This window comes from Myxine glutinosa, chromosome 12 (genome assembly GCF_964187855.1).
Source record: "Myxine glutinosa chromosome 12, kmMyxGlut1.1, whole genome shotgun sequence".
Taxonomy (NCBI): Eukaryota; Metazoa; Chordata; class Myxini; order Myxiniformes; family Myxinidae; genus Myxine; species Myxine glutinosa.
In genome coordinates, this window is record NC_136272.1 from 10,379,415 (window position 1) to 10,451,503 (window position 72,089).

Here is a 72,089-nt window from a genome sequence, read left to right on the forward strand (position 1 = left end):
CAAAAGTGGTTTCCTGCACCAACACAAGTGCGAAAAGTGGTTTTTCAACACTAACACAAGTGCGAAAAGTGGTTTTTCAACATTAACACAAGTGCGAAAAGTGGTTTTTCCAAACTAATACAAGTGCTAAAGTGGTTTCCTGCACCAACACAAGTGCGACAAGTGGTTTTTCAAAACTAACACAAGTGCGAAAAGTGGTTTTTCAACACTAACACAAGTGCGAAAAGTGGTTTTTCCACACTAATACAAGTGCAAAAGTGGTTTCCTGCACCAACACAAGTGCGAAAAGTGGTTTTTCAACACTAACACAAGTGCAAAAAGTGGTTTTTCAACAATAACACAAGTGCGAAAAGTGGTTTTTCCACACTAACACAAGTGCGAAAAGTGTTTTTTCCACACTAATACAAGTGCAAAAGTGGTTTCCTGCACCAACACAAGTGCGAAAAGTGGTTTTTCAACACTTACACAAGTGCGAAAAGTGGTTTTTCAACACTATCACAAGTGCAAAAAGTGTTTTTTCCACACTAATACAAGTGCAAAAGTGGTTTCCTGCACCAACACAAGTGCGAAAAGTGGTTTTTCAACACTATCTCAAGTGCAAAAAGTGTTTTTTCCACACTAATACAAGTGGAAAAGTGGTTCCCTGCACCAACATAAGTGCGAAAAGTGGTTTTTCAACACTAACACAAGTGCGAAAAGTGGTTTTTCAACACTAACACAAGTGCGAAAAGTGGTTTTTCCACACTAATACAAGTGCAAAAGTGGTTTCCTGCACCAACACAAGTGCGAAAAGTGGTTTTTCAACACTAACACAAGTGCAAAAAGTGGTTTTTCAACACTATCTAAAGTGCAAAAAGTGTTTTTTCCACACTAATACAAGTGCAAAAGTGGTTTCCTGCACCAACACAAGTGCGAAAAGTGGTTTTTCAACACTAACACAAGTGCGAAAAGTGGTTTTTCAACACTATCACAAGTGCAAAAAGTGTTTTTTCCACACTAATACAAGTGCAAAAGTGGTTCCCTGCACCAACACAAGTGCGAAAAGTGGTTTTTCAACACTAACACAAGTGCGAAAAGTAGTTTTTCAACACTAACACAAGTGCGAAAAGTGGTTTTTCCACACTAATACAAGTGCAAAAGTGGTTTCCTGCACCAACACAAATGCGAAAAGTGGTTTTTCAACACTAACACAAGTGCGAAAAGTGGTTTTTCAACACTAACACAAGTGCGAAAAGTGGTTTTTCCACACTAATACAAGTGCTAAACTGGTTTCCTGCACCAACACAAGTGCGGAAAGTGGTTTTTCAACACTAACACAAGTGCGAAAAGTGGTTTTTCCACACTTATACAAGTGCAAAAGTGGTTTCCTGCACCAACACAAGTGCGAAAAGTGGTTTTTCAACACTAACACAAGTGCGAAAAGTGGTTTTTCAACACTATCACAAGTGCAAAAAGTATTTTTTCCACACTAATACAAGTGCAAAAGTGGTTTCCTGCACCAACACAAGTGCGAAAAGTGGTTTTTCCACACTAATACAAGTGCGAAATGTGGTTTCCTTCACTAACACAAGTGCGAAAAGTGGTTTTTCAACACTAACACAAGTGCGAAAAGTGGTTTTTCAACACTAACACAAGTGCGAAAAGTGGTTTCCTGCACCAACACAAGTGCGAAAAGGTGGTGGTCGATTTCCTGCACCAATCTTCAAGGCATACAGCATCATTCATGCACTGAGATTTAATCCTTAATTGGATTGAGTATGATCCAAGGTGGACTGGTCCACTTTTGCTACAAGTTCATTTAGTGTAGCAGCATAGTAAACCTGTTGTGCATTTTGTGATACAAGCACCAAATTTGGCACAAATGTACATTAATATGTTGCGAACATTTTCAGATATTGGGCCACTTGAAATTCTCTCTTTATGTCCGCCATATTGGATTTCAAAATGGCCGCCACTTGAAATCTACATTTGCTATTATCTCTGGACGTAATGCAGCTATTGACTTGATTCTGGTATCTAAATGTATGTTTTTGGGGGCAAGGAATCCAATGGTACCAATTTCAACTTAATATTATCTATCACAGTCTGTTATATAATTTTATTTGGAAATTATCTAGGCAAATATTGGATTCAACACAATACTTTGAAAAGAATGTCTTAGTTCTGTAAATGTCTTAGGTATAATACTGACATGCTACATGGTCTAGTATTTGAGGCTAGGTGTACTGGTATCTGAGGCTAGGTATATACCGGTACTGAAGATACGTGTACATAAACAGTGTCATGTTAACAAGTTCAGCATTGCCACAAGTACATGTATGTTGTTGACTCATCGTCATGTGCAGTCCCCTTCACACACACGGAGGGCTGTGCACTGAAGGGCAGCCTTTTTGCACTTGCAGCGCCTCACACACCCTTTCTTGCACTTGCAAGAAACCAGCTCAATGCAGCTGTGAGCTGCCTCAGTTAGCCTGGTCCAGTAAGGTGTGTACTGTCCTTCTCCAGTCCTTGACCAACCCCAGTTGGTTGGTGGAGGGAGCTCTGGTGCTGGCAGCAGTATCTGACCCCACACATGTCCACCTTGATACACTGCCCTCTTGACATGTTCCTCCAGAGCTGCCTTCGTTGGAGGGATGAGCTGCACATTGTTCTTCCTTGCGAAGAGTTTCCTCCTGGCCTTGTCAATGTCTGTGCATTTGCTGGTTCGATCATACAACAGGATCACGAACCTCTCGATGATGCGCATTGCATCGTCTGGTATGTCACGAGGTGCAGAGGACAGCAGCAGCAGCGCCTCAGTGAGTTCTGGCAGTACCGTCCAGACTGCCCACGCAGTGTTCTTGCCATGTCTATGAAAACTAGACACAGTGTCGCATCCAGTTAGAGCGTGGAACATTGGCAGTGCACGAGCCTTCTCTCGTCCCAATCCAGCTGCTATTTCGTGTGCTGCTAGGTATCGGAAACTCTGGCCTGTTCCGAATGCCAGCCACAGTTTGTCTTCTGGTTGCAACTCCTGTGCCAGGGACACTGCCAGCACCACAACATCGGTGTCTACAGTCCGGATGAGTATTGCATGGTGTCCATGCTGGACTGCGTGAGATGCATGCAGCAACATCCGACTGTCAGCCTCTTCATGGTTACATGGGGCGAGTGAGGTCAGATCTGGCAGTAGTGGCTTGCTGAGCACTGCCTCTCCATCAGTAACGACGAGTTGCTTGTCCTCCTGGTCAAACCATTCCATGAGAGCTGCTGAGAGGAACCTGAACAGCTCGGTCTTGTTGCTGTCCACTCGTAGGAAGTTCTGCCAGTTTCCTGGTATGGCTGCGGCAGCCACCACACGTCTCCGCACACCTTGTCCCCGCTTTGCACGTGTACTACCTTTCAGTGAATCAGCAAGGTAAGTATCCCAGACCAGATCCAGGCGTGACACTGTTTGCAGCTTCGTGGACATATATGGGATGAAGATCTGTTGTGCATACTCTTCAAAGGTCTTTGATGCAGCCGGCTTCAGCATCTGGACGATGGCTGCTCCATCAAGCACAATACAGGTCGTGACAGGAGTCTCTGTCTTTGCGTCGGAGACTTCTTCCAAGCATGTGAGGAGATCACTCTTGGTACCAGTGCAGAGGCTTCCACCATCAGACAATGCAGGAGGACATGCCTGATTCTCGTGACAAAAGAACTCCTCAAGGTTTCCATCCCTCGTCTGGCAGCCAATGTACAGGCGTGCGAAGAGTTCACGGTCATTCTTGATGGAGGCGAGCTGTTGCTGACCTTTGCTCTGGCTTCTTGGAGTGGAAGTGCTGAACACCTTCAGCTTGTTACGAGGAATGGGTGCGTCCACTGCCTTTGTTCTGTCCAACAGACACTCTCTGGTGAAAGCCTCGAACTGCTCTTGGCCAATCCTCTTGGCATTCATCACGGCCTCCACAGCAGCAGGATCTGCGATCTCCTTTGTGTCCAGTTTGACTACATCCTGACTCTCCTCCTCGAATGGGTTGCCCATCTCCTCTATGACACTGACGAGAGAGCGAACATCTTTCACAAATGAGGCCTGTACACTTGGCGTCTGATCATGATGACGTGTGTCTGCTGTTTGCCGTCTCCAGTGTTGGTTCCCATCCTGGAATTCTTCGATCACCCTGGCAACTTCTGGTCCCGCAACCATCCAGCGACGTAGGGCACTAGGGTTGTCAGTGAGCCCAACTGCTCCACCGTCTCCTTTGATGCAGGCATTATTCTGCTCATGTGCCTGGTCAATCGGGATTGAAGAGAACACCCTCTGTGTTTTCTGAACGGTGAAGTGGCTTTCCCTGAATTTCCTGGCTACATCTGGGTGTTTGATGGTGAGTTCGGCCATGTCCTTCAGGTGCACTGGTATCCACCTAGCATAGTGGGTGTGATCCAGTGCATGGAACCAGGGGACCAGCTCTGTCAGAGCATCGAGGTACATCATTAACGATCCCTGCCTGAGAGAACGCACATACACTAGAACCAACAGTTCTAGTTCCAGCACGGTTGCCCAGTAGTGAAACTGGGGGATGTCTTCTCCTCTCTGGCAACACCAGTCTTCAAACTCCGGAAGGTCCTCTGCATCCCTGGTTTCTCCCAGACAGTAGTGGTTGTAGGCACGGTGTTGCAGGATGTACAGTGCTGCTGCAGTCACTTGATGTGCTCTTCTTGTGCGCAAGACATGGGATGCTCGCAGGAATGAGTCTGCTGTCCCTGCTGTCGCAATCTCGGCTTGCACAAGTGCTTGCACCCAACCACTCCCTTTCAGCCAGTCCCCCAGTGTCCTCAGTGCCGCCATCTCTATGTGGAGGCCACCAAACATCACCACTATCTGGTCTTCACCATAGCTCTCTGGCCACTTCCACTGTATCTGCTTGGCCAAAGCAAACAGTGGCTGATCAATGGTGACCACTGGTGTCTGTCCAGGATTCAGGTGTTCCACAGCATTCTTCACGACGTCCATTGAGTGCCGGATCATGGCCACTGTGTGGGCACTCTCCAGGAAGAGTGGAAGCAGCGACGTGGGGCAGATGACTCGAGCATCTGGTGGCTGTCGGCTGGCATGAAATGCAGCCCAAGATGTGTTGTCATTGTCCACTGTACCAGTGTTGTCTTCCAGGACTCGCTTTGCATTGCCTAGCCATTGGTATTCTTCATCAGTCTGCTGTTTGAAGTCTCCTCTGGTCAATGACGCCACTTTAGCAGCTGGGACAGGCGACTTCTTGATGCTGCTAGTGACAGGGGGTACATCAGTGTAGTAGTGCGGCAAGGGGGCGACTGTCTTGGACCGTGCATCCCCAGATCCTCCAACAATGACGATACTCCGATCCACTCCTTCACCAGTGTAAGAAGGATGTTGTATGAGGGAGATAGCGGTACCATGGAAGGAGTCCTTTGATGTTGTTGCACTGGGGTTGTGATCTATGTTGTCTACAGCGGCAGTTGTAAACACTTTGCCACGCATCTTCGGAGGGCAGACCACTCGTTCTCTGTGAAACTGTTGGCAGACACTGTTGCCCATCTGTGCTGAGAGCTGGAGCACTCTATCATAGGAGATGCTCAGGCCAAGGTGTGACAGTCTGTCGACCAATTCCTATTAAGTTGTTGAAATTAAGTAATTAATTAATTAATTAATTAAATTAATAAATTAAATAAATTAATTAATTAATAATATTAAGTTGAAATTGGTACCATTGGATTCCTTGCCCCCAAAAACATACATTTAGATACCAGAATCAAGTCAATAGCTGCATTACGTCCAGAGATAATAGCAAATGTAGATTTCAAGTGGCGGCCATTTTGAAATCCAATATGGCGGACATAAAGAGAGAATTTCAAGTGGCCAAATATCTGAAAATGTTCGCAACATATTAATGTACATTTGTGCCAAATTTGGTGCTTGTATCACAAAATGCACAATTCTTTTGAATATTTGGGCTAAGCCGCCCCACTAATTAGGATGTTTTGACAAGAAAGTTTGCCGATAACTTTCTACTAATTGTCAATGATAACGTGAATTGCATGCTTCCTATGTCTTTTGTCTTACAAACTATACTATATCTTATAAACCATGATCATTGGCGAAGTTGGTGTTTTTTCAGACATGAGTACGTGATTTCCTGGAGTGTTGTTCTCACAGTTAGTATCTCAATCGAGGTCTTGTCGTGGGGGAGGGGGGGGATATGTCACTGTTGGAGAAGGGCCGGGGGGTATTTTCATCTGTAGTTCGATATAAGTATGAAGCGGCTAATATTTATTTCACTCGATCCTCAATGATGGATTTCGACGCTATACGCACGTTCCTGTCTACTCATGAATACCCTGCAATGCACATTGGTGATCGTGTAAAGAAGTCAAACTTTCGACAGACAGCGGCAAGCGCAAGACTACAAGAAACAAGGAAAAGCAAGGTCGGTCGGAGTTTACTGACTATTGATGGACGTCTTTACAAAAATCTTTGTACTCATGTGATTTTAAAAACATTCAATCTCAGTTGAAGTACGTCGAGCTATAGTTTAAACAATGTTTAAAACTACTATAAAGCAAAAGTTTTTACTCACCGCTAAATTAATTTTTCTTGTTTAATTAAATTAATCTCTTACACTATGTTTTCAAATAACCTTTTAATTAAATAAAATTCACCAAAAGAGGATATTCTAAAATCGTTAACAATATATTCATGCTCCTAAATACCCTTCCCATGCATCCTACAATGTAAATATTGAATCATTTGAAAACTATGATGATCATAAATTAACTCATGTCTTCTTTTGTTGGATTGAAATAATGATGGGCTCAAATATAGTAGTACATGTATTCATGCTCAAATGTATACATGCTCAAATATAGTATGCATTTATGCTCAAATGTATTCATGCTCAAATGTATTCATGCTCAAATGTATTCATGCTCAAATGTATTCATGCTCAAATGTATTCATGCTCAAATTCATGCTCAAATGTATTCATGCTCAAATGTATTCATGCTCAAATGTATTCATGCTCAAATGCTCAAATGCTCAAATTCATGCTCAAATGTATTCATGCTCAAATGTATCATGCTCAAATGCTCAAATTCATGCTCAAATTCATGCTCAAACGGTATACACTAAAATGTATTCATGTATTCATGCTCAAATTCATGCTCAAATGTATTCATGTATTCATGCTCAAATATAGTACATGTATTCAACAATTGAATATTAAGATCCGACAATATGATGCACATGCTCACACGGTATACACTAAAATACATAGTAAAAGCTCTGTTGATCATTGCAACGATATCTCACATCCTGTGAGTTATATTTCCAAAGTAACTAAATATATCTTTCCATTCTTTCTGGGGGATTGACTTTATCCTAAAGGGGAGTGCTTTGATCCTGGAGGGAGTGTGTTGATCCTGACAGGGGGAGTGATTCTGTCCTAGGATAATTACACTGTAGAGTGTGCCAGTCCTAGGATTAGTTCACTCTAGAGTGATTCTGTCCGAGGATAATTACACTCTAGAGTGAGATTTTAGGGGAGTGAGAGAATCCTGCTACACCGGCCCAGTCTGGGTAATATGAGCGCAGTCACACACTCCCTCCCCCCTGCAGAAGCAAAGTTGGCATTCTTTGTGATGTGGTTGCCGAGGACAATTGTGAGGGGAAAATTAAAGAGTGGTTTGCACCGTGGGACGACATCCCACGTTTGACTGGGATGTGGCGGCCATTGGAGAAAAAGCCTTTAGCTCCATAAGAATGGACCCTCTTATAGACCAGTGGCAGGGAGCAGAAAAGTGCTCTAAAATGGGCATACCCTGACCGGAGGTATAACAAGTTGAAAGTGTTATCAAATTGAAGCTGAGGCTCTGTAGTTTCCAGAAATGATGTTGTGCTTTGCAAAATAGCTGCACAACATGTTGCTTTAATCGCTCTTCTGCCCTAATCACACCTGAAAATAGTACTTACACGACCCTTCAAATTGTTTGATTACAGTGAGGAGAAATCACAATTAAGCCACATGTACTGCTGTTTTCCTGTCGAAAATACAAATGTAGAAGTATTATGTGGCTGTTTTTGGGGCTGCATTTATTATCAAGAGGTCGGCCATCCCCAGAAAATTACATTTTTACCCTTTTAAAGATTTTTTTGTCAGAGTTTCCTTCCTGATTAGCTGTTAAAGGATATAGCAACGTGGATGTTGACTTCAAATTGTGTCACTGTTGTCTACTTTCTCGAAAAATCAGGCTTGGAATAAAGTTGCAACAATTACCATGCCTTTCACCTTTTATTTCCAAAATAACAAAACACTGCGATTGCACACATTCCATCATTTTTTGACTTTTTAAAATCGATTGTCTCATTACACAAGTTTGGGCTGCATTTCTGAGTTTTATGTACTTTGATTATGCATTTCTCCTATTATGTAGTTGTGCTGGGTCTATGGGGGTCTTTGTTGGCCTTTTCAGAGCAGGCTGCAGGGAGGTAGCATCATACGCTGAAATTGGCGAGCTCAATTACCAAAACATCATTTTAGTCTTCATCCTTATCCTCATCCTCATCATCTTGCAATATAGTCACAGTGTTTAGGCAGTTGTTGCAGGTGTATATTTCTATGCATTTCAGGCCAGCCAGGACATTTAATACCAACAGTGCAGTCTGTATCCTTACAGTATAGATGGGTCAAGTCACGTAGTTACTTTGGGGCCGACTCCTTCAGACTTCTCACACACTGAACGTCTTCATCATACTTCACCAACCATATTCAGTGGGATCCCTTGTCCTTGGCTTTGCAATGTGACTACTGCACCAGATCATAGTCTGGAACTTGGCTCTCAGGCATGTTGCATGAAGGCATCATCAGTGGGTGGAAGGGATGACATGGGTTTGTCAGCTTGCAGCAGCAAACCCAGCCTCCTTATCTGGGCAGTGAAATTCTGCCAATCCTGGGAGGACTCCGGTCCACCTCCTGAAACTCGCAAATGGAGATATTAAACAACCAACAATACACACACACACACACACACACACACACACACACACACACACACACACACACACACACACACACACACACACATATATGTGAGGAGAATAGAACCATGTTCCACACCTTGAGTTCCTGGGATAACAAGATTGAATGATGAACCAATATCACAGCGCTGTGGAGGGTGTAAGAGTCATACCATTCACAATTGAACAGCATGGCCACATACACTCCTAGAAAATTGGCAACCCAGAGTTTCTTTATATACACAGAATTATACAAAAAATCTCCGCTGAAAAATGAGCACGGACAAAGGAAAACTGGCTCGACATCTCCCACCGAAACCCTATCTTCTTTGGCATGAGCAAAGGGAGAGATGCGGGAGAAAGTGCACAAGAGCACCGTGACATTCTCAAAACTTATCTTCCATGCTGGCTTTTTGGTCAAGGACAGACAGACGCGTTTTCACGAGGGGGTCTAACAGAGCAAGTGGTTTCACTATCTTTCTACATTTTTTGGCACAGTTGGACAATAAAACATAGTTCAAAACAAGAGGGAACATAGTAAGCTTAATCCTTTTCACAAAGAAACCACTATTAAATACAAACCACAATTACATGAGGCACAACCAATGGCATGATCTCGACATTCCCCCATTTGGTCTCTACGAGACTACGTATCACAGAGACCAGGCCACATCGGCTTTATTTGCAAAGCAAAAGAGAATAGTGTTATATGTGGCCACATCGGGCTTTATTGAGTGTTGTATGTGTGTCCTCCAAGGGCATGCCACGCACATAAAGTACCTCGCATGCACGCTTGAAAGGTGTGTCATGTTGTGCGTGTTTGGAACATGAAGGTCCAGAACATGAAGATCTATTAACTTTTCAGATCCGCAACGAAGGCGCCTGGTCCGGCCAAGGATGTTGCCCGGGGGGGTCTAACAGCCCACCCTTGGAGCAGTGTAGGTGCGGCTGAAATCCCCCCCAATCGAAGGGCTCCCCGTCCTCGCACAGACCCGGTCCTTGCCGATCTTCGAAGTTAATCGACGTCCATGCTGTTGTTCTGAGGAATACATAATGTAATTAATATCTTGTGTCACGTGTTCCTGGTCAGAGTACAGAGCATTACAATTCAAAGTAAAGAGAGAGACTTCCTTTTATGTCAAAGACGTTCATGGACGCATAATCAGCTTGTGGAACCAGAGTATCAGTGTCAGGTCCTTTGGCAGCCAGACCCAGCGTTGCAGTCAGATCCATAGTCGGATCAAGCGGAGATGTGCAGCTGTGTGCTTATAATACATAAGAAGCATTAGCCAATTCCCGCAGGGGATTTACAACAAAATCATCACAATAAATCAAATAAATCAACAGTCTTCTGATGTGCCGGTCACATCGGCATCGCCCAGGGGCTCGTTCAGGTCGACGGCCTCGGCGGTCAAGATCATGGTCTTCCGACGGCGGTTTCTTCATCGTCCATCCTGAAAAATACTTTCTTACACACACCATGATCAAATTCCTAGCCCCCCGTCCCACCAATTGGCATTTAGTTACCTTATCTCTCAGATGGTTGGCTTATTCATAGCCGCATTTCCTGTGTCGTGTCTGGAAATTCAAATGCCATATTTACTTTCACCAATTTCCGAAAATACCTTCCTTTTAATCATCTTCCCTACATCTAATAATACATGATTTACCAACCATTTCCCCCCCAACCATAATCGGTCAATGGAAATAATCAGTATTCTCCCCTTCAAAACTTCACTGTTATCCTATCAATACCTGGACATTTTTTCCCTTCTTTCCTAGATACGCGAATTTCACACCAGTATATACCCACTGGAAAAATTATCTGAAAAATAACGAAATCGTCTCCAAGTTCTCTAACTAATCTCCATCCGCAATCACCAACTTTACCCTCATGTGCATTTTGCCTTAGGTTTTAGAACCTAGAGTCTACCAAAACAACAACAACTAGCCTCCCAAAGCCATTTCCCTGCAAGAGCGGGGGTTAGCCTTGCGGTCCCCATGACAATCTTCTTCATTTTGCTCTATCACCTCCCTTTGAGCAATAATTCAATTGATGTGATTCCCACGTACCTGGTGGAGTTCTGTTCACCTGGTCTGCAGAGCCGTGATCCAATCTTCACCAGCCCCCAATCACCTCCTCGATTGGGGTCATTCTGCATGTAGCAATCTAACGCAACGTTATTAAACAAAATTCACAACTTTACATTCATTGGTCCCCCCAGTGCAAGCCAACCCCTTGTATCACCTTCTTATCACAAAAACAACAGTCCATAACTAACCACTTTCCTTTATTTCCTGTCTTTTCCATTAACTTTTTACAACCTTTTCCTCTACTTCCTCAACAATTCCTGCAGTCACCTGTCATTGACAAATAATCCATCTGAGTCGACTTTCCAATCCAATCATCTTTGCACTTTCCACGACCTTCTTCACACTTCCTCCCAAACCTTTCCTTCAGACACAACCCACATGAGTTATGAATACAATTTCCCCTTTCAGGCGCGTGTCTAGCCACTCACAAAGTGTCCACAAGACAACGTCACCATATTTCACACCTCGGACCAGCCAGGGGTCCATCGAGAGATGCATCCTCAGGTTAAAATCACCTCAGCTCTTGAGAGCTCAATTTTGTTCCATGGCCTATTCTGACCCATCTTGGCCCACCACCACCTCTACCTTCTGCCAAGCAAGAGGCAGGAGCATCATTACTCCCTCTTCCCTCTGCCCACCATAACTGGCAGACAGACAATGGCGAGCCACAAGCCCCAATGTTCTTAAACAGACAGATTCAACAACATCCAATAAGTGAATTCATTTTCCCAGAACTCATTCCCCTTTCCAACCAACATTTACACCTAAGCTTTAGGAACATGCCTTGTTCCAGGTGTGTGCGCATCCACATCCTTAAATTGGCCGACCCCCATTTGTATCCCGGCTGCCCCACCACCTGGAGCATGGTTACCCCCCAAAATTACATTGCACGAACCCTTTCAATACCTGTCTAAACCTACTACCATTTACCGACGCTTCCCCATACACTGTTATGGCCCCATCTGGATTTTTCAATCTTCATTTCAATTTAAATTCAACCCGATTTCCTCCAATTCCTCCCTACAGCATCACATGCACCTGTTACAGTGAAGATATTTCCCCTGCCCCCTCCCCTTACTCAGGAGCCATCATTTTGATAAAATCATTTGAAAAATAGCCAATGGCAATCCATTCTGTTCAGATTGCGTGCTCCCAACAGAATACTGGATCCCAACCTCCAACCAAGCCACTGTTTCTCCGAAACAGCTCCAATTTTTTTATTTTTCCCCCGCACACAAGTCAGTCCAAGCCAGCAACTGTACACAAAGATATCCCAGCACGCCGTGACCTTCACACCCCCACCAAGCTAGCATTCCCAAAAACAAACCCATGTTGTCTTTTTTTCCAGTCATACAAACCAAAGTACACTTTTGTTTGCACATGTACTTTAACCACGATTATATGAGACTCAACACCAGGACTGCTCCGTGGAGCAAGGCACCAGAGACAACTCCCCTCTCCACCTGGACTTACCCCAGGTAGAATTTGGCTACCTACAGAGAAAGTACTTGCACAACACATTTACAAACCAATTCGTCCCCTCGTTGTATTAGGGGACATCTCGAATGTTCCACCACAATTCACAGCAGGTGACCACCCACCTGCCCTTGAAGTCCTTCTCAGTCATCTTTCCCACAAAAATGTAATCAATTTGTCTGACGCACCACGTCTGTTCAGCAAATTTTTGAGACACCCAAGCATGTCATAACACATGGGCTGTCCAATTCTGAAATCTCACGAAACCTTTTCTGAGGGTCAAATGTAACAGACAGACAGACCGGCAAATAGGCAGGGGCAAACCCCGAGGCCCCAGACACCATCACCACACACATACCCCGCATCACATAGGAGTATCAACATTTGTCATAGGAGTATCAGCTTAAAATATCCACCCGCTCTGATCCTCCAGAGCTGAGGAAACCAGCCAACCTGAGCCGGACAGCAAATGCCATATGTCTTCGTCTCAAATCGAGGGCAAAATTTTCACAATGGCAAACAATTAATATATTGTCCACATTCATCTTGGTCACCCCAACCCATCCTGGCTCTCCCCAAGAGCTCCGTGTCCGGACAGACAGACAGATAAACAGACCGGGTGAAACCATAACCATCCATCCTTCCGATTGGACTCAGCACACATGCCGCCCGCTCACCAGTCATGTACACTCAGCACCTATAAATGGCACACGCCAGCATTACATGTCATTCTTACCTTTATTCAACGCATTCCGCAATCCCAAGTCAAATCCCCAAACAAATTAAAACAGACGTCATCTTAAAAAATACAACTTGCCTCTGCAAGAGGGGTCTCACTAAAATCCGAAATGGAGCGAAATGGACCTCAAAATAACCAATAACTTCCCCACAGCCTTCCTAGGGAGGCGTGCTCTATCATGCAGCACCCTTTACCTGGTGCACACCTTCCGCACATTCCTCCCGCTCCCAGACTTCGTTGCACACCTGACCACCACACACACTCGTCGTTCGCACACTCCATTCCAGGTGTGCATTCCTTCTCACCTGCCACAACCAACTCATACTCCGTGCCACTCTCAGCACCTTCCCTGTGTCTTTGCACCAATGCAACTCCAGGATGCATTACGCAACCCATCCACACATCATTCGCACAGTGTGAGCCACATCATATACCGACAGTTGAAACCTCGACCGTTTTCATCCCTCGGATGAGCGTTCGACCCACATTATCTTCTCCAATACTTTCCCCCATCCGCCTGTGGGGCAGCTTGTCTCGCATTATCTGCCCTGAGACCCATATGCATTTTCATAACTAAATCATACCACCATCGCTTGCCTGGAAAGCCGTTGTCCGGCGCATTGATCAACACAAATGTGCCGATGCATCGTCCAGCTGCCATTCCGCATCACATCCGTACCTCGGTCTTGTAACTGCCATTCTCTATTTCATCCGCTGTAGACAACCTCATTCACCTCATTCAGAGAGACCTCATCCACACTATACATCATTCATTGTATGGACAATGGACAAGAACAAGACTTCCTGTTGGCACCGGAAATTCATTATTGTCTTGAAATCCTACATTCAACCATGTCAATCGCCTCATTTAATATACTTCGCGTTACTATCAACGTTAATTCAGCATTCCTCTTATAATTCCATTATCAAACAATGTATTCCTCATGATATTGCATGGCAGGAGTCACAGGCGACCACTATACCGACATGGCGCATAGCACACCGCATGAAGCACCTTGCTGGCAAGGCATGAACGACTCACGTGTAGGAAAGTTGAAGTGGCCCACAATGCATTTGGGCACACATCCTCCAAGCAACCTCATAGCAGGGTTCTCCCCCGTACTCACGCATCTTCCTGTTCCATAATGCGCCTTTCTCTCCAGACGGCTCTCCCACACTCGTCCGTCTCAATCCCAACCGCACCTGTTCACAGGATTTTTGGGTCTCTCCCAATCTTCTGCTTATCTCGCCGGCCTCCATGCTAGCCGGGCTGCATTCCCATGCGGCAACTCCGCACGTTATTCTTTCCCTCATCTTCAGTTTTTCATAAAGGTGCAACCACCCGATGCGGCTGGTTGCATCATTTTCTTACCTGGCTCATTTTAATCCTTTATTCGCCTGACTCGGCCACCCGAATGCGTCGAATACACGCACTCCGTCTCCAGAACTCAAATCATTCTAGTTTACTTCAGATTGAGTATTACTCCGACATACCTTAATCTCCCTTAAGATATTTAATTAACGTGCACGGAACATTTTCCCGTCCATGCGCCCAGGTGGTCGCTCCCAGCGCACGGCAGCACGACCTCCATTTGCAAGAAGCAGCTCGTGATGCGTACAAGGCGCAAGGAAGCGCCCCGAGGCCATCCACCGAAAAATCCTGCCTTTTAATTTACCGCGCTGATATTTCCCTAATCCGGTCCTCCCGCGGCGCTAACTCGCGGTCAATGCTTGTAGTTGTATAGCACTTCTAACTTGTCTAACTTATCCTGGCCATCCTCCTTGGGTCTTCGTTAGCCCTCAGCCAATACTTTCTCTGGTTACTATCAACCCCATCAACTCCATCTTGTCTCTAGACTGCCCTGCCTGGGAAGTTCTTGGCTTTACCAAGAAGTCCCCCCTTTTTGCTAACTGACCCCCATTTCTTGGTTCATCAATAGACAACTTGTTACCCGAGCCAAATAGGCCTGTACTTACACACCAGATTCCAATTTTGTTCGTGATCCAAGCACGGAACGACGAAATAGAAGACAGACAGCCTGGGTGAGTGAACGGAGCTCAATTTGGAAAGACCCCTCAGTATGAAAGCTCACGTTAATCGAATCAGTGCTGGCCAGCCTCTCCGCTGTGTCCCCACAGGGTCTGCCTCCCAAATATCGTTCAGAGTCGGATCCCACTTCTGACACCAACCTGAGGAGAATAGAACCATGTTCCACACCTTGAGTTCCTGGGATAACAAGATTGAATGATGAACCAATATCACAGCGCTGTGGAGGGTGTAAGAGTCATACCATTCACAATTGAACAGCATGGCCACATACACTCCTAGAAAATTGGCAACCCAGAGTTTCTTTATATACACAGAATTATACAAAAAATCTCCGCTGAAAAATGAGCACGGACAAAGGAAAACTGGCTCGACATCTCCCACCGAAACCCTATCTTCTTTGGCATGAGCAAAGGGAGAGATGCGGGAGAAAGAGCACAAGAGCACCGTGACATTCTCAAAACTTATCTTCCATGCTGGCTTTTTGGTCAAGGACAGACAGACGCGTTTTCACGAGGGGGTCTAACAGAGCAAGTGGTTTCACTATCTTTCTACATTTTTTGGCACAGTTGGACAATAAAACATAGTTCAAAACAAGAGGGAACATAGTAAGCTTAATCCTTTTCACAAAGCAACCACTATTAAATACAAACCACAATTACATGAGGCACAACCAATGGCATGATCTCGACATATACACACACATACACGAGATAAAAGGAACGCATCTCGTGATTGCTCTTTCTTTCTGTTTCCCTCTTTCTTTCTCTTTCTCTCTCTCTCTCTCTCTCTCTCTCTCTCTCTCTCTCTCTCTCTCTCTCTCTCTCTCTCTCTCTCTCTCTCTCTCTCTCTCTCTCTCTCTCTCTCTCTCTCTCTCTCTCTCTCTCTCTCTTGCTCTCTTTCTCTCTCTCCTGGGCTTTGTGGCAGGGGTCACAGTTTGGCTCTCTCTCTCTCTCTGTACCCCGATGTCTCTCCCGGTGTGTATCCCGATTTGTAATAGGTACACCGTATCCCTGCGCATCGTAAGAGGCGACTAAGGGTTGGCGTCAGGAAGGGCATCCGGCCATAAAACATTGCCTCAAACAGGGAACCATGATTGTCATGGGGCCCGCAAGGCTAACCCCCGCTCTAGCGGGGAAATTGGCCTTAAAACGATCATTCATTCATTCATTTATATATACTAGGGCATGCCCGTACTATATATATATCTAAAATTATATCCCCCCCCTCTATTTACATGAAATGGTTTGGTCCATTCGCAAAGCCAAAGCGAACGGCTTGCGAGTACGGTGACAATCCCCCCCCCCCCTCTATTTACATGAAATGGTTTGGTCCATTCGCAAAGCCAAAGCGAACGGCTTGCGAGTACGGTAGAACCCCCCCCCCCCCTCTATTTACATGAAATGGTTTGGTCCATTCGCAAAGCCAAAGCGAACGGCTTGCGAGTACGGGTAAATAAATCGCCATAGCTCGGTAACTACTTCTCCGATTAATATGAAACCTTGAAAAGGCACATCCTCAGGTCCCCAGCAATATACCTGGCAAGTTTCAAGTATATCGGACCCGTGGTTGTCGAGAAACAGCGGTCACAGACACACAGACACACACACATACACACACACACACAGAGATTACTGGAATTATAGATACTAGGACGTGCCCGTACGTGGGTGCCCGTTCCTTGCCAAAAAAAAAAAAAAAACGCTACCCGTACGCTCTACCCCGCCCGTACGCCCGTACGCCCGTAAACAAAAAAAACAACGCTCTTCGCTTCCGCCCTTCGCTCTGACTGAATTGGGAGAAATAATGCGCATAAGAAATCGAGAAATTATTATTTTCTCCGGAAGAAATCGAATTACGAACCGTAATGGCGCACGCGCTCGGATCGGCTCGCTCTCACATCGGCCACGCCTACGCAACAACGTGTTCTGTGATTGGCTGCCGGAAGTGCAGTCTTCACTGTCCGGAAGGTCGCATATCGCAGTTACGATGAATCGCAAAGTAGTTTTAATTAGTTTTAAAACATAGTTTAACGCCAACATAGCGCCAACATAGTTTGCCAACGTGAAATAAATGAATACGCTCTCAAATGTGCCGTCCGAGGCAGAGTCTGTTCGCCACGTTCGGCACACGTGATAGCTCGCTGCTCTCTGATTGGTTGAATTGGTTGAATCGTTTTTTGGACATAGCTCGGTAACTACTTGTCCGATTAATATGAAACCTTGAAAAGGCACATCCTCGGGTCCCCAGCAATATACCTGGCAAGTTTCAAGTATATCGGACCCGTGGTTGTCGAGAAACAGCGGTCACAGACAAACACACAAACACACAGACACACAGAGATTACTGGAATTATAGATACTAGGGCATGCCCGTACTATATATATATCTAAAATTATATCCCCCCCCTCTATTTACATGAAATGGTTTGGTCCATTCGCAAAGCCAAAGCGAACGGCTTGCGAGTACGGTGACAATCCCCCCCTCTATTTACATGAAATGGTTTGGTCCATTCGCAACGACCACAGAACCCCCCCCCTCTATTTACATGAAATGGTTTGGTCCATTCGCAACGCCAAAGCGAACGGCGAACGGCTAAATCGCCATAGCTCGGTAACTACTTGTCCGATTAATTTCAAACCTTGAAAAGGCACATCCTCGGGTCCCCAGCAATATACCTGGCAAGTTTCAAGTATATCGGACCCGTGGTTGTCGAGAAACAGCGGTCACAGACAAACACACAGACACACAGACACACACACACACACACACACACACACACACACACACACACACACACACACACACACACACACAGATTACTGGAATTATAGATAGATATATATATATATTGAAGGAGCTGGGGCTCCCACGTCGATCGGAAGAATGGACGCGACAAAAAACTGGAATTCATCCGAGTTGCTTTAATCAAATCAAACACTCAGGCACTCTGAAAACCCGTTTATCGGGCAGCAATATATATAACTATTATCCCGGAGGGTTTGCCCAGGCCCGGCGCCAGGGGGCGTGGCCCCGCGTCCTGGCTGCGGCCTGGCAAGTTGAGGGCGAGCCTGCCCGGGCATGCCCGGGCATGCCCGGGCGTCCCGACCGAGGCCTGGCAAGTTGAGCGCGGGCCTGCCCGGGCGTCCTGGACGAGCCCGGCATGGTGATCGCTCCGCGTCCTTGATAGGTGCAAGGCGATTGTGAAAACCCAGCGGCAGCCGCTACACACGTCCCCCCAGAATCGACTTGCACCGGCAGGGTCAATTTGAGGGGGGGTCCTGATGACCCGGCCGAAGCGACCCCTGGCGGGTCGTGGGAGGGGGCCCGGTGAGGTGGTGGGCGGTCGAGTGGGGGGCACCATGGACGGGGGGCGGCCTCGCCGCGGCGGAAGGGCCACCCGTGGTGGGTGGTCGACGTCCACGTGCGCCGGCTTGAGGCGGTCCACCGCAATCCGGTCCGACCTGCCGCCGATGTCGATGACGAACGACTTGTCGTCCCGTCGCAGCACCCGGAAGGGCCCGTCGTACGGCGGCTGGAGTGGCCACCGATGTGCGTCGTGACGCACAAAAACATACTCCGCTGTGCGGAGTGCTGGGGGGACGTAGGACTGGGGGTCACCGTGGTGGGATGTTGGCAAGGGGGCAAACCGTCGGGCGGCCTCCTGGAGGTCCGAGCGCTGGTGAGCTGCGGACCAGGGACTGGTAGCGTCGGGCACGAATTCGCCCGGGACGCGTAGCGCCTGGCCATAGACAAGCTCGGCGGTGGATGCCTGGAGGTCCTCCTTGGGGGCCGTGCGGAGGCCCAAAAGGACCCACGGCAGCCGGTCGGCCCAACCGCCGTCTTGAAGGCCGGCCATGAGCGCGGCCTTCATGGAGCGGTGCAATCGCTCGCACAACCCGTTTGCTTGGGGGTGGTAGGCCGTAGTACGGTGGAGCTTGACCCCCAGGTTGCGGGCGACCGTGCCCCACAGCTCGGAGGTGAACTGTGGTCCGCGGTCTGACGAGATGTCCGCCGGTGCGCCGAAGCGGGCGACCCAGGTGGCGATGAAAGCCTGCGCCACGTCGGCGGTGGTGGTGGAGACGAGGGGAACGGCCTCCGGCCACCTGGTGGTCCTGTCCACCATGGTGAGCAGGTGTGTGAACCCCCGTGACGGGGGGAGGGGGCCCACCAGATCCACGTTGACGTGGTCGAAACGTCGTTCGGGCACGGTGAAAGGTGCCAGCGGGGCCTGGGTGTGTCGGTGGACCTTGGCCCGTTGGCAGGCCGTGCAGGTGCTGGTCCAATCGTGGACCTCCCGACGAAGGCCGTGCCAGACGAAACGCGCCGACACCAGCTTCTGGGAAGCTTTCCGGCCCGGGTGGGAAAGGCCGTGGAGGGAGGCGAAGATGCGGCGTTGCCAGGTGACGGGCACGATGGGGCGAGGCTGGCCTTGGGAGACGTCGCAGAGCAGGACAGTGTCCGCGCAGGGGATGTCGGCCAGGCGGAGGCCCGTGTCCGCCGCCCGGAGGGCTTGCACCGTGGTGTCGGTGGTTTGGTCCGCCGCCATAAGCGCAAAATCCACGCCCAGGTGGACCGCGTTCGCGCTGGCCCGGGAAAGACAGTCGGCCACGGCGTTGTTTTTGCCGGCGACATGCCGGATGTCCGTGGTAAACTCCGACAAGGCGGAGAGGTGGCGCTGTTGGCGGGCCGACCATGGCTCCGTGACCTTGGCCATGGCGTAAACCAACGGCTTGTGGTCGACGAACGCCGTGAAAGGTCGGCCCTCCAGGAGGTGGCGGAAATGGCGGACGGCCAGGTGTAGACCGAGGAGCTCCCGGTCAAACGTGCTGTATTTGAGCTCGTTCGGCCGGAGCTGCCGGCTGAAAAAAGCGAGTGGCTGCCAAACCCCGTTCACCCATTGCTCATGTACGGCGCCCACCGCGTAGTCGGAGGCATCCGTGGTGAGGGCGATGGGAGCGTTGAGCACCGGGTGAGCGAGCAGTGTTGCGTCGGCGAGGGCCCGCTTTGAGCGTTGGAAGGCCGCATCCATTGCTGCGGACCAGGCGATGTCGTGCTTGGCCGGCTTGCCCCGGAGGGCTTCGTAGAGGGGCCGCATGAGTTGAGCAGCGCGGGGCACGAAGCGGTGATAAAAATTCACCATTCCCAGGAATTCCTGCAGGGCCTTTATGGTGCGGGGACGCGGGAACGTGGTGATGGCCTCGACCTTGGTTGGCAGCGGCACGGCCCCGTTCTTGGTGATGTGGTGGCCCAAAAAATCAACGGCCGTCGTGCCGAAGTGGCATTTGGCCGGGTTGACGATGAGGCCGTGCTCGCTGAGGCGCCCGAACAGTGTTCGGAGGTGGAGGAGGTGCTCGGCCCGGGACGTGCTGGCGACGAGGATGTCGTCCAGGTAAACGAAAAGGAACGGCAGGTCATGCAGCACGCCGTCCATCAAGCGCTGGAACGCCTGAGCCGCGTTCTTGAGACCAAACGGCATCCGCAAGAATTCGAATAAGCCGAACGGCGTGATGACTGCCGTTTTAGGGACGTCGGCCGCCCTGACAGGTACCTGGTGATATCCCCGTATGAGATCAATTTTCGAAAAAATGACCCGTCCCGCGAGACGGGCGGAGAAGTCTTGGATATGCGGGATCGGGTACCTGTCGGGGGGTGGTAGCGTCATTGAGACGGCGGTAGTCGCCACACGGGCGCCATCCACCCCCCGGCTTGGGCACGATGTGCAGTGGCGAGGCCCACGCGCTATCGGAGCGCCGCACGATGCCGAGGTGCTCCAACGCGTCGAATTCGGCCTTCGCTACGGCGAGCTTGGCTGGGTCGAGGCGGCGGGCCCTGGCGTAGACCGGCGGGCCCGTGGTTGGTATGTGGTGCTCGATCCCATGCCGTACTGCGACGGCCGAAAACGTCGGCCGCGTGAGGGCCGGGAACTCCGTGAGCAGGCGAGCAAACTCGTTCGCCGCCGGGACGGTGCATGCCAGCTCGGTCGGCGCGGAGCTGCTCAATGTGCATACCAGGGAGCTGAAGGTTTCGGCGTTGATTAAACGACGCCGTTGGACGTCCACCAGCAGTCCGTGTGCGCAAAGGAAGTCGGCGCCTAGCAGAGCCATGGGCACGTTTGCGGTTACAAACGTCCAAGCAAAGCGTTGGCCGCCGAAGCAGAGGGTGACGTTGCGCGGGGCCGAAGGTGCGGATGGTCGATCCGTTGGCCGCAACCAAGGAGGGGCCGCAAACCGCGGATTGCCTGTCCTGGTCAGAGGCGGGTATGACGCTCAGTTGGGCGCCGGTGTCGCACAGGAAGCGCCGTCCGGACGCTTTATCCGTGATGAACAGTAAGTTGCCCATGTGGCCGGCGCTCATGGCTGGTAATGAACGCCGGCCCGGCCGTTTCCCGGCCTGCCGAAGGTGCACGGGGGTCGGCATGTCCGGGCCTTCTGTCCGAACCTGGCATGATAGTAACACCACGCTTGGTCAGGTGGAGGCCCCGGTCGTCGTGCTGCAGGTGGTCGGCGCGGTGTAGCGGCCGCCAATTGCGTCGGCAGTTCGGCCGTCGACCGTGCTGGGTGCTCGGGCGCCATGGGTGTTGCGTCGGACGGCGGTGGGTCCCATGTCGCCGCTGCGACGCGCTGTCCTGCGGCGGAGATCTTGTCGGCTTCTCTGGCAAGAGCCCGGGGATCTGTGATCGTCGTGCTTGCCAGGGCGAGGCGTACCGGGTTAGGCAGCTGACGGAGGAACAGCTCCCGGAACAGGAATGCCGGAGAGTGCTCGCCGAGCAGTGAAAGCATGTAGTCCATTCGCTCGGAAGGGCGCGTGTCGCCGAGATCAGGCAGTTCGAGCAGACGCCGTGCGCGTTCCGCCGATGGGAGGGCGAAAGCATCGAGGAGAAGCTTCTTAATCGCGCCGTATTTGTCAGCGGCTGGCGGGCTCTCGAGGAGGCTCAGGGCGCGGGACGCGGTAGCCGAACCGAGCGCAGCTACCACATGGTGGAAGCGGGTGTCGTCGGCCGTGATGCCTCGCAGGGCGAACAGGGACTCCGCCTGTGCGAACCAAACCGCCGCGTGAGCCTCCCAGAAGGTAGGCAGTTTAAGGGCGACTGCCGTGTCCATGTCGGTAGGTCACCAATGAAGGAGCTGGGGCTCCCACGTCGATCGGAAGAATGGACGCGACAAAAAACTGGAATTCATCCGAGTTGCTTTAATCAAATCAAACACTCAGGCACTCTGAAAACCCGTTTATCGGGCAGCAATATATATAACTATTATCCCGGAGGGTTTGCCCAGGCCCGGCGCCAGGGGGCGTGGCCCCACGTCCTGGCTGCGGCCTGGCAAGTTGAGGGCGATCCTGCCCGGGCGTCCTGGACGAGCCCGGCATGGTGATCGCTCCGCGTCCTTGATAGGTGCAAGGCGATTGTGAAAACCCAGCGGCAGCCGCTACAATATATACATACATATATATATATATATACAAGTATATATATATATATATATATATATATATATATATATATATATATATTTATATATCTATATATATATATATATATTGTTGCGGAGATGAGGACTGTATTTTTTTTGATTGTGTGCTGTATGATTATTATTATTGTTTATTCTGCACCCCCCTACCTCCGGAGCTGTGTAAAGGTGAAAGGGCGTCCCATAGTCCACAAGCATACACGTCAGCCAATCATAGAATATCCATGTTCGGTAGTTATATCTTATTCTGTGTTTTAGGATAAGGCTGTGTCTCCCATTAATTGAAAGTACTCCATTGCACCAGTGAAAGAGATAGATTCCCTTCCATTCCCATCGCCAATTACCTCCGATCCAATTGCCGCCATTGGCCACGAGGCAGGGTTGGGGAAGAAAGGCGTGTCTCCACCTTGTCATAGAGGGGAGGAGTGAGCCAGCCCCACTCGACCAACCATGAGCCAGGGGTTTGGCTAGAGAGGGCGGAGGAAGAGCGATCGGGGAGGTTCGCAAAGGTTGAGGGGCGGGGCCTATATAACCCACAGCGCGACGCTCCCCCAGGCAGTCGAGCTTTGAAGAAGAAAGAGAGGCACTGAGAGTTGGTCTGAGTCGGTTGCCAGAGGAGGGTCAGTGGTTGCGTTGGTTGCGGTGGTAAGAAGTCGGTGGTGAGAAGTGGTGGCGTCGAGGGGTCAGTGGTTGCGTTGGTCGCGTTGAGTTGTCAATGGTGAGGAGACACCAGGGCCAGGAGAGAGAAGGTGCCAAGAGCCATTACCAGCAGTTGTGCCAGAGACGGCAGACGCGCCCTGAGCTGAGCCAGAGAGGCAGCGTTGACTCCACCAGGCAGCTTCAACCCGTTACCCCGCAGGGACCAAATAGCGGTGGCATCGGTGGCCGTCGAGGTCCAGCCGACGTCCCGTGCGGGATCAAGCCCGAACCATCTGCCCCCAGCTGAACCTTCCCATTCCTCCTTCCAACATTCATTCCATCCATCCTTCTTGTATACGTGAGTTTGTTCTGTTTGTGCTGTCCTGGGTTAATTAAGCTGTATAAGTTAATAATTGCACTGTGTCTCTAATCCTTCTGTATATTATTTTATTATCTTTCCTTCTCCTTGGTTACTTTGAGCATGTAAATAGTAGGAATAAATTTAGTGGTATTTCCAACCTTTTCTTGGCCTTCGTTTTCCTCTTTACATTGCGTCGTTTTTGTCTTTTCCCCATTGACTAGCTGTGGTGCGATCCGGCCGAGAGTCCTGGGTGAATCGGGTGAGTCAGGGATCCTGTTAGGTCGCGGCAATACCAAACCGCTCGGTAACTAACATCTTAAACCGCGATCTATAACAATATATATATTCGCCTCGCTTTACCTCCTCGCGTAGCCCCGAAACCTCCTCACCCACACCCCGTCGTATCTCCCTCCTCCTTCATCTCCCCCATCTCTTTTGTAGATGCCACCCTCATCTGTCCCAATTCATCCCTCTGAGCATCCAGTTTGGTTTCTACCCCGATTTTTACCTCCTCTATCTGCTCTCCCATTTGTTTAATTTCTCGGGCGGATTGCTCCCCTATCTTCCGCAATTTGTCCTCCATCCTATTTTCTAGCCCCATTAACCCATTTTTCATCCCCTCTATCTGATTCTCCTGGGCAGCCATTCTATTTTCCACCCCCGTTAACCCATGTCTCACCTCTTTTATCCCGTTGTCTAACCCCTCAAAATTATTGTCTAACTTCCCAAATTTCTTGTCTAACTCCTCAAAATTATTGTCTAACTTCCCAAATTTCTTGTCTAACTCCTCAAAATTATTGTCTAACTTCCCAAATTTCTTGTCTAACTCCTCACCGGTACCCCTTACTTCGTCCCTCATTACCCCCATTTGGTTTCCCATTACCCCCAATTGCTCACTCTGAGCATCCATCCGGCTCCCCATTACCCCCATTTGGCCCTCCAATCGCTCACCCATTTTTTCCATAAAGGCCCTCATTTGCAGGAGGAAAAGGTTCGAATCCACCAGGGGCGCTGCCACGGTCGCGGGCGCGGTCGCCGTGATCAGCGAGGCGCCATTTTGCGTGCCCGTAATGTCGGGCGCAACGACGCTATTTTGTGCGTCTGATACTCCCTCAACCGCCTCCTCATTGCTCCCCTCCATTTGATCCTGGGTTACTCCTAACCCCTCTTCTAGCTCTCCCACCGGCATCCCGTCGCCTTGCCCAGCCATGGCGCGATTTCAAAATTCGGGTTTTGCTTTAAACAAAACAAATTTCGGCAGCTCGTAATTTTGACCAAAATTTTTTTTTTCTCTATTCGTTTTAAAAATTTGGTTCGGGCCTCGAATCCCACTCCCAGACACCAATTGTTATAGATCGCGGTTTAAGATGTTAGTTACCGAGCGGTTTGGTATTGCCGCGACCTAACAGGATCCCTGACTCACCCGATTCACCCAGGACTTTGGCCGGATCACACCACAGCTAGTCAATGGGGAAAAGACATAAACGACGCAATGTAAAGAGGAAAACGAAGGCCAAGAAAAGGTTGGAAATACCACTAAATTTATTCCTACTATTTACATGCTCAAAGTAACCAAGGAGAAGGAAAGATAATAAAATAATATACAGAAGGATTAGAGACACAGTGCAATTATTAACTTATACAGCTTAATTAACCCAGGACAGCACAAACAGAACAAACTCACGTATACAAGAAGGATGGATGGAATGAATGTTGGAAGGAGGAATGGGAAGGTTCAGCTGGGGGCAGATGGTTCGGGCTTGATCCCGCACGGGACGTCGGCTGGACCTCGACGGCCACCGATGCCACCGCTATTTGGTCCCCGCGGGGTAACGGGTTGAAGCTGCCTGGTGGAGTCAACGCTGCCTCTCTGGCTCAGCTCAGGGCGCGTCTGCCGTCTCTGGCACAACTGCTGGTAATGGCTCTTGGCACCTTCTCTCTCCTGGCCCTGGTGTCTCCTCACCATTGACAACTCAACGCGACCAACGCAACCACTGACCCCTCGAAGCCACCACTTCTCACCACCGACTTCTTACCACCGCAACCAACGCAACCACTGACCCTCCTCTGGCAACCGACTCAGACCAACTCTCAGTGCCTCTCTTTCTTCTTCAAAGCTCGACTGCCTGGGGGAGCGTCGCGCTGTGGGTTATATAGGCCCCGCCCCTCAACCTTTGCGAACCTCCCCGATCGCTCTTCCTCCCCCCTCTCTAGCCAAACCCCTGGCTCATGGTTGGTCGAGTGGGGCTGGCTCACTCCTCCCCTCTCTGACGAGGTGGGGACCCGCCTTCCTTCCCCCAACCCTGCCTCGTGGTCAATGGCGGATGAAGGGAAAACCGCCCAACCTGCAGTTGGCAATGCGAATTGCAATTGACGGAAAGGGGGGGAATGGAAGTGTTGGGAGTGGGAATGAAGGGAATCTATCTCTTTCACCGGTGCAATGGAGTACTTTCAATTAATGGGAGACACAGCCTTATCCTAAAACACAGAATAAGATATAACTATCGAACATGGATATTCTATGATTGGTTGACGTGTATGCTTGTGGACTATGGGACGCCCTTTCACCTTTACACAGCTCCGGAGGTAGGGGGGTGCAGAATAAACAATAATAATAATCATACAGCACACAATCAAAAAAAATACAGTCCTCATCTCCGCAACAATATATATATATATATATATATATATATATATATATATATATATATATATATATATATATATATACAGTGCATTCAGGTTATATATGTATATATATATGTATATATATATATGTATATATATATATATATATATATATATATATATATATATATATATATATATATATATATATATATAAAATTATATAAAATTATATATATATAGATATATATATATATATATATATATATATATATATATATATATATATATATATGTATATATATATATATACATATATATATATATATATATATATATATATATATACATATATATATATATATATATATATATATATATATATATATATATATATATATGTACATTGTACAGGCCTATCGGTCCCATTCCCAGCCCATAAGACCAATGTAGCTCCGCCTCTCCGAGGCGTGCCTTTGCTGTATGTATCCATGGAGCGTGAATACTAGCCGGCTGATGTTATGCTTGGCCGGCGGTTGTTAGAAATGTTAGGGATGGCCACAGAGGGTATCACAAACAGGGCAATCTTAAACCCTACTACTAATTAACACGGCATCATTCCTCTTATGATGACATTTAAACACAACCTTAAGCTACATTTTTCCCTACTTATGTATATCGATGTGCTCCTACACATCACATGGTCCACACTATTTCCTATTCAATCCTGCCTTTCCTACGGTATTATCTTACCTACCCCCATAAACGTAACAATGTACATTTATACATATACATATATGTGTCTCAACAGATGCAGGTAGTCTTCCTTAGGTCAGGTATCCTTCATGCGAAATATGACTCAGACTGATTGGCTAAAGTATCTCCCAAGGACGATAAAGCTGATCCTGAGGGAGTCCAAATATATTGTGTCGTCGATAAGGAAGGGATCAAAGGTAGCACTAGTGAAAACCCCTGAATGAAGGCACCATAATGCACTTGGGGAGAAAAGCAAAATGTGAGGCTCTCTGCGAGTCAATGACACATCGAACAAGAAAAAGAGCAATCAGAGCTAGCAAACCCTCGCCAGGATGTATTTTCAGTATTTTTTTTAAGGCTTTTGTGTTAAAACAAATATCGCGGCCGAACCACATAACCGATGACGTCATCATTATTTTTTTTCTAAATAAATGCATTCCTATATTATGCTCAAGAAATTTCATCTTGATTGGATGAAGTTTTGTACTTGTCGAATTATGACATCATAATGGAGGCACCTATGACATCATCATCAACACATTTTATTCCCCATCGAGAGTTCTTTACAATGAGCCATGTCTCAATTTTTTCTATTTAGCGTTTTCGGAGATATGGAGGTGCAAAGTTTTTCGGTTTTTCCAAGATGGTGGCCGAACCACGTGACCGATGACGTCATCATCATTTTTTTTTCTCCACCAGTTTATGCCGACATGGCGCTCAAGAAATTTCATCTGGATTGGATGAAGTTTTTGTATTTGTCGAATTATGACGTCATAGTGGAGGCACCCATGAACATCATCATTAACATATTTTATTCCGCATGGAGAGTTCTTTACAATGAGCCATGTCTCAATTTTTTCTATTCAGCGCTTTCCAGGATATGGAGGTGCAAAGTTTTTCGATTTTTCCAAGATGGCGGCCGAACCACGTGACCGATGATGTCATAATTATTTTAAAATTATACAGGTGGAGTTGCACCTGTGGTGAAAATTTCCTGTCAATCGGACCAACGGTTGCAGAGAAAATCATATTTATTCTGTGCGGACAAACAAACAGATAGACAAACAGACAAACAAACTGACTCAAATGCAATACCCTCTCCTCTGGCGAGGGTAAAAAGTATGAGTACACAAATGTTGATTAAAGCAACAATGCTAAATTGGAATGCAGGGAAACAAGACTGATAGTCTGACAACGGCGTAGCTGGGCTTGGAACTGTTGCTGAGTCGAGGATCTGCTGTTCCACTGTCATGTGACCAGATCCTCAGCTCTGATTGGTGGACGTTTGTGAGGGACATACATGAATGCACCAGACGGACAGACAAACGCTGTTGCAGATAGCATTGCCCTCTGGGCTATGCCATAAAAAGCAAGAATGCTAAATTAGAATGCAGGGAAAAAGCAAGAATGCTAAATTCGAATGCAGGAAAATTATCCAATAACTTAAGGTGACTTTTGAACAAGATGCTAGGGAAAAAAGTAAGAATGCAAAATTAGAATGCAGGAAAAAAAAAAGCAAGAATGCTAAATTAGAATGCAGGAAAATTATCCAATAACTTAAGTTGACTATTGAACAAGATGCTTAGAGAGATGGAGACAAGATGGAGACTTCACTTTTATTACCTTTTATTACAAAAGTATTGCTATGGGGAATGGGGGATCCGTAGCTGGACTATGGTAAGTGTAGCATGGTCAGTGTGTTTTGAGTAAGTTAGATTGCCATGTAACATTGTAACAGGGACCTGTCAGAGTAAGTCGTTTTGTTACATATTACGCTGATGAGCAGTGTATGTAATTTATAGACAGAATAGTCAGGGTAATATTGTATGCATAAACACCTCTTGTTTTTGGGTGGGGTCAGGTGAGGAAACCTGAAGACATCCATGGCCTCTCACTACCTCATTGAGGCCAGGCCTAAAATAAAGGAGCTGCATTGATAGAAAAGTGAAGAAAGAGAATAGTCGAAGAGTTTTTGAGAAAGTATAAAATCTGCTTTTTCAAAAATTCGTAAGTGTTTGGAAAGACATGAGAAGGTAAAAGACTTCCAGAGTTTGGCAGTGGAGAGGAACAAACAAACGTCATAACGGCCCACCCTTAAGTTGCCAATGGTCACACAATAATCATGAGATGTAGTGATTTGTCAAGTATTCTGTGGTCTTTCTAATGGTGGAGGTACACGAGCAACAAGTTATTGGGAGCAGAAACTGAAGACATATCTGTAGAAAAGAGAAATAGAGCCATCTAGGGCCAAAACGCACGTTCAACAAGGTTGAACCTGATGAGAAAGCTTTTGTTTCGTTCTACGTGGTGTACTTCTCTTCTCGAACAGTTGGCAAAGTTGTGAGTCAAGTTTACAAGCTCGCTAAGAAGGAAAGCATAAAATATGTTGCACTACTGCGAGGAATCGTTCGTCGAGCATTCAAGGAGAGCAAGGATCTTCCGTGGCCTCCCACTGCAGCTGATCTCACCTCCAGAGATTTCTTATTCTCATCGCATCTGGAAGTCCTATGTCCGAATGTGAGAAGACTGAGCACTTGGTTTTGTCGATTGGGTAGGACCTCTGTCAATCTGTCACTAATGCAGAGTGGGAACTCCCGAAACATATTTGATTGTGTCCAGAAACACGAAACGCATACTGAAACACATTCTGTACATATGTCTGACTGTCAGACACAACAAAGGCAGACCTGTGAGCAATATTGATAGGCTTCCAGAGCAAGTGTTTAAAGGGGAACCCAAACGCTCAGACCACCTCATTGCTAATCTATCCCTTGATACCCTACAAAATATGTGTCTTTTTCCGATTTATAAAGTGGGTAATTTTGTCATTAAAAGTCGAAATTCTCCTCTTCCTCACATTAGCCATGACGTCACCTCGTGAAAGTGACTGCCACTTCCGTATTGCCGATGGATAACATCAACAAACAATTAATTCAAACAGCGAATAATTTTCAAATTTCTACAAATATGCCTCATCGATGCATCCTTGGTTGTCGTAATACAAATCAAGATGGTTTCATCCTACACCAAAGGCCAAAAGATCTGAGGGTTGCCAGAAATTGGACGAGGTTTGTTTGACATACCCGAGTGTGGATTGGGGCATACAAAATGGTTGCTTTTGTGCTGGAACATTTTACAGAGAACTGTTTTGAAACAACAGAGATGGTTTTATTTTGTGGTTATTCGCCACGATTGAGAGAAGATTCCATTCCCCCGATTAAGCGGAAGAAACAGCTGTCACACAAATCTGTAACACCTTCTCTGCCGACCTACCAGCATATGGACAAAGGCAATTTGAGTGGTGAACCGAACACCTGTGTTAGTCTGCTGGCGAACGAATTCACCTCACTAGATGTGCTGCGTCACATCTCCAGCACCTTCCTCCAAGCTCGAAAACCTAGAAGCCATTGTCTCCAATGCCATCACGCAAACTCCGATATCCCATAAGCTACCGCCCAAGGAAGATTTGAATTCAGTGCGATCGGCATTCAAGAACAGAGAAGGAATGAGGGTTAGTATGTCTGAAGTGTGTGTGTGTGTGTGTGTGTGTGTGTGTGTGTGTGTGTGTGTGTGTGTGTGTGTGTGTGTGTGTGTGTGTGTGTGTGTACGCCGTTGGTTGTTATATCCATTTGCAGGTTTCAGGAGGTGGAAGGGAGTCCTCCCAGGATCCAAAGTATCCATCTCCGCTTCGGTAAAGGATCACGGTTCAAGGACCAAGGGTCCTGGTATTTGGTCATTTTCTTGATTTCTGTGTTGTTTAGGCCAAAATGGCTGGGTACTGATATCTCAATCATCAATGTTGTCTTTTCCTTTTTGTTCCTGAGTACAATGTCCGGATGCAATGCTTTGTTTTCTATGTTCACGCTCGATGGAATCATCAGGTCGTACGTGAGCATGACGTCCTCATTTTCAATGATTGCCCTTGGTTCGTGTTTCCATGAGGTTTCTGGTACTGGGATGTTAAAATTTTTGCAGATATGCCAATGAATCCGTTTGCATACTTTGTTGTGCCTTTGTGTGTAACGTTGTTCTGATAATCGTTTTTGCATCCTGAGAGCAGGTGACTCTTACTTTCTGTTTCTGTCTTGCAGAATCAACACTTGTCCGTCTGGCTCAGTCCCGCCATCTTTTTAAATCCATTGGTGTAGTGTCCTTGACCTTGGGCATTTATGATTCGTTCTCCGTTCAAGTTGAGCTGATCTCTTCTTAGCCATTCCAATGAGCTTTCTTTGTCTATTCCCGCTCTGTCCAATTATTTTTTGTATTTTCCTTCTCTTTTGTCATTCTCCCAGTTGTTGGTGTATATTTCTTGATATTTCTTTTCATAATTTTCTTTTGTCTTTTTTGCAATTGTTGGAGCTGCATTTGTTTCTCTTTCATGTTCCTCTGTGGCATCTTCTATTTGCACTTATTGTTTTTGTAAATTATTTGCAAGGTGAGTTCGGGATACTTTTTCAGGTTTGTTTTGGTCATGTTTGTTTACAAATTGCATCCACTCGTCTGTTGAGCATTTTACATACTCAGCGAGTCCCACACTCGTCGCTCTGTGCACCTGGTTGAGTTCCATCAGGCCACTCCCTCCATCTCGTCTCTGCAGGTACATTCTTGGGATGCACTGGTTTTTGCAAAACATTTTGTGGATGGCAAGGAGTTTTCTTGTTTTGATGTCTAACTTGTTGACTTCTGATTGGGGCCGGTTTACTATCCCGCAGCTACAGTGCATTCAGAAAGTATGCAGACCCCTTCACTTTTTTCACATTTTGTTATGTTGCAGCCTTGTGCTGAAATCGTTTATATTCATTTTTCCCTCATCAATCTGCACTCAATACCCCATAATGACAGAGAAAACAGGATTTTAGAAAGTTTTGCAAATTTATTAAAAATAAAAAACTGAAATATCACATTTGCATAAGTATTCAGACCCTTTGCTATGACACTTGAAATTTAGCTCAAGTGCCTCCCATTTCTCTTGATCATCTTTGAGATGTTTCTGCACCTTGATTGGAGTCCACTTGTGGTAAATTCAATTGATTGGAGATGATTTGGAAAGGCACACACCTGTCTATATAAGGTCTCACAGCTGACAATGCATATCAGAGCAAAAACCAAGCCATGAGGTCGAAGGAACTGCCTGCAGAGCTCGGAGACAGGATTGTGTCGAGGCACAGATCTGGGGAAGCCTACAAAAAAAAAATTCTGCTGCATTGAAGGTTCCCAAGAGCACAGTGGCCTCCATAATTCTTAAATGGAAGAAGTTTGGAACAACCAGGACTCTATGAGCTGGCCGCCCGGCCAAACTAAGCAATGGGGGGGAGAAGGGCCTTGGTAAAAGAGGTGACCAAGAACCCGATGGTCACTCTGGCTGAGCTCTAGAGATCCTGTGTGGAGATGGGAGAAACTTCCAGAAGGACAAACGTTACTGCAACACTCCACCGATCTGGGCTTTATGGCAGAGTGGCCAAACGGAAGCCTCTCCTCAGTGAAAGACACATGAAATTTTCTTTCTGGTTGCTGATGCAAAATATGCAATATATACATCTAGGAAAATGAAAAGAAATAACGGTTATGGCTTTGATGTTATTTATATATTGAAGGGCTTTTTCTCCACACGACTCAGGCTAAAATATAACTTTTTCTTGAGTAATGAAAATGTTAAAACTTTTTGAGAGAAAGTCGTTTTTGGCAATGTTTTGTGTTCTGTAGATGATTCAAAACTGGTAATTACTTTAGAATCCCCTTAAAACTGTGACTTTTTTCTTTTTCTTCTTCTTGAAAATGTTCTTTCTTTGTTGTCATTTTTTCCTATTTTTGCGTTGCTTTTAAATATTGCCGCATCCCTGGCAATTAAAAATCACCCAGGGGCGGATAGCCGAACCAGCCTTGACTCCCGAGAGGACTTCCCAATGATGCCGATTATTTTTGGCGAGCGCAGGATGGAAGAGATGTGGATGTTTAACTGAACGAAACACACGGGTTTATTCCAAAATCACAACAAGTAAACATGTCAATAAAATGCAACACAATAACGATTTAATAACAAAAAAGCGCAGCCTTCAGCTCCCTGGCAGAGCACCACTGCCAAACCCTCGTCACGTCTGTGCCGGGAAACCACTCTATTTTAGCGTTCCAAAAAAAAATATATGGCCAGCTTCTTCTCTGAGCAAAACCAAAGACTTGCACTCCTCTCCCTCCCGCCACGAGAGCCAATCGCGTCCCTCAGGGCGTTGCCTGTCGGCCTTCCTCTCCGCCCATGATTCTCCACCTTGGAGAGGTTTCACCTCATTAGGTCCATGGGACGGGGCTGATTACGGCCGACTACTGCCTGGCTTTTCCCTGCAGTTGTTGTAATTTATGGGTTGGCCACAGAGGGAAAGCACGCACTGGGGAAAATTATCCTTAAACCCCATTAATAATTAGCACTGCATTATCCCCCATATGATGCACATTTAAACAACCTTAAGCTACATTTTCCTACTTATTACATCGAAATGCTCCGACACGTTATGCCGTCCATGCTATTTCCTATACAATTCCACCTATCCTATGGCATTCTTTTATCTAACCCCATAAATGTAACAATATGTATTATGATGTGTCCCTCAATGCAATCAAGGGGGTTCCAATTCAATTCTCTCTATCTCTCTCTCTCCTTCCTCATCTCTCTTCTGTGCCACCTGCTGGCCGATGGTGCGTTCGATGTGATACCATGGGGCTGCATGTGTCTGTGTGTAGTTCGGTGTTGTTGCTTTATATGTTTTATTCGTTTTCATCATCTTTCTTCCTCTTTCTGTATTTATTTTCCTTTCTCCTTTGTTCCCTCATCTCCTCCCCTCTTTCCCCTACTTTCCCATCCTTTCGTCGTCTCATCAAACCTCGTTTTTTTCTGATGGAGCTTGAGGCCCATTGGGACATTGAAAGGGGACACATTATTTCATGTTTGTACAATTTTTTTTACCCAAATTGAGGCTCATGGAAGAGCAAACAGAATAATAAGAACGTGCAGGAAAAGGACGAGAAGAGAGTGAGAGAGGGACACCAACAAGGTAGGAGGGACAATTGAGGAAAATGAGCATGGGTAAGATCAAGATAAAGGGATGGAGAGGAAGACACAAGGGATGCATGAACAAGATTTCCATGAACTCAAACACAGCAGAAAAAAGAGGAAACCTCGGGATGAAACTGCAACGCTGGAAAATAAAGGAAACTTTCAATCTGATTTAAACTTTAATTGTAAACCGACACCAAAGTACAGAGACAATATTTTTTGATGTTTTTACCATTTAATGAAGATGGCTATCCCAGAATGAATGTTTCCACCACCATTGCGTGCAGGAGCTTAAAGAGGAGAGAACACGGGATGATTCTTCATGTTTATCGAATTTTGTTATGTCGGATTACGGGAATGGCCACTAAATATATGGATGGGGATGTCATTTTGAAACCAATTATAGATTAATTTACAAATAATTTAAAATTATTCAGTAATTCAAAGTTTTTAAAGTATGAATTGTTGAAATTGTATACATCACACACCAACACCATGGTTGTGAAACTTTATGAAGACACTTTATAGTCAGACCTGGGATCAAATCCGTACGACCATAGTATTGATATACACGAAACATCACAAAGGTGAGTTTGGGATCATTGAGGTTATTATGGTTTTGTTCAAATTCTAGATCTAAAATGGCTACATAAACCATGCTTATGATTTCTCAGCAAAATACACAATTATACACTTTTTGGGAATTTTACATCCAATGATTTTGTTCCTTGTGTGTGTAAATTATTCTATTACTTGGAAAAAAAAAAAACATGAAATTCCATCTTACAAGAACATTTGCATCATTTGCTCCTGACAACCAATTGGATTATGAAGCGAAAGTGTGAACAACTAAAACACCAAAACATGACAGCAAATTATTTAAAAGGAAAAAATCATATTTGTAACCCCATTGTGGTGATGATGAGACGTCACCATGAGATCTCTACATGATGTAAGTGAGCATCATTGAGAGGGACATGGTGAGGATCATGAGGATGTTGGAAGGAGGAATGGTCATGGCGCTGTTGCAGAGATCCGTGTAACAGCATTTAATGATGTTCCCGGCGAGTGGGATGTCACAAAACGATTTTGGATTGCACGCATATGTTGTCACTTTCGCTGTTGGAACAGAGGAGAAACACCATTGTTATTGTCAGATGAATGGAATCTGGTGAAATCAAGTCACAAACATGAACCTCCTTAATAAGAAGAGCAATTCACAAATTTAAGACTCGATTGATTTTCCCATTTTTATGACATTTGGCGTATTTTACGTCTTTCAATGGCGGATTCCACCAGGTGGTGCTATCTCCACCATCCTTGAATCCCAGGGGCTATTAATTTTTCTACCCCCTAAAATACACTCATATGAATGCAACCAACAGTTTTCCAGTTTATTTGATTCGGAATACGTTTATGTGAAAGCAATATTTTTCTTCTTCCTTCGAATGCAGCACAAGGCTGTGGGGTGGCATGACTAGTTGAGGGAATGCCTGTGCAACTGACGCAGTGCCCCCTGTTGGTTATGGCTCCAAATTGGAATTTGTTCAGTGTGCTGGCGATAGCTCACCCACTCTACACGAAGGACGTCCCATTAACATCACCCGTTGGATCTTTAGACCCCATCGACCATTTAGAGTTTCGACTATTTGACTCATTAAGACCCCTATATACGTGTTAAACTTTTCAAACCGCTTGACCTCTTAGACCTTTTAAAACCCTTTTGAAATTTACAAACTTTTGAAACTTACAATCGCAGGCAAACAAGAACGACGTCGTGCAGAGTGCAAAATGCACTCCCCGAATGCAATACCCAATGGCGATGTGTGTGTGTGTGTGTGTGTGTGTGTGTGTGTGTGTGTGTGTGTGTGTGTGTCCTCCATAACTCCAAAACTATGAAACCAAGCAGCCCCAAGCTTTGCATGCATCCCTCTCAACCTCCAAGAGGGTGCATGGATGAAAACTGGGTGTTTGGGTGTATTTGATCACCATTTTTGAAGATCACTAATGGGGTGCTCATAACAACAACAACAAAAAAGCATTACCAAAATGTTGGTCTGCCATCTTGGTCAGCCCACTGTCATATCGCTGGGTTCTTAAGCCGCTATTTTGTTTCGGCCTATTCAGATTGTTCATCCACTAACAGGGAATGTGAGCTGTGTTTAGACCATCTGAGACAGGTTTCCTACATCGGTCCTGCAGATACGTGCGGATATTTTGAAAGACAACGGAGTCCGGAGAAGAATAAGCTAAGTCTTGTGTTTGTGAGGTTTGTAGTTTTTGATGTATGAATGTTTAAAAATATGGCCTGTCGGCTGTTGGTCTCTGCTTGGTCTTGGCTAGATGCTAGGCCACGTGGTTTTAATCGAATAAAGCTGTCGAAATTAAGGTTTTGGTTAATGTTATGAACACCATTATATACCAAATTTGATAAGCTTTTGGTGTATTATAGGATGGATGATGGATGGTTTTGGAATCTTGTTTTATGGCTTTGAGAAGAATTTCCTCTGGTAAAAAACTGGGTTTGTGCTTCAAACGCCCTCACGGGCTTAATTCAACTCAAATTCGATTCCTGATTTCAGTTTTGGTGGTCACTGCAGTGGTTCGACACTGGACTACAACAAATGTGGTGAAAATCCGATACATTTTGACTTAATTACGGCATCTAAGGATTTGGTGATCATTTTTCCTCGTCATCTTTCCTTCAAGGCTTCAAGCAGTCTTATGGATTTATTTCAACTCGGATTCAGTTTCTGTTTTCAGTTTTTGTAGCAATTTAAGGTTGACAAAGACCCGGATAAAACAAATTCGGTGACAATGTAATGAATTTTGAACAACTTACGGATTTTAAAGACAACGTGGGGATTGATCATGATGGGTCAGATGATCTTAAATATTCTTCAGGACCTCGCGGGTTTATTCTAACTCCGAGTCGATTTATATTTTCGGTGTTGGTGGTCACTGGAGTGGTTGAACACGTGACGCCAACAAATTTGGTGTAAATCCACTAAATTTTGACTGACTTACAAACTTCTAAGATATAACATGAGAAATAATGATCATTGCAACGTTAAGTACAACGCTCTTCCCTCCCTCTCCCCTCTCCTAACTCCATCCCATCCTTCCTCCCTCCTCCCCTGCCCCTCTCTACCCCTCTGATACCAGTTATACCTCCTGTTACCTCTTCCCTCCTCTCACCCGCCTCCCCTCTTCATATTCCCAGCTCTAAGCGACTCTGCGTTGCCAGGCAACGCCGGTTACTTTTGCAAGTGAAAAATAAATTCTTCCAATCAACCTCCAGGAAAGGTAGGACAGAAGAACAGAAATTTACTTTCAATATCTCATGTTACGCAGTAAATAAATAAAGACTGCTTACTGTCCGTTACTGTTGCATTGCTACAAGCAGCTTCACCGACTGGACAGGCCATTTCCTTTTTCTTTTGTGATATTCCAACATAGCATCTCAATCCGGCAGCTGAAAATACACAGAACAGGAGCAATGTCAGAGAGAAACACATTTTACCTCGATATTTATAAAATCATCAAATATCCGAATGTCCTGTACAACTGCTGTCCATATCCAGGGATGTCTTCAATAATTATATTAAATAATGTGAATCATCAATTGAAAATGGAAGAGAATCATCACCTTTTCAGCATTAATAATCATAATTAACAAAGTAAATAAAATCTCCAAACCTGTAAATAGAAGAGATAATTTTGCAATTATTGCAAATTTGTGTGTAATTAGTTGTTCTTTTGTTCGCACCTCATGCGCGGCCTGGTCTCTCCAGGCTCCCTCCCCCCCCCCCCCCCCCCCCCCGTCGGTATTTTGTGAATATAAGTTCTTTCCTTCATAGTATTTGCTTGTTTCTTTGATTTTCTTGTCTCCCCCCTACCTCTCACGAACATCTTACCCTTTGTCCAACGTTTTGAAAACAAAACAAACAAATAAACAAACAAACAAAAAAAAATCTTTATTAATTCTTTCTCTCCTCCTGGACACGTGCTTGTTCGCTCTCCTCCTCGTCTCGACTTGTGTCCCGCCCCCAATATCTCGTTTTTCTTCCACCTCTGCTCCTTCTTTCTCAAATCCACGTCCTCACTTGGAGACTTTCCCAGATTATTTTTCATGGTTTTGTTTAAATATTATTTAAATATTTAAACCGCAGCTTTTTTTTTTTTTTTTTTTTTTTTTTGTATACAAGTTCGAGGCTCGTGAAAGAGCGAAAATTTATCACACAGAAAGACAAACAGACACATAAAACAAATAACATCGGGAGCGGTAGACAAGATTGGGAGAGAGGGGGAACGACACAAACACAACATTTGAGAGCAGGGACCGAGAGACATGGAGACATCGAGAGATCTGTGGGAGGGAGAGGGCTTTGGGGGGGAGGCATGTGAAGGGGGGAGGCATGTGAAGGGGGGGAGGCATGTGAAGGGGGGGGTGGGAGAGGTATAAACATATGGACACTGCCAGGATTTCCAGGAAATAAGTTGGAATTTCAAACAAGGTGGATCTGGGGTGAATTAGTGGGGGTAGAAAAGATCAAGGTTATGGATGGGGGAAGATAAGAGATGGTGGTGAACAGCTGTTTTAAAGACCTGGAGGGAGGAGAGGGATTGAAGGGAGTGTGGGAGTTTGTTCCACAGGCGGGAGAAAAGAGGAATGAAAGAGTGAAGGTGAGCAGAGAGCCGAGATTTCGGCAGTTTAACCATCAGAGGGTTGCTGGCAGATCTTGTGCGACCTGTAGGAATATTTGGGGGACAGAGCACGGAGAGAGCTGGGGGAGCAAGGCCGGAGAGGAGTCGGTAGAAGACAGAAAGACCACCTACCTGCCTGTGGTGAGTGAGTGAAAGGCCCTCAGAGATAGCTTCATCGCGGGAGATTCCAATGATTTTGAAAGCTTTGGATTCAACAGCATGAAGCCGAGCCAGGTGTGAGGCAGGAGCACCAGCCCATAGGGGAGAACAGTATTCCATTGAGCTGCGGATGAAAGCCTTGTATGTGGTGAGGAGCTCAGGGGTGCCGAGGAAGGACTTCGCACGACGGAGGATGCCCAGTCGGCGACTGGCTTTGGAGGCCAGCTTGGAAATGTGGTTTTCCCAAGAAAGATCATGGCAGATAGTGAGACCCAAAAGCTTGAGTGACAGAACTTCTTGGAGAGGATTGTTGAGAAAGTAGATGGGAGGGTTGTCCAGTCGATCTTTCCGGAGAGACATAGTAAGAGAGTGAGATTTGGCAGGATTGAAAGACATGTTCCACTTGTTTGACCAGTCTGTGATTTTGTCCAGGTCTTCAGAGAGTGAGGAGGCTGCAGACTGCCTATCTGAGGGAAGAGGAATGGAGCGGCAGAGAGTGGAGTCATCAGCAAAGAGATAGAGAGGATTTTCCAGAGAGTCAGAGAGATCATTGATAAAGACCAGAAAAAGCACAGGGCCCAGCACACTTCCTTGGGGAACTCCAGCCTGAACAGGAAGGGGAGATGAGAGAAATCCATTCAGGGCCACACGTTGACTACGACCAGAGAGGAAGTCCGCAAGCCATGCATGGAGATTTCCATGGATACCATAGGAGGAGAGTTTGGTGAGCAGAGCTGGGTGCCAGACCGTATCAAAGGCCCTTGATATGTCAAGGGAGACAGCTCTGATTTCCTGTTTGGCATTCAGGACCTCCATCCATTGTTGAGACAGCAGAAGCAGCATGTCCAGAGTAGAGTGACCTGGTCTGAAACCAAATTGATGATCAGAGATCAAGCCATTGGAGAAGAGGAAAGATTTCATATCCGAAGCAATGATGGATTCCATGACTTTGCTGATAATTGGGAGCAGGCTGATTGGTCTGTAGTTGCAAGGATCTGTTTTTGCACCTTTTTTGTGTAAAGCGGTAATGTTAGGTGATTTCCAGGATGCTGGCAGATGACCTTGAGCAAAAGATAGGGTGAAAAGAACAGAGAGAGGGTGAGATAGAGCGGCAGAGCAGGATTTTAGGACCCGTGGGCTGATGCCGTCTGGTCCAGTTGCAGAATCAGAGTCGAGGTTTGACAAAAACTCCTCCACCTTGTCAGGAGAGAAGGACACAGAGTCCAGGAGCATTTGGGTTCGACTGGGAAAGGTGGGAACAGAGAGAGATGGGTTTGGGACTAAGGATTTCGAGGCGAACACAGAGTTGAGGCATTCGGCTTTGTCACGTGCGATGTCAACTGTGTGGCCATTTGAGGTAAGGGAGGGGATGGAGGGGGAACAAACACCAGAAACGGATTTGACCAGACGCCACCAGGATTTGGAGGAAGGAGACAGGTTTGAGAGTTCATTCTTGAGTGAGGAGAGATAGTGCTTCCTGGCACTCCTGAGGGTAGACACACACTTGTTCCGAGCTTGGTGGAAGGAACTGAGATTTCCTTCAGTTGGATTAGCCTTCCAAGAGGCAAAGGCAAGTTGTTTCAGGGCAACTGCCTCACCACAAGATTCAGTGTACCATGGACGGGAGGAAGGGTAAGACAATTGAAGGCGAGATGGGATAAATCTGTGCATGAGAGAGATCAGTTTGCTTTGGAAGAATTCCCAGGAAGAATTGATGTCAGAGGCAGTGGAGATGGGAGACCAATCCAGACGATTGATGGCTGCTTGAAGACCGTCCCAGTCGGCCTGAGTGAAATGCCAGACTCGTCGACGCTGAGGAGGCTCTCTGAGAATGGCCAGAGAGATGTCCACTTTGACAAGCACATGATCAGAAGAACCGATTGGAGCAGAAGAAGAGCAGCAGACATTAGCAGGGAAGTTTGTCATAACCAAGTCTAGAAGAGAAGATACTCCATTGGCTGAGATCCGGGTCGGGAAATTGACAGATTGTGTCAATCCCAGTGAGTCACAGAAGTCCTTTGCTGAGGTGCCATGACTAGTGAGAGAGGAACCCACACCCAACCAGGTGGCATGATGACAGTTGAAGTCACCACATATGAGGAAGAGAGAGTTGGGATGAGTGGATAGAAGTTGGTCCATGTTGTCAGACATTGAAATGTAGATGGAGTCATCACTGTTTGGGGGACGGTACAGAACACATATGAACAAAAGGTGGGAGCGGAGAGGAAGCCGTAACCAGAGGTACTCCTGCGGGTGAGGAGGAAAGAGAGCAGTGCAAGGAGAGTGAGGAAGAGAGTTTTTGACAAAGATAGCCACCCCACCACCAGGCCGAGGCTCAGGTCTATCATACCGGAGGAGGGAGTAACCAGGAAGAGATATTAAGGAATCAGAGACATCTTGAAGGAGGAAAGTCTCTGTTAAGCAGATCAAGTCTGGATTGTCAGAAGCAACCTGTATGGAGAGATCAGTCAGGTTTGAGCGAAGGCCCCGGATGTTTGAGGTCCATACCGTTAATGAAGAGAGAGGGGGAGCATCGGGTACAGGACAGGGGAGGGGAGGAGTAGGGTAAGATGAAGGATGAGAGGGGGAGGTAGGGAGAGCAGTTGATAGTGTTTCAGATGTTGCAGAAGAGTTCCAAGAAAGGGAAGGATGAGGAGGATGAAAGGATTGCTGGTGAAGGGATGCGGCACAGTGAGGGGTTGTTTGAGGGGGGGTAGAGGAAAGTAGAAGGTTTGGGGGGGTGGAGGTATGAGATAGAAGGGAGACGAAGTGGGGAGGAGGCAGCTTGGAGGAGGAGGGGGGAGGAGAGAGAATTGGAGAGGAATGGTATGGGGGGAGAATTGAATGGGAGGGATTGGGGGGGAGTTTTGAAGGGGAGGAGTGAGGGGGGAGTTTAGGAGGGGAGGGGCAAGGGGGGAGTTTTGGAGGGAAGGGGAAAGGGGGGAGATCAGGAGTGGAGGGGCAAGGGGGGGGATTAGGAGGGGAGGGGCAAAGGGGAAGTTTAGGAGGGGAAGGGCAAGGGGGGAGTTCAGGAGTGGAGGGGCAAGGGGGGAGTTTAAGAGTGGAGGGGCAAGGGGGAAGTTTCGGAGTGTAGGTGCAAGGGGGGGGATTTGGATGGGAGGGGCAAGAGGGGAGTTTAGAAAGTGGATGATTAATGAAAGACGAACATTGATAACAAATTGGGTTTGTTGTGATTTTCAAGTTAGCAATCCGGTTCAGGATGATGGAGGAGGGATGGAATGAATGTGAATTTAGACCATGTAGTGAGGGAGACGTATAAGATATTGAATTTCTTTTTTTTGAAGTGGAATGAGTTGGAGAGGAAATTGAGAAAAGCCTTTTAAATAGGAAGAAAAACAGCGTGTTGTAATATACCACTGAATAAAAAACAGAAGGGGAAAGGTTAAACATATTTAAAAATATTTAAACAGAACTATGAACAATCTTATATGCACAAAAATACCAACGGGGGGAGAGCCGAGAGGGACCACCACGAGTCACGTGAACAGGGCAAACGGTGGATGGCAAGGAGATAATGGGGGTGGGGCGAACAGCACACCTGGACAGAGAATACAGGATGAGACAACAGTACACGTGGAGAAAAGAAAATAAATGTTTTTGTTTTTTTTTTGTTTTTTTTGGGGGGGGGGGGGTGGGGAATTAGAACGTTAGACAGTATTATGTTCGGGGTAGAAGGGAAAAAACCAAGAGCCAAGCAAAACACACTTAAGTTAACAAAACACCGACGGGGGTACAACTACAAGGCCACACACAAGGGCAGAAAACGATTAATTAATTACGAGTTACAGGAAATTCAAACCAAAACTAACTATAATCAAACAATATCACATGGACGATAAAATAACGAATTGAAATTTGACAATCTATCTGGGGAAATGGGGGAGAAACACGTGGTCGAAGAACGAACGAACGAATAAGAATGAATAAACGAAAGAGCACAGAGAAGGTAGTCTTTTTTTTTTTCTTTTTTTTGAGTTGAGATTTACATAAGGAAGTAGGCTTTGGGGTGGAAAGACTGCGAAAACAGAGAACGAAAGTTATTGGATCACAAACGACAGGCGCTGAGAGAAAAACAAAGCCTCAAGGTTGTACAGTGTACACTGTACAAGACCTCGAGACGACACGAATTAACGCGATTTTCAATACAGGTATGAAAGATTTGCACCGAAAATCTTTGACGGGACAATAACCGTACATACACCATAAAAGAAATACAGTTATAACGAAAATACAAATTGGAACAATGACTTAACTTCGATTTCGATGGAGAGCGTGGAGACCTGCGAAAAAACGAACCGTCGCCAGCAAGACCGGAAACGGAAGTCCAGCTTTTAAACAGTTTAAACTTTTAACAGTTTAAAGCAGTTTAAACCGCAGCCGTGATGCTGACGCCGCTCTCCCCCCCAACCCCCCCCCCCCCCCCCCCCGAATTTCCATGTTTTAAACGTTTCCCCGTGTACCCTGGTTAGAATAGGTACACCGTATCCCTGCGTGTCATAAGAGATGACTAAGAGGGCTGGCGTCAGGAAGGGCATCCGGCCATAAAAACATTGCCTCAAAAAGAGAACCATGACAATTACAACTACATATGGGCAGGGTACAGCCCGAAGTGGAGATCGGTTTCTGAGGTTTGGGACATGGAATGTAGGACTAGGGACAATGACGTAGATCAGGAGAAGTGGTGGAAGTATTGGTCAGAAGAAGAGTGGACATATGTTGTGTGCAGGAGACGAGATGGAAGGGAAGATGGAAGGGAAGGGAAGTTAAAACAGCTGTTCAGCACCATCTCTTATCTTCCCCCATCCAAAACCTTGATCTTTTCTACCCCCGCTAATTCACCCCAGATCCACCTTGTTTGAAATTCCAACTTCTTGCCTGGAAGTCCTGGCAGTGTCCATATGTTTTATACCTCTCCCACCGCCCCCTTCCCATGCCCCCCCCCCCCAAAGCCCTCGCCCTCTCTCAGATCTCTCGATGTCTCCATGTCTCTCGGTCCCTGCTCTCAAATGCTGTGTTTGTGTCCTTCCCCCTCTCTCCCCATCATGTCTACCGCTCCCGATGTTATATGTTTTATGTGTCGGTTTGTCTTTCTGTGTGATTAATGTTCGCTCTTTCACGAGCCTCGATCTTGTATACAAAAAAAAAAAAAAAAAAAAAAGGGATGTGAGAATGGTGAAGGGTAGGCAGTGACAGAAATACAAGTTTGTGTGGCAAGGGTGCCCGGAGGGCGTGAATGGTGTTGGTGTCCTGTTTTCTGAGGAGTTTGGAGACAGTGTGGTGAGTGTGACTAGAGTGAGTGATAGGTTGGTGATGGTGAAAATGATGATTGGAAAGCTCTTGGTGAACGTCATCTCGGGATATGCTCCGCAGGTTGGTCGGAGCGATGAAGAGAAGGACAAGTTCTGGTGTGCGATAGAGAAGCTGATGGAAAACGTGAAAGATGAGGAAGTTGTTGTGGTAGGAGGAGACCTAAATGGACATGTGGGAAGGAGTATGGATGGTTTTGAGGGAGTTCATGGGGGTTACGGATATGGTGTGAGAAATGGGGAAGCTGAAAGGATTTTGGAGTTTGCTGATGGAGCTGATCTGTTGATTTGTAATACTCAGTTCCAGAAAGAGGATAATAAGCTTGTTACATACACGTCAGGTGGGTCGACGACAACCGTTGACTACCTGATGGTGCGTAGGCCAGATAGGGGGCACCTCCGGGACACAAAGGTGATCCCGGGGGCGGAGGCTGTTTCACAGCACCACTTGGTTGTCAGCGACGTAAGGGTGAAAGGTGCGAGGAGAGCTCGGCGGGTGAAGTATCAACCGAAAATGAAGGTGTGAAGGTTGAAAGAGGTGACAGTAAGGGAGACATTAAAAGAGAGGCTGAGTAGGGTAGAGGATGATGTGGTTGAGCTTGAAAGTGGTTGGATGTCAATGAAAGCTAGTCTGTTGGGAGCCGTTGGTGAGGTATGTGGATGGACAAAAAGGACCACCGAGGCACTCGGAAACATGGTGGTGGGGTGATGAAGTTGGAAAGAGGATTGACGAGAAGAGGAAGAAGTTCAAGGAGTGGCAGAAGGCGAAGGGTACGGGAGCAGAAACAGCAGAGCATGAAAATTAGAAGGCTGCAAAGAAAGAGCGAGCAAAGGCGCAGAAGGCATGTAGGAAAATGTTCGGAGACGCTTGGATTTGGAAGAGGGTCATAGAGCAGCATTCAGAATTGCAAAGCAGATAGCGAAAGAGAGGTGTGATGTGATGGGGGTGAGTTGCTTGAAGGATGAAGTGGGACAAATCGTTGTCAACCCAGATGGAATTAAAGGAAGATGGAAAAGATATATGGAAATGCTGTTGAATACAGAGAATGAATGGGATGGCAACATAGAGAGTAACCCAGTTTTAGGACCAGCAGAGACGATAACTGAGAAGGAAGTTGAGGAAGCGATAAAAGCAATGAAGAGTAGAAAAGCGGGAGGGCCGACGGGAGTTGTGGGAGATATGTTGAAGGCAGCAGGAAGTTGGGGTGTGCAGAGAATGACAGAGATCTGTAATCTGGTGGTGAAAGAAGGCCGCATTCCAGTGGTTTGGGAACTGAGTACCCTCGTCCCTCTACACAAGGGGAAAGGTGACCCTCTGGAGTGTGGCTCGTACCGAGCAATAAAGTTATTGGAGCATGGAATGAAGGTATTGGAAAGGGTGTTGGAGAGGAGGATAAGGAAGAAAGTGAAGATAGACGAAATGCAGTTTGGATTTATGCCAGGAAGAGGACCGATAGACGCGCTTTTCATTGTGAGGCAGTTGCAGGAGAAGTACATGGAGAAGAGGAAGAAGTTGTTTCTTGGGTTTGTTTATCTGGAGAAAGCATTTGACAGGGTTCCACGCAAAGTATTGACATGGGCATTGAGGAAGTTAGGAGTGGAGGGAATGGTTGATCAGAGTCGTGATGGCAATGTACAAAAGAGCGTGCACAGCTGTAAGGACGAAGGACGGGAACAGTGGTGAGTTTGAGGTGAAGGTGGGAGTGCATCAGGGGTCGGTACTAAGTCCACTACTATTTGTAGCTGTGAAGGAGGTGCTGGCTCAGAACGTAAAGGAGGGTTTACCGTGGGAGTTGTTGTATGCAGATGATCTGGCGTTGATTGCGGAAAGTATGGATGGACTGAAGGAAAAGATGAACAAGTGGAAGGAATGTATGGAGACAAAAGGTCTGAAGGTGAATATCGGAAAGACGAAGGTGATGGCAAGTGGTAAAGCATGTGGTGAGGTGGAAAGAACTGGGAAGTGGCCCTGTGCTGTGTGTAGGAAGGGTGTCGGAGTGAACTCCATTCAATGTACATTGTGCGCTGAGTGGGTTCATCAAAAATGTAGTGGTCTGAGAGGGTCATTAACCAGTGTGGCAGCTACATTAAAATGTAAGGTGTGCACAGAGGGAGCTGCAGATGAAGGAAATGTTGAGTTGGATCTTGGAGACCGCATGAAGCTGGAAGGTGTGAAAACTTTTTGCTACCTCGGAGACATGCTGAATGGAGAAGGTGGATCAGACTCAGCAATGGTTGCCAGAGTGAGATGTGCATGGAAGAAGTTTCGGGAACTGAGTGGCGTGCTGATGACGAGGGGAGTGTCATTGAAGCTGAAGCGAAAGGTGTATGCTGCATGTGTGAAAAGTGTTGTGATTTATGGGAGCGAGACATGGGTAATGAACGTAGAGCAGCAACGAAGGTTGGAAAGGGTGGAAATGCGAATGGTTCGATGGATGCACGGAGTATCGTTGAGAGAGAGGAAGACAAATGATGAATTGCGAAAGATGATGGGAATAGAGCCTGTGATTGATGCTGTGAAGAGGAACAGGTTGAGATGGTTTGGTCATGTGTTGAGGAAGGATGAAAGTGACTGGTTGAGAAGAGTGATGGAAATGAATGTAGAAGGAAGTAGAGGACGGGGAAGACCGAGAAAGACTTGGCTAAAGATGGTGGAAGAAGAAATGCGGGCAAAGGGGGTTAACAAGGAGAGATGCAGAAAATATGGTAAAATGGAGAAGATTGTCATGGGGACCGCAAGGCTAACCCCCGCTCTAGCAGGGAAAATGGCCTTTAAAATGCATGTTGTTGTTTGTTTTGTTGTGTGAATAGAAGAGAAACATCACCTTTTCAGCATTACATAATCATAATCAACAAAGTAAATAAAATCTCCAAACGTGTAAATAGAAGAGAAACATCACCTTTTCAGCATTACAAAATCATAATTAACAAAGTAAATAAAATCTCCAAACATGTAAATAGAAGAGAAACATCACCTTTTCAGCCTTACATAATCATAATTAACAAAGTAAATAAAATCTCCAAACGTGTAAATGGAAGAGAAACATCACCTTTTCAGCATTACATAATCATAATTAACAAAGTAAATAAAATCTCCAAACCTGTAAATAGAAGAGAAACATCACCTTTTCAGCATTACAAAATCATAATTAACAAAGTAAATAAAATCTCCAAACGTGGAAATAAAAGAGAAAAATCAGCTTTTCAGCATTACATTATTATAATTAACAAAGTAAATAAAATCTCCAAACGTGAAAATAGAAGAGAAAAATCAGCTTTTCAGCATTACATATTCATAATTAATAAAGTAAATAAAATCTCCAAACGTGAAAATAGAAGAGAAAAATCAGCTTTTCAGCATTACATAATCATAATTAACAAAGTAAATAAAATCTCCAAACGTGTAAATAGAAGAGAAAAATCAGCTTTTCAGCATTACGTAATCATAATTAACAAAGTAAATAAAATCTCCAAACGTGTAAATAAAAGAGAAACATCACCTTTTCAGCATTACATAATCATAATTAACAAAGTAAATAAAATCTCCAAACTTGAAAATAGAAGAGAAACATCACCTTTTCAGCATTACATAATCATAATTAACAAAGTAAATAAAATCTCCAAACGTGAAAATAGAAGAGAAACATCACCTTTTCAGCATTACATAATCATAATTAACAAAGTAAATAAAATCTCCAAACGTGTAAATAGAAGAGAAACATCAGCTTTTCAGCCTTACATAATCATAATTAACAAAGTAAATAAAATCTCCAAACGTGCAAATGGAAGAGAAATATCACCTTTTCAGCAAAACATAATCATAATTAACAAAGTAAATAAAATCTCCAAACCTGTAAATAGAAGAGAAACATCACCTTTTCAGCCTTACATAATCATAATTAACAAAGTAAAATAAAATCTCCAAACGTGTAAATAAAAGAGAAAAATCAGCTTTTCAGCATTACATAATTATAATTAACAAAGTAAGTAAAATCTCCAAACGTGAAAATAGAAGAGAAAAATCAGCTTTTCAGCATTACATAATCATAATTAACAAAGTAAATAAAATCTCCAAACGTGTAAATGGAAGAGAAATATCACCTTTTCAGCATTACATAATCATAATTAACAAAGTAAATAAAATCTCCAAACCTGTAAATAGAAGAGAAACATCACCTTTTCAGCCTTACATAATCATAATTAACAAAGTAAATAAAATCTCCAAATGTGAAAATAGAAGAGAAAAATCAGCTTTTCAGCAATACATAATCATAATTAACAAAGTAAATAAAATCTCCAAACGTGTAAATAAAAGAGAAACATCACCTTTTCAGCATTACATAATCATAATTAACAAAGTAAGTAAAATCTCCAAACTTGAAAATAGAAGAGAAACATAACCTTTTCAGCATTACATAATCATAATTAACAAAGTAAATAAAATCTCCAAACCTGTAAATAAAAGAGAAACATCACCTTTTCAGCATTACATAATCATAAATAACAAAGTAAATAAAATCTCCAAACCTGTAAATAGAAGAGACACATCACCTTTTCAGCATTACATAATCATAATTAACAAAGTAAATAAAATCTCCAAACCTGTAAATAAAAGAGAAACATCACCTTTTCAGCATTACATAATCATAATTAACAAAGTAAATAAAATCTCCAAATGTGAAAATAGAAGAGAAAAATCAGCTTTTCAGCAATACATAATCATAATTAACAAAGTAAATAAAATCTCCAAACGTGTAAATAAAAGAGAAACATCACCTTTTCAGCATTACATAATCATAATTAACAAAGTAAGTAAAATCTCCAAACGTATAAATAGAAGAGAAACATCACCTTTTCAGCATTTGTTATGAATTCGGCCCTAATTATTGTTGGTATTATTAATATTGTTGGTTCTCAGTCAGGGTTATTGTGGTTAAAAGGTTTAAAAGCACTCATGACAAAAATTATGCCGGAAATCGGATAGGACACCAGAAGAGGTGGAGCGAAGAAGAAGAGGCATGAGGAGATCGTGAAAAGACGTTTTTGGTGGAAGCTCCAGACCGAGCGGTCGAGCGTACAGTGCGAGTGAACTTTGCGTCCATAGAAAGGAAGTTCATGTGATAGGTGATATCGCCGGAGTGCTGTGGAGCCTGGGTAGTCGGGTATCTGCATTGAGGTTCCGGAATATCCTTGCCTCAAAGCCCCGGCTCGAGTGAAAGCCGTCCGCCATTTCGCCACGTGCGCTACCTTCAGTGAAAAGGTTTTTGTCACGTCGGCTGGGCATTATTCCCCGGTGGGTTGCCGGGGACGGCTGTGCAAGAAAGTGGCTTTTGAGGATTATAAGGAGACTCGCTGATTGAACCGCAAACGTGTGCGTCAGAGCGCATCTTTGGGAGGTTTCCCATTCCACCGCTATTGTGCTGGGTGTTGGACCACGTGACCTGTGGGTTGCTTCGATCGTCCCCACCTCAATTCATTGTGATCAGACATTGATCCAACGATCACTGGAGCGAATCGACATCGCCTTGGAGGGGTGCATAGACATTGGGGGAGTGCTGTGAGTTTGGGTTAAAGGACTAGATAAGGTGGTACCATCTTAAAATGGTGATTGTAGGGTGAATTGCTGTTATTATTTGTGTCGTGATTCCGGTGTAATTTATAATATATTATTGTTTGTTCATAACCCTTGGTGTGGTTTCATTAATGTTTAATTGAGTTCAACCAAGGATAACATATCTTTCTGCCGGGGACCCTCTCGGGGTTCGGAGGTTTACCGAGACCAGGGGATAGGGGAGCCCCCCCCCGTAACACATTACATAATCATAATTAACAAAGCAAATAAAATCTCCAAACCTGTAAATAGAAGAGAAACATCACCTTTTCAGCCTTACATAATCATAATTAACAAAGTAAATAAAATCTCCAAACCTGTAAATCTGCAAGAAAATCAAAGATTCAGATGAAGTTTAACATTGAATTATATTAAATAACATTTATATATTTATCCAACAATCTAAACACACACGTCATCCTTTTAACTCTCTTACCTGCCCCAAGAAATCCAATCAAAACCACAAACGGTAACACAGACATCGTTTCAGGTATTCTCCGGGATCCTACAGGTATAAAAGGAGTAGAGATGGGATATTAGGAAATGAGGATCTGAGGAAAGGAGAAGTGAACAATGAAAATATTTAACGATGTTTCCATTATGAAGTCGGTAAAGCGTTCGAACAGTTATTTACAATAATACATGAAAATTTCATTAATGGAAACTTTGTGCTGGTATAAACAAAATACCTTCCCTCCTATTATAAATGCATCCTGATCTACAATCTCACCTTTATTTTCAGGCAAATCTTACGGCTTGTCAGACATTTAGTGCCAAACAACTGTACGGACCTTGGACACTTCAAGTTCACCATCAAATCCTTTGTGTTAGTGTTTCGAGGATATTTCTTTGTAAATACCAAGTGAGCTAACTTGCAAGGTAAGAGGTTAAAGGTCCTGCAGGTGCAGGCAGACAGAACAAATCAAATTTTACAAATCAGATGAACGAGCATCTCTCGTTGTCATGGATTTTGACTTCCCAGACGCTTGAGGAAAGTTTTGTGTGATTTTAGCAAAGTTCTTTCTCCTGACGTGGAATTGGGGGGAATCATGGATCGCAAGGACAATCGTGTCCAACATCCATGATTCTTACCCCTCTGCTCCATTATTGTGCATTAAACACCTGACTTTGTTACTTTCCTGTCCCCGTGCAAACCATGTGATACTTCCCCGACCACCAGAGTCCATATAACAAGCGTTAAACTCAGGTTTTGTGACACTGGTTCATATTTGCTCTCTGATGTAAAAGCAACCCCAGGTCGGATAAACTTATACCTGCTTCATCCTCCTCCGTGAGTTTTCTATTTTTCATGATGCTTCTTCATAAAGTTGTGAAAGTTGTGAAAATATTATTTCTTGATGAAAACTCTTTCTTGAAAACTTTACCTTGTAAACTCTTTCTTACTCTACCTTGTAAACTTCTGAAAATTTGGCGAATTAACGTCACACTCATGGAGTGTCCCCCATTCTTTTGGCTAACAAAGGGTTAAACAGAACCAGTTGCAGTTCGTTATGTTTATATGAATCCTTTGTGAGTCTGGGATGTGTCACCCACCATGTATATTTTTTAAATCAATGTTCACTCCCCTTGATAATTATTTAAATTCTCATTTGGTAAAACATGTTCTACCTTTATCTTCGGTACAGTATCTGTACTAAAAATCTTATGTATACCGTCCTTGTATTTTCCATATCTACATCACACTTCTACATTTTTACCTGAATTTGTTTCTCAAAATCAGAGTTGTTGTTCTGTCCGCCATGCAAGTTGTTTCATTTTAGGGGAGAGTACTTTAGTTATTATAATAAAATGTAAAAATATGAAAATGTTATCATGAAAAGAGTGAAATTAGTATGTAAAGATTCATACCTTTGTGTAAAATCGGATTCTTCAATCCTGGTGCAGATCTATACGTGTTCTTAAATTAACGCTTTTTATATCATTTGGCCACGCCAAATGGGTGGGGGTGTGTGACACTTTTTTTTTTCTTTCTTTTTTAAAAATATCATTTGGCCACGCCTTGCACTGGTGTCATTACCGGCAAGCGCTTTAGTTCACAGTTATGATTCACAAATAAAAATGCTGACAATTAATCAATTCAACCGGTAAAATGAATTACTGTTTAATTTTAACTTTATAATCAAAATATAAAAGGGAAATTCACATTTCATGAACTGTTACGAAAGTACAACATTTAAAGTGGTATTTTTCAGCCTCTTTAGAAACACAACATGTTTGTACCTGTTTAAAAGGCGAAGCTATTGTTGGGAGCGAGGGATGGGGGTGAGGGTATCGAGGGTTGTGTAATAAAATTATGATCTGCAGAGGGTTGTATTTGTATCACGTGATTAGTGAAGGGTGTATCCATTTCTTGTAAATAATAATCTCCTTTTTAACATATAATAATTTACTGGAGAAGTACAGTGCCTTCAGAAAGTATTCACACCCCTTGACGTTTTCACATTTTATTGTGTTACAGCTTAAATTTAAAATGGATGATCTCCCAATGGTGAAGAATCACTTTAAAAAATTCTACTAGCCGGATCCGAATCCATATCTTCACCAAAATCTAATCATTTCGTCCTTGTCACATACACTACCTATCTGCCAAATTTCGTCCGATCCGTCCACAGCATTTTGACAACTTTTTGATATATCTTGTTCACAAACAAACAGACAAACAAACACACAAATGAAAAATCACTCATAGAGCAACACTTGGCAAAAAAGAACAGAGCAGAATGGCACTCGGTAGAGCATCCTTTTGACCTAAAAAATAATTAGTGGTTGAATTCAGTGACCTGATATGAAAATCGTCTTCAAAGTTTAAGTTAATCGGATGAAAATTGACAATTTAAGAAATTTGGCCGATGTTGACCTTTTGGCTGATGTTGACCTCAAAAATAGTTGGTGGTTGAATGCAATGACCAAATGTGCAAATCCAATTCAAATTTCAAGTCAATCGGATGAAAATTGAGGATTTTAGAGTTTATTTTATTTTTATTGTTTTTGTACACAAGATCGAGGCTCGTGTAAGAGCTAACACATTAAACACAAAAAAAACATAAACGGACACATAAAACATATAATAAAGGAAGCGGGAGACAAGATGGGGAGAGAGAGGGAAGCACACAAGCACAACAACAGTAGAGAACAAGGACACCAGGAGATCTGTCGAAGGGAGAGGGCTGGGGGGGGGGGGGGAGGGGTACACAGTATAAAACTAATTGACAATACGAGGAATTTCAGGAAAGAAGTCGGAGATTGAAAGAGGTGGAATTGGGGTATGTTAGTGGGGGTAGAAAAGATCAAGGTTTTGGATGGGGGAAGATAAGAGATGGTAGTGAACAGCTGTTTTAAAGACCTGGAGGGAGGAGTGGGATTGAAGAGAATGTGGGTGTTTCTTCCAGAGGTGGGAGAAAAGAGGGATGAAGGAGTGAAGGTGAGCAGAGAGTCTTGATTTTGACAGTTTCACCAGCGATTACATCATACATTTTTATTCTCAAATATAATTGTTGCGTAGATCATGCTCAATAAATTTCAAACTGATCAGACTAAGCAGTCCCTGTCAAATAATTACGTCACAATTAATTATGGCACCAATGACGTCATCGTTAACAACACCTATTCCCCATATGGAGTTCTTTACACTGCGCCACGTTTATATTTTTTCCATGGAGTGGTTTTGGAGATATGGAGGTGCAATGTTTTTCGGTTTTTCCAATGTGCCCCCCACCCCCCCACCCCCCTCTTTCCCACACCTCCTCCCCTCAAGCCTTCTCCCTCCCACAGATCTCTCGATGTCCCTGCTCTCAAATGTTGTGATTGTGTGCTTCCCCTTCTCTCCCCATCTTGTCTACCGCTCCCCTTATTATATGTTTTGTGTGTTTGCTTGATTTTTTTGGTTAGATAAATGTTAGCTCTTTCACGAGCCTCGATCCTGTATTAAAAAAAAAAATGGCGCATGTACGACATGACTCATGACATCATGATTATCATTAAAATATTCTACAGGAAGAGGCCCTCCTATTGTGAAAAGTGTCAATGAGACCAATAATTGCAGAGAAAAAAAAATCATACTGATCGAATCAAGCATCGTTCTTGTCGAATTATGACGTCATAATTAAGGTACCGATGACATCATCCTCAACATATGTTATTCCCCATGGGGAGTACTTGACAATGAGCCATGGTTCCATTTTTTCCATGGAGCGGTTTCGGAGATATGGAGGTGCAACGTTTTTCGATTTTTCCAAGATGGCGTCTGTACCACATGACCTACGATGTCATAACTATAATTGAAAAAGTTTGCAGGCGGAGCCGCTCATATTCTGAAAATTTAGTGTCCATCGTAACAGTTGCAGAATTTTTTTTTTTACATACTGATCAGATCAAGCGTTGTATTTGTCGAATTATGACATCATAATGAAGGCACCGATGACATCATCATCAACATATCTTATTCCCCATGGGGAGTACTTGACAATGAGCCATATTTAAATTTTTCCTGTTGAGCGGTTTGGGAGATATAGAGGTGTAACATCATTCCAAGCTGACTGCACGTGAAAAAGCTGAATGCCTCAACTCTGTGTTTGCCTCTAAATCTTGTGTCTCAAGCCCATCCCTCTCTGTACCCACCGTACCCAGTCGTACCCAGCTGCTCCTGGACGCGGGGTCCTTTCCTCCTGACAATAGTCAGGTTCACTGTGTTTTTTCGTTCAAAATCATGGTAGATTAGCAAACCTATACATTTTTGGAAACGTTATTACATGGAAAATCTGAAAATCAATGTTTACATTTGCCAATTCCGACCAATTCGATTCGACCAATTCGACCAATTCGACCAATCGACCAATTCCATTTGACCAATTCGACCATTCGACCAATTCGATCGATTCGATTCGATTCGATTCATCGAATTCGATTCGATCGACCATTCGACCAATTCGATTTGCCAATCAATTTGACCGACCTTTGCTTGTGTGGAACGGACTGTGAAAACGATGCGGACTATATTGTCGGATACGACACACAGGACAGTGATGACGAACTCTAAATGGCATATTCTGTAATCGTGTATGTTTGATGCCATTGACTGCCTGTGTATATTTTGTCATTGACTGCCTGTGTAGATGTGAAGTTATACTGACTGCATGTGTATATATGATTTTGCCTGTGTATGTGTACTGCCTGTGTATGTTTGGTGATATGAATTATTGTGACACATTTTGATGTTATTAACTGCCTGTACAAAATGATAACATGTATTTGATTATGCAACTTATCGAGAATATAAAGACAGTATTTTGCAATTCAAAACCTTTGATTCGTTTCTTACCATTCCCCATAGCACTAATTTGATACTTTCATTGGATTCCTTGTCCCTGAAAATATAGGTTTAGTATATTTTTTAAAGTTTTTAGGGTAATTAGAGGCAGAAATAGAACAAAATATGTATTTTACAGTGGCCATTTTGAAAATCCAAAATGGCCGCCATACAGGTATCTCTCCAAATGTAAACATTGATTTTTAGTTTCCTTATGCTATAACCTTTCCAAAAATGTATAGGTTTGCTAATCTACCATGATTTTGAACGAAATATAATTTATTGACATAGTGAACCTGACTACAAGGTGGAAAAGTTTCTGTCAACCCTCGACTCTGATTCTGCAACTGGACCTGACGGCATCAGCCCATGGGTCCTAAAATCCTGTTCTTCCGCTCTTTCACTCCCTCTCTCTGTTCTCTTCACCCTCTCTTTTGCTCAAGGTCATCTGTCATCTGCTTGGAAATCAGCAAACATTACCGCTTTGCACACAAAAGGTGCAAAAACAGATCCTAGCAACTACAGACCAATCAGCCTTCTCCCAATTATCAGCAAAGTAATGGAATCCATCATTGCTTCGGATATGAAATATTTCCTCTTCTCCAATGGCTTGATCTCTGATCATCAATTTGGTTTCAGACCTGGTCACTCTGCTCTGGACATGCTGCTTCTGCTTTCTCAACAATGGATGGAGGTCCTCAATGCCAAACATGAAATTAGAGCTGTCTCCCTTGACATATCACGTGCCTTCGATACGGTCTGGCACCCCGCTCTGCTCACCAAACTCTCCTCCTTTGGTATCCATGGAAATCTCCACGCATGGCTGGCGGACTTCCGCTCTAGTCGTAGTCAACATGTGGCCCTGAATGGGTTTCTCTCATCTCATCTTCCTGTTCAGCCTGGAGTTCCCCAAGGCAGTGTTCTGGGTCCTGTGCTTTTTCTGGTCTTCATCAATGATCCCTCTGACTCTCTTGAAATCCTCTCTATCTCTTTGCTGATGACTCTACTCTCTGTCGCTCCATTCCTCATCCCTCAGATCGGCAGTCTGCAGCCTCCTCACTCTCTGCAGACCTGGACAAAATCACAGACTGGGCAAACAAATGGAACATGTCTTTCAATCCTGACAAATCTCACACTCTTACGATGTCTCTCCGAAAAGACCAACTGGACAACCCTCCCATCTACTTTCTGAATAAGCCTCTCCAAGAAATTCTGTCACTCAAGCTTTGGGTCTCACTATCTGCCATGATCTTTCTTGGGAAAACCACATTTCAAATCTGGCCTCCAAAGCCAGTCGCCGACTGGGCATCCTCCGTTGTGCGAAGTCCTTCCTTGGCAGACCTGAGCTCCTCACCACATACAAGGCTTTCATCCGCAGCTCAATGGAATACTGCTCTCCCTTCTGGGCTGGTGCTCCTGCCTCACACTTAGCTCGTCTTCACGCTGTTGAAACCAAAGCTTTCAGAATCATTGGAATCTCCCGCTATGAAGCTAAATCCAAGGGCCTTTCACTCACTCACTGCAGGCAGGTTGGTGGTCTTCCCGTCTTCTACCGACTCCTCTCCGGCCTTGCTCCCCCCCCCCCCAGCTCTCTCTGAGCTCTGTCCCCCAAATATTCCTGCAGGTCGCACAAGATCTGCCTGCAACCCTCTTATGGTTAAACTGCCAAAATCTCTCTGCTCACCCTCACTCCTTCATTCCCTCTTTTCCCCCGCTTCTGGAACAAACTCCCTCACTCTGTTCAATCCCACTCCTCCCTCCAGGTCTTTAAAACAGCTGTTCACCACCATCTCTTATCTTCCACCATCCAAAACCTTGATCTTTTCTACCCCCACTAATTTCACCCCAAATCCACTTTTTTGAAATACCAACTTCTGTCCTGGAAGTCCTTGGTGTCCTTGTGTTTTATACTTCTCCCATCCACCCCCCCCCCTTCCCACGCCTCCTCCCACCAAGCCTTCTCCCTCCCACACATCTCCCGATGTCCCTGCTCTCAAATGTTGTGTTTGTGTGCCTCCCCTTCTCTCCCCATCTTGTCTACCGCTCCCTCTTTTTATATATTTTGTTTGTCTGTTTGATTTGTTTGTGAAAATGTTAGCTCTTTCACGAGCCTCGATTCTGTATCCATACAAAAAAACAAAAAAAAACTTTGAAAATTTGACCTTTGTGACCTTGAAATGTCAAAACGAAGGTTACTGACCTGAAAATGAGATAGAAAATAATGAATAATCAGTTATGAGGTTAGTTAGCTACACAATACCGAAAATTCGGTTTGATTCCGACAACTTTGAAACTTTGACCTTTGTGAACTTCAAAGGTCAAAGGTCGAAGATTCTGAAATTTGTTGGAAAACTTGTATTTCATGATGTATGTGATAATATAAGATAATGTACGACATTTCACCTTTTCAGGAAGCGAACAATGTCATAAAACCATCAAAAATCGACTTTTCTAAATTTCGTGACCTTGGGGCGAAAATGAAAAATCGAGCTCCGTGGGGTTAGACACATAATATTGGCCTAACCAAATATCGAAGCCCCTGTCAGATTCCACCAAACCCCTCGGAGAAGATGTAGCTTGAACTCGATTACCCCCTAAAAAGACATCTTTTTCAGGCGTCGCTCTGCCCACAATGGGCGCAATACGCCCACTCTAGGCAGGACACAACTAGATCATGATATCAACCTCCCACCCAAGTTTCATCAAGGCCTGATGATATCATCGGGTAGTTATGCTGCGGACAGACACACACACACACACACACACACACACGCACACACATGACGAATATAGTGGTCACTTGATAACTCGTGAACCAAAAAATGTCACATTCCATACATACATAAGGGGTCTTTAAGTATATGTATAAGAGTTCTTTTCTTTGCCCCTGACATTTTCCCTCAGTATTGTAATCAGCTGCGTCGACCTGTCCGTCCGTCCATTCATCATGCTATCTCCTCCTAAATAGTTGTGCAGAAAAACATCAAACTGGTTGCGATGATCACCGCATGGTAATAATATGCGAGAGCAGTCTCATGTTTGGTTCTGCCACCTGGGGTGGTCTGAAAAGGGCACACATCAAAAAAAGGTGCAACGCAAGTTGAAAGTAGAACGCCACTCAGTAGTGCGCATACTCCCGCCGTGGGTCAAGTTGGAATAGTACGATTTCACAAAAGTTTGAGGGAGTAGTTCAGTGACAACACAAGACAAGACAACACAAGACAGACACTGCACAGATATATATTTAGAATATATAGAAGATAATGTTAAAAAAACAAGGCAATTTCACTTACATTTTCGGATTCAGCGTTCAATTCCATATAAGTGAGTGTATTTTGAGGCATGTGTGACTTCAAATAAAATTGTAAGCCAGGAAAACGTTCGTTTCAATCCTTAGGGATACAACATGTAAAACTGGCCCAAACGTCAAAACAAAACTCGCTCATTTTAAGCCGTACAAGCTAATGCGACCACTCATTCTTCTGGGAAGAATCCCGTGCACATGCTGGTCACACTTATAACTCACCTAAGTCTTTATAAGTTCATCAAATACTGACACCGCGATTGACATTCGCTGAGGTAAATGTTGATATCTCTTCTGAGATTAAAAAAAAAAGACAGTTTTAAAGCTTTATACGTATCAAACGATACATTTTATGAAACGGGGAAACGGAATACACAGTTTGGTGGTTTTAAAATGACAGAATATGTCTTTATTAGAAAAAAAAAAGAACCTTGAAGACGACGCTGATAAACAATACACCGCTCTAACGCATAACCACGAGTTTAAACTACATTTACAACAAATATGAAAACTATTTTCATATCACAATGTTAAATATAGAATATATAGAAGATAATGTTTAAAAAAATGAGCCCTGTCTTCCAATGGTAAACAATCCTTCAAAAAATTCCTGGATCCGGAATAATATCCTGAGCTTCACCAAAAACTATTCCATTCTTCCTTATCCCAAGGGCAACCATCCCACCAACTTTCATCCAAATCCGTTCAGAACTTTTCCAGATATCTTGTTCACAAACACACTGTCATGTATGAAGTGATTCACCGTTGTATCCCTACACCGTGACCGCATGGTATCCCTACGCCACGCCCCAGCTCGGGCCTCGGATGGCGCTGAGGTGAATCGGGCCTGTATCGGCAGAGTGAATAAACGTGTACGACAATTGATCGTAGTTTGTCGAGATACCTTACATGGCGACGAGAATAAACATCTAGACCATGACTTCTTTCGGCCATATCGATGAATTCGACCCTCATGAGGGGGATTTTGACACGTATTCTGAGCGGTTGTCACTTGTCTTTCTACTTCGAGGCGAACGGCATCGCGACCGAAGCCCGGGTGAAGGCCGTCTTCCTGTCCGTTTGCGGAGGTGAGACGTTCACACTCGTTAAAAACCTGATTCGGCCTCGGACAATCCAAGAGCTCACGTATGCAGAGCTCAAGGCCGCTTTGAAGGAACATTGTAATCCATCTCCTTCAGTCATCCTGTGTCTGTTTAATTTTTACATGTGCAGACAGCAGCAAGGTCAGTCGATCGCAGACTTCATTGCACACCTCAAAAAACTGTCACATCTGTGTGAGTTTGGGGACACGATCGATGATATGCTTCGTGATTTGCTGGTGGTTGGCATGTCCGATGACCGCACTCGTAGACGCCTGCTTGCTGAGAGAAGACTGACGTTCCAAAATGCCAGAGACACCGCCATTTCCATGGAAAGTGCTGAACGCAACGCTACAAGCATCGGTGCCACTCGCTCGTCTGGTACCAGCCCTGCTGTGAATCGGTTGGATCATGTTCAGCCAAAACGTTGGAACAAGGCTCCTCGTCAGAAGCCGGTGCAGTCTCAAACCCACAACAAATGTTTTCGGTGCAACGGAAAGCACCCTCCGGAGACGAGTCGGTTCAAAGATGCAACCTGCCATTTCTGTTCGAAAACTGGCCATATTGCTCCAGCTTGCATCACTCGCAAATCGGGAAAAGGAAAAGCTGCTGACAAGATTCATCAGTTTATCGGTTCAGAGGAACCTGAGCTTGACCAGGTGAGCTCTGTTTCCGACAACTCAGAATCGTATGACCTGCTTCATATTGATTCTCACCATAGGCGGGACCCTCTTCTTGCCACTGTTGTCGTCAACAATCGACCATTGCAAATGGAGGTCGACACTGGTGCGGCCGTCTCGCTAATCAGCCATGCTGTTTTCACAAACCAGTGGAGTGATGCTGACCGACCCCATCTGAAACCTCCTACCTATGGACTCTCCACCTATACAGGTGAGAAGATTGTTCCCTGCGGTACATGTGACGTCACGGTGGGCTACGATAACCGTGAGTTTCACCTACCCCTGATCGTCATTCCTGGAAAGGGCCCTTCCTTACTCGGCAGGAACTGGTTGAGCATAATTCGACTGAAGTGGAAAAGCATTCATCAACTCCGGGCAGCCAACGTTTCTCCTGCCGCAGCATACACACTCAAAAATGTGCTAGATACGTACCCGGATGTCTTCAAGGATGAGCTTGGAACCTTGAAAGGACATACGGCTAAACTCAGGGTTGACCGGGATGCCAATCCGATATTTTGCAGAGCTCGCCCAGTCCCTTTCGCCCTGCGGGAGCGGATTGACAAGGAACTGGTTCATCTTGAAAATCTGGGGATCATCGAGCAAATCCAGTATGCCGAATGGGCGGCGCCCATCGTTCCGGTCATAAAATCGGACCAGTCCATCCGCATATGTGGAGATTATAAAATGACCGTGAACAAGTGTTCTTCATTGGATAAATATCCAATCCCGAGGATCGAAGACCTCTATGCTCGTCTCACGGGAGGCAAGACTTTTACGAAACTCTATCTCAAATCCGCCTATCTACAGCTCCGCTTGGACGAGAATTTGAAACAGTATCTTACCATCAACACGCATCGTGGGTTGTACAGGTACCACCGACTTAGTTTTGGAGTGAAATCTGCACCTGGAATTTATCAGCGTGTCATGGACAGTTTGTTTGCCGCCGAACGCAACGTCGTTTGTTACCAGGATGATATTCTGGTTACTGGTCGTACGGATGCGGAACATCTACAAAACCTGGATAGAGTTCTGAAGAAAATTTCGGACTCCGGCCTACGTTTGCATCGAGACAAGTGCAAGTTTATGGTGACATCAGTCACGTACCTGGGTCATACGATTGATGCCGAGGGTCTACACCCGACAGATGAGAAAGTCCGAGCTATCAAGGATGCTCCTGCTCCACGAGACGTGACCGAATTGAAGTCATACCTCGGTTTGCTTCAGTTCTATGGTCGATACATCCCGAATGTGACCGACGTTTTGGGCCCCCTTTATCGGCTTTTGAGGAAAGGAGTCTCCTGGAGTTGGGGATCCACTGAACAATCAGCATTCCAGACCTCTAAGGATCTGCTCAAATCGTCCAATGTTCTCGTTCATTTTGATCCAGAGAAGGATCTTGTGCTGACATGCGATGCCTGTCGGTATGGAGTGGGGAGTGTATTATCACACGTGATGCCTGATGGTACGGAAAGACCAATTGCATTTGCATCCAGAACGTTGTCCCCGGCAAAGAAGAACTATTCCCATCTTGACAAGGAAGGATTGGGAATCGTTTTCGGCATCAGCAAATTTCGCCAGTACCTTCTTGGACATCATTTCACGATTCACACTGATCACAAGCCGCTGATCAGTCTGTTTGGGCCAACTAAGGCGACATCTGACACACTACCGCCCAGGATCATCCGCTAGTCCCTGTTTCTCGCTGCTTATGACTACACCATATGTTATAAGCCCGGTTCGTCTATCACAAATGCAGATGCCATGAGTCGGTTACCCCTTCCAGAATCTGTTGATGATTCGCCTACACCAGGATCCATTATCGCACTGATGGATCATCTGGAAGATTGTGCTGTCGATTCTGGTTAGATCCGCACTCATACTCGATGAGACCCCGTTCTGTCCAGAACTGTCCAGGCTGTACAGCTTGGATGGCATTTTCTACCTGAGGGTGACCCAGATTTTGCGGCTTTTAAAGCACGTAAAAACGAACTCAGCGTGGAAAATGGTTGCCTACTCTGGGGATGTCGTGTCGTGATCCCGAAAAATCTGCGTTCCAAGGTCATAGATGAAATCCATGACTGTCACCCCGGGATTGTGAAGATGAAGTCACTCACTAGAAACGATGTGTGGTGGCCGAATCTTGATGCTGATATCGAGCATTATGTTCAACATTGTTACCCCTGCCACAGCACCCGGAATACACCTGCGAAAGCGCCACTGCATCCCTGGGAATGGCCCAGCGAACCCTGGCATCGCCTACATCTTGATTATGCCAGGCCTATTAACGGCAGCATGATTCTAATAATTACGGACGAGCACACAAAATGGATTGATGCCTATGTGACGCGTGGTACTACGTCAGCCATTGTCATCGAAAGACTCAGACGCTGTTTCGCCACTCATGGTCTGCCCAGGATGATCGTGAGTGATAACGGTTCGTGTTTTTCCAGTTCCGAGTTTGCCGAGTTCACACGTCGGAACGGCATCAAACATAAGTTTGTCAGCCCACATCACCAGGCTTCAAATGGCTTGGCCGAACGACCCGTGGGAATCATCAAATCCGGATTGCAGAAACTTCAGGAGGGAACCCTGGAAACAAAGCTGTCTCGTCTCCTGTTCAAATACCTCATCACGCCACGATCAACAACCGGTGCAGCTCCGTCTGAGTTATTGATGAAACGACACCTGAGATCGACACTTGACAATCTCAAACCAGACATATCATCAAACGTTTATCAGAGCCAGCTTAATCAAAAGTTGTTGCACGATAAGACGTCCAACAGTCGATGTATCAACATTGGAGATCCAGTGTTTGCCCATAATTTTGGTGCAGGTGCGACGTGGCTACCGGGGGACATCATCGAGGAGCCAGGTCCACTGTCCTGCGTGATTCGCCTGCAGGACGGCCACGAAATTCGTCGACATCAGGACCACATAACCTACCGTCACTGTGAGTCGATAGAGCCTGCAGCATCGTCACAGTCAGGACAACAGTTCGACCCGCCACTGCCGGAGATCGTCGTGGCCGCTCCAGCCGGCTCGGATGCCCCGAAAACCTCTGCGAATGCCACACCCTTCGTGGAGACCAAAGGAATCACCTCGGACTCTGTATCCACTGGTACACCGCGACCCAACGGAATCACCTCGGACTCTGTATCCACTGGTACACCGCGACCCAATGGAATCACCTCGGACTCTGTATCCACTGGTACACCGCGACCCAAAGGAATCACCTTGGACTCTGTATCCACTGGTACACCGTGACCCAAAGGAATCACTCTGTATCCACTGGTACACCGCAACCCAAAGGAATCACCTCGGACTCTGTATCCACTGGTACACCGCGACCCAAAGGAATCACCTCGGACTCTGTATCCACTGGTACACCGCGACCCAAAGGAATCACCTCGGACTCTGTATCCACTGGTACACCGCGACGCTCAATGCGTGAGAGAAAAGCACCCGACCGGTTGAATCTTTGAAGATGTTTTTTTTCACAGTGACACATGTTCTATTTTCACGGTGACACATGTTCTATTTTCACGTTGACACATGTTCTATTTTCACGGTGACACATGTTCTATTTTCACGTTTTTTTCATTATTCTCATAATTGTTTGCACACATATTTTCACATGTTTTGGAAATGTTGCTTTTGAAATGTCAATTCTTGAAATCTAGCACGTATTGCTCTTGGTAATTTTGGACTTAAAGGGGAGGATCTCATGTATGAAGCTGCAAATATTCACCGTTGTATCCCTACACCGTGACCGCATTGTATCCCTACGCCCCAGCTCGATGGCGCTGAGGTGAATCGGGCCTGTATCGGCAGAGTGAATAAACGTGTACGACAATTGATCGTAGTTTGTCGAGATACCTTACACACACGAACACACACACACACACACACACACACACACACACACACACACACACACACACACACACGGACACGAGTGAATGCATTACTCTCTGGCGGGAGTAACGAGATGTGCCGGATCATCTTGTTTCCCAAATAGGCCGAGTTCAGGTAATATTCACCTGGGGCGTTTCATAACATAACTTGTAGATTTGCTCAATTTGAACCACTCAGATTTGATCAGTTTCAGGGTGGTGTTAGGAAAGGTAAAGTTTATTTCTGCTTTTTACTCCCGCCAGGGAGTGTCCGTGTGTGTGTGTGTTTGTGTTAGTACACGGTGTTATGTAGAATTATTATATGTGAGTGCAAAATTTGCTACACGAGTGGAACCAATGTTTTTTTGCATCTATATACCCTTGGCAACAAGACCTGAGTTGGTTCCATTTTTTTCAATGGCGTCTTCGGCGGCCATTTTGAACTCAAAAATGGCCGCCGTTTTTTGCAATTTTGTATGTATTCTAATTTCTACAGTCTTAAACTACACATAGATAACTATAATTACAATAATGAAAGAAATATGAACATTTGCTTTATTCTTTTTTATCTTACAGGTATTCATAGACAAGTTGGATTTCAGCTTCACCGCCGCATAATGTCATCGTTTGAAGAGCCGCCTTCTAAGAAGCAATGCACAAGTTACGAACTTCGTGTATTCTGCCAAGAGAGAACTCCTGAACCTTTGGTTGACGTTGCTCATGCCAATTTCAAATGTGCTTCATATGAAACATTTCTTAGCAGCTTACACAAAAGAGTGCAACTTGGCAACTTAAGCTTTGCGTCAGCTAGTAAGAGACTATGTGATGTTTCTTCAGTAGTACTTAAAGAAAAAAAGGCTACATGGCACAAGCAATGTTACAAGGCAGTGACAAATCGTGCCCATATCAAACGTGATGAAGTGAACTTTAGTAAATCTTGGGAATCAAAGAATATTTCAAATCTGACGAACCGCAAGAGGGGAACAACCGTCGAATCCTCAAAACCGAGCAGCACCGTCAACTTCAGCAACAACTGTGTCAACAGTTACAAGATCTCAAAGCAAAAGTGACTCATTCTTCAGAGATAAATGTTTCTTTTGCCAGAAAGATACTAATGAGGTTCTCCATCCTTGTGCTAGTTATAGTAGAGGCTCGCATTCCACAGATATTGTCAATAAGAGTGGAAACAAGACTTGGCAGGTAAACCTAGGTGATGTGATAACTTCTGGTGATTTACTTGCTAGAGATATTGTGTACCATCACCTTTGTTACACTCGTAACTGGGAAAAATATGTTCAACGTCCACATCGTAAGGCTGGTGAGTTGTCCTTTGAAGCCAAACAGGAAGAGAACCTGAAATCCATAGCAGCTGAAGTAGAGTTTACAAGCATCATACAGCAAAGGATTGATGAAGGAGAGTTCATCCCCATGCCTGATGTGCACCTTCTGTATAAAGATATCTTCCAGAACCACAACGTTCCTGGTTTTGATCCCAACAAGAGGCTATACTTAAACCAGAAACTGAAGAACAACCTGGATAATGTCGAAATCACAGGCATATCTGGAAAACTATCAACAGTTCATTCCAGTGATGCTGGTGCTGCAGCTATTCGGGCAGCTTCTGCTGAACAAAAGGATATGCAAGCAAAGTTCAAAATTCTCTTTCAAAGTGGAAAGATTATAAGAAATGCAATAACACAGGCGGGGCAAAATCCTTGGAAATTTGAGGGGTCGCTAAAGGACAGTATTGAAGTTGGAATACCGGAACAACTGTTCTGTATGATAAGATGGATCATCCAGGGAGCATCCACCACCAAAACACAATCACGCAATGAAAAGATAAATGGAACATGTGCACTTATTGGACAGCACATCATCCAGGAGTTCAAATCTGATCGGCAGGTGCAATATCAGCCAAAGTCCTCAAATTCAACCTTCAGGTTCACAACTGAAACGCCATTAGGGGTCGGACTTTCACTCCATAGCCATCATGCACACCGCAGTCGCAGAGACATAGCCATGTTGTACCAGAGTGGCGTTGGTGTTTCATATCAACGTGTAAAGGAGATCACTTCAAAGATTGCCACCACAGTCCAAGAGAATATGAATGAATTCAATGGCGTTTACATGCCTCCAGGACTGCATATCATGACCCAAGACACAGATGTTATGGTACTTGCTCTACAGAGACTCACAGTTCTTGGTCCTCAGACAACCATGCTTATGGGAACAGGTGACAAAAGACTAAAGGTGTCACTGAAACCAATATATGACCGTCTTGGTACATCAAAAGCTGCAGCACAAACTGGATTTCACTGTATAACAGGATGTGACACATGTGGTCATATTAGAGGTATAGGCAAAAAGACTGCCTTCAAGGCCTTTAGTAAAGCAGCACCAGAAGAACTCACGGCATTGAGTCAACTTGGTGCTGAAGAAATGCCATCTGCAAATGTTGCTTTAGGATGTGAGAGGTTTCTCTGCAGGCTCTTGAGCACAAAAAGGGACTTACAGGCCAACACAGCCGGGAAGCCGAGGTGGAAACGCTTCACGAGCCAACCCGGGGGATAGACAAAATACCTCCAACTTCTGGTGTGTGGTATCAACACATCCTCAGGGCGCACATGCGAGCATATATTTGGAACCAAGACCTTGTGGAAAATCCAAATATTCCAGACCCGTTTAAGCTAGGCTGGTCATGTGATGCAGATAACATTCCAATACCTATCCTCTCAGAAATTGCAATAGCTCCCGAATCTGTGGTCGAGCTTGTTAGGTGTGGATGTGGAATAAGCAAATGCTCCAGAAGATGTTCCTGCAGGCGACACAATCTGACATGCACAGAGTCATGTGCATGTGGAGCAGATGAAGAATGTGCCAACACGGCTGTGCAACAAACTGAGGAACTTGAAAACCCTGATGATGACAACTCGGCATAGATATCACAATGAAGAAAACAAAACTGATATTTACAAAATTATGGACCTTTGAATGTTTGACCATTGTCAAAATGTATTGCACTATTGTCTAAAGAGATTATTATACCAGGAACATTATTCAATTAAAAAAAACAACAAAAAAAAAACACCTTTAGAGGCCATTTTTCCCCGCAAGCGGGGGTTGGCCTTTTTCGGGGACCGTGGTTGTTGTTGTTTTTTTGTCCCCTTTTTGAAGCAATGATTTTACGGCCGGATGCCCTTCCTGCCGCCAACCCTTTTTGTCGCCTTTTTACAACAAACAGGGATTTACCAGTGAACTGGTACTCAATTTGCCGACCTCGGAAGGTATGAAACAGGCTGAGCCAACCCCCCTGGTGTTAATTCAGCGATCGACCGGGATTCGAACCCAGGATTCTAGGATCCTAAGCCGGCACCCCGGCACCCTAGCCGCTAGCCCAATACCAGGAACATTACTCAATGTTACCTTATATTTGAATAGTAGTAGTAACTTTAATAATTGGCAACCATTTTGAAATTCAAGATGACTAATGATACCTTCCTTTGGGTTGCAGTTTTGTTTGGTATTAACATTAACACACTTTGGCATAGCTTGACAAGACAAATAATAATAAATAAATAATAAAATTTACTTATAATATGCTTTTGCTTGCCTTTGTGCAAATGAAGCATAGCAAATAATTCAAATGGTGGCCATTTTGAATTTCAAGATGGCTGATATTGCACGAAAGAGTTTTTGTTAACTAGATATTAGTGTTCTAGTAGCTTTTCTGTACAAAGAATGACACAAATGCCAGAAAAAATGGTCAAAGTGTTTTATGTGAAAAGATACATCTTTCAAAATGAAAATAATGGCAAAATTGGTTCAAATGGCGGCCATTTTGAATTTTAAGATGACTGATATTTCTCAAAAAACGTCTGTCTATTAACTGGATATAAGTGTTCTGGTGTATTTTCTGTACAGGGAATGACAAAAATGCCAGAAAAAATGGTTAATCAAAGAGTTTTATGTGAAAAGATACATACAAAATTGCAAAAAATGACGGCCATTTTGAAAGTCAAAATGGCCGCCAAAGACGCCATTGAAAAAAAATTGAACCAACTCAGGTGTTGTTGCCTAGGGTATAAGGATTCCAAAAAACATTGGTTCCACTCGTGTAGAAAATTTTGCACTACAATGACACAACACCAAGTACTATGTGTTTGTGAACAAGATATCTGGAAACGTTCTGAACGGATTTGGATGAAAGTTGGTGGGATGACTGCCCTTGGGATAAGGAAGAATCGATTAGTTTTTGGTGAAGCGCAGGATATTATTCCGGATCCAGGAATTTTTTGAAGGATTGTTTTACCATTGGAAGATGGGGCTCAGCACCGGCCACCCACGGCGGGAGTATGCGCTCCACTGAGTGGCGTTCTAGTTATGGTTGCTTTGATTCAGACTCTTCAGGGGTTTCAGTAAGTTATTTCATGATTTTAACCGAGACCTTTCTGCGAATGTGGAACAGAGATGAATCGGGAATCACAATGATTGCGAGATTAAACAGAGATGTTTCTCACCACTCTACTCCATCTTTGTTCACTGAACTCCTCTATATTACCTGTAGCTGTCACGTGCACATCCTGTGACCAAATCCCCGAGTAGATAACAAGCGTCAAGGTGTTTAATGACAGGGACAAAATAAACACTGCTGCATGTGATCAGTTTCTGAACTTCTGAATCACTTTTGTCAGACCTGGACTAGGTAAGCCACGATTCAGCTACCTGTAACATGAACTTCAACACCAGCAGTCACACAAGGATCAGTACGAGACATGGGGTTTCCCTACTTGGATAAGATTTTGTATCAGATCTGTCCTGTCTATCTGGTGTTTTGTTCCTGTGTTCTCGTTCATATTTGTTTCCTTTCCCCACCTTATCCGTTCCTATTTCACTCTGTTGTCACATTTGTACTTGTTTGTCAAGGCTTCAGGTGTAGCACACAATCTATTTTTATTCTCACATCCCTTCTCTGACCCTTTAATTGCCTGTCAAGGCCTCAGACCTCAGGTGTGGCACATAACCTTTTTTTTTCAAGCATTCCACCTCTGAGGCTTTTCTCGTATACGCCTAACTCGTTATGATTGCCCAACTCTTCTCAAAAAGAGAAAAAAAAAAATCATTTTGCCTATTATAACTTCCTTTCTTTACACTTTGATTTTATCATCGATACCACTGAAATTATTCCCTTTCTTCTTCGAATAATAGCTTTGAAATGAATTGAGGGGTGATGGGGGAGAGGGAGGACGAGGTAGAGAAGATTAATCTCCCTTTTCTCTTCCACACAAACCTCTCACACTCTGACGTCTTCTGCTTCTTTCTCCTCTCCATCTTCCTCTTCCTCTTCTTGGTCTTCTTCTTCTTCTTCTTCACCTAATTATGTTCCGATTCTGTTGTTTTACAAGTTTGCATTCCGTGTGCCATCGCCAAGATCTTATAGCTTGACTTTCATTATTGTTTCTAATAACTTTTATTTTGGGCCGAGTCACGATGTCTGTCCTTGTCTGACGGAATCGGGCATTCATCCGAGATGGACAATCCAGAAAGAGAAAAAATTAAACAGGGATTGAAAAGGAAACTTGAAGGAAACCAGAAACAAGACAACAAATAAAATGTGGAAAACAGATTAAAAAGCATAACTTAAGGAAAAGACATGGAATACTTACCCCACACAACCTTGAGTTGGACTTGGTGCGAGCCAACTCTTCGGATTTTTTCCTTTCATCCAATATGGCTGTGAGACCGCATGACTGATGAGTGATGACGTCATCTTTATCAAACCATATTTCCAATGGGTAATTGATCAATTGGTTAAAGTTTCGCAATGGTAGCGGTTTCAGAGAAGAAGATTTTCAAAGACTTTTGCTTAGATTCAATATGGCCACCAGACCACGTGGCCAATTACATCATAAATTTACATTCTCTAATATAATTGTTGCGTAAATCGCACTCAATAACTTTTAAACTGATTGGACTTAGCATCAAATTATCACGTCATAATTAAGGAATGAATGACGTCATTAACACCACTTATTCCCTATGTGGAGTACTTGACAATGTGCCATGTTTCAATTTCTTTCCATTTAGTGGTTTCGGAGATATGAAGGTGAAACGTTTGGCCAAAATGGCGTCCATACCACGTGGCCCATGACGTCATAATTATGAAGAAAGAAATCTGCAGGCGAGGCACTCCGATGTTGAAATTGTTTTTGTTAATCGGACCAACGGTTGCCAAGAAAATGAATCTTACTATAATTCACCAAATGTCTGTCTGTCTGTCTGTCTGTTCCCAGGTACCGCAAGAACAGCTGAACCGATCGCAACAAATTTTTGGTGGGTAATCCTGGGACCCCCTGGAATAAAATAGGCTATTGTAGCGGTTACCGGAAGCATGACACAATTACCGTGCACCGGCCGATGACGCAACCGGCGAGTGGTCACGTGTCCGGACTCGCCCGGGCGTGTCCAGACTTGCCCTTCTCGGGCGAACACGTGACTTACCGATTTTGCATACCACGCCCCACCTGAGAGGCGTGGCTTTTGTGTGTTCAGTTTGCGATATAAATTGCCGCCCGTTCAAGGGCAGATTCAGTGTGCTTTTGAGTTCTTTGGTTTTGAGCTAAATAAATAGCTCTGTGAAACTTCGTTCCTGTGTCGTCCATTTTGTCTGGCTTTATAGTGCGAGCACAGCTCCCACAATTGGTGTCCCCTTTCTATGAACACGGCGATGGAGTCAGCTGTAGCTTTGAAGCTCCCGGGCTTTTGGGAATCTCACGCGGCCGTTTGGTTTGCTCAAGCGGATTCTCAATTCGCCCTGTGGAACATCACGGAGGACACGACGCGCTACCACCATGTGGTTTCTGCGCTCACCGCCTCCTCCGCTGCCCGGGTTCTGAGCTTCCTCCAGCACCTGCCGAACGCCGACAAATACGGCGCGCTCAAAGGCCTACTCCTCGGTGCGTTTGGACTCACGGAGACCGAACGCGCACGACAACTACTACACCTCCCGGAGCTGGGTGAGGCCCGTCCATCCGAAAGCATGGACCACATGCTTGCTCTTCTCGGTGACCACAGCCCGGACTCCCTCTTCCGCGAGCTATTCCTCCAGTGGCTACCCGGGCAGGTACGGTTAGCTTTGGCTAATTCGCCCATCACGGACCCTCGCGCCCTGGCCAAGGAGGCCGATAAATTTTTCTCGGCCAGGCGACACGTCGGAGCGGCCGCCTGGAACCCTGGGCCGACCGAGGCAACGCCCACGCCATGACCGGCGCCTCCACCGGCCGAGTCCGCGCCACTGATGGCTGCGGCCGCCGCGACGCCCCGTCGACTGAACCCGACGCGACCGCCGGAGCCTCCACCAGAGCGGACCATGTGCTATTACCACGCCAGGTTCGGGCAGAAGGCCAGAACGTGCCGCCCACCGTGCACTTTCGGCGGGTCGGGAAACGACCAGGCCGGCGCTCGCTGCCTGCCATGAGCGTCGGCCATTCAGGCAGCCTTCTGTTTATCACGGACACAGAGTCCGGGCGGCGGTTTTTGTGTGACACCGGCGCTCAGCTGAGCGTGATACCCGCCTCGGTGGAGGACAAACAGGCCGCGCTATGCGGCCCCGCCTTGGACGCCGCAAACGGCTCCTCCATCCGCACCTTCGGTTCGTGCAGCGTCGCATTCTGCTTCGGGGGCCAGCGCTTCAGGTGGGACTTCATCACGGCGAACGTGCCAAG

General features: G+C 45.2%; 1 protein-coding gene across 1 annotated transcript; it reads right to left on the bottom strand.

The window, feature by feature from the left end:
* Positions 1-34,427: 34,427 nt before the first annotated feature.
* Positions 34,428-52,026, bottom strand: LOC137438228 (uncharacterized). Its single transcript, XM_068133310.2, has 4 exons — positions 51,935-52,026; positions 50,502-50,570; positions 37,638-37,736; positions 34,428-35,380 (listed from the first exon to the last, which is right to left on the bottom strand). Exons 2-4 carry the CDS (start codon positions 50,545-50,547, stop codon positions 35,205-35,207), a joined length of 321 nt encoding a protein of 106 aa, XP_067989411.2. The 5' UTR covers positions 50,548-50,570; positions 51,935-52,026; the 3' UTR covers positions 34,428-35,204.
* Positions 52,027-72,089: the final 20,063 nt, after the last annotated feature.

Coding starts and splice junctions, on each gene's coding strand:
- LOC137438228 (XM_068133310.2), bottom strand. CDS start 50,547: ATGTCTGTGTTACCGTTTGTGGTTTTGATTGGATTTCTTGGGGCAG. Junction 37,737..50,501: donor GATTGGATTTCTTGGGGCAG/GTAAGAGAGTTA, acceptor GTGTATTTTCAG/CTGCCGGATTGAGATGCTAT. Junction 35,381..37,637: donor CAATGCAACAGTAACGGACA/GTAAGCAGTCTT, acceptor CTGTTCCAACAG/CGAAAGTGACAACATATGCG.